This window comes from Rutidosis leptorrhynchoides, chromosome 10 (assembly GCF_046630445.1).
Source record: "Rutidosis leptorrhynchoides isolate AG116_Rl617_1_P2 chromosome 10, CSIRO_AGI_Rlap_v1, whole genome shotgun sequence".
NCBI classification, from domain to species: domain Eukaryota; kingdom Viridiplantae; phylum Streptophyta; class Magnoliopsida; order Asterales; family Asteraceae; genus Rutidosis; species Rutidosis leptorrhynchoides.
In genome coordinates, this window is record NC_092342.1 from 304,892,354 (window position 1) to 304,964,442 (window position 72,089).

General features: G+C 33.9%; 1 protein-coding gene and 1 non-coding gene across 2 annotated transcripts; both read left to right on the forward strand.

Annotated features, from left to right (window-relative positions):
* The first annotated feature begins 31,208 nt into the window (after positions 1–31,208).
* LOC139874006 (small nucleolar RNA R71) lies at positions 31,209–31,315 on the forward strand. Its single transcript, XR_011767711.1, has one exon. It is a non-coding gene; the product is annotated as a small nucleolar RNA R71 (small nucleolar RNA).
* Positions 31,316–45,092: 13,777 nt separating this feature from the next.
* Positions 45,093–54,056, forward strand: LOC139871212 (probable E3 ubiquitin-protein ligase XERICO). Its single transcript, XM_071858946.1, has 2 exons — positions 45,093–45,214; positions 53,585–54,056. Exons 1-2 carry the CDS (start codon positions 45,093–45,095, stop codon positions 54,054–54,056), a joined length of 594 nt encoding a protein of 197 aa, XP_071715047.1.
* Positions 54,057–72,089: the final 18,033 nt, after the last annotated feature.

A 72,089-nucleotide genomic window follows, 5' to 3' on the forward strand; every position in this document is an offset into this window, starting at 1 on the left:
AAGTGTGGGGAAGGGTTATAAATTTTCTCGGGTTTACACTTGGTTTAATTACCAAATTTTGTGAAAATTTGAAAAAATTTCAACTAAATGAATTCAAAATCATGTTTATACATATTTATGAACGATGAAAACTAGGTGTTAATACCGAAATTATCATTACCTCGGAAAGGACATAAATTGAGAAACACCCTAAAACGCTTGAATTCATTTAAAATGGAATAAAGGAGAATAAAAAGGTAAAGAAAGAAACTAAGTGTGGGGAGAATGTACCAAGTTATTCAATAAAACTATCTATCACATGTTTCTGTAAAGTTTATTGCAGGTGCTTTTGTTTTGGACTAAATTAACTGTTTTACCCGTAATATTATAATAAAGATAAAAGAAAAGATGGATCTACACGATGAATCAATTCCATCATTAAAAGGAAGTAAAGTCTTTCGAAAAAGAAATGCGCTTCTTGATTTAGGCCAGTAAGTTATCATCCAGACCAGTTGTAGAGTCTACGAAAAACCTTGAAAAGTTTTCTCGAAAATCAGCTGGAAATCCACGGACCTCAACATCAAACAGGGTCGCCAAATGGTCAGACTTATCCTAACCATGAGAGGATCTGTCTCGTAAAATGGGGAGAGCGCCGTGCAAATTAGCTTGATAAGACTAATGAATCAGACCCCCAGAAAGGATAATCTCCTTAAAGATTAAAAATCAGCTTTTAAGCCTGATATTACTCAATCCTTGAGATTGACCGTAAAGATTGAGAATTACAAACTCATGGAATTCAATGATATCTAAACTTGAGCTTGAACGAGAAAATATTTTGATCAAAATTAAAACCGATTTGTTTTCTGAAAACCTATTTTCAAGGCGTTCATTACCATTGAACGTAAAATCCTAAGAATTCATCAGAATTCATTAGATCTCCTGAACCAAATCGGGTGTCAATCGTAAGAACGGTGGTTGCATAGCATGGTCGAAGACAGGACCTTGTGCCAGACTGAAAAATTATAGGGTGATCTTTATTATTTCTTCTACAAAGGATAGTAATTGCATCCGACACGATGTGGACCATAATCAAAAGCATGTCATTAGACATTGCCTTAACAGTTGCTTGTTCATCGCTTTCCTTTACAACCGGACGATAGTTTACCGAAAGGTAATATACGGAGCAAGTATACTGGACGTGTTGCTTTCCTAATACAAGGTTAGCATATGGGTGACACAAAACTGCAAGTTTTGAGCTAAAATTTTAAAATCTGAAACCCACACAACCCACAAAAACATTTTGCAAACACCGGTGAAGGGTTATTCCGGAAAACTTGTCTAGGGTAAAATCTAGCTTGAATTTTTAAAAGATCAAATGTTTTCATAAAAATCCAATTTTCTTAAAGGATCTAAATTTTAATAGTCATGTGGGACTGTAAACCACATCGTTACTATCATTGTTTATACCGCTGTATCAAAATCACTTATGTAAAAAGTGTGAGAATAAAAAAGTGATTCGAGTGAAGTGTGATTTAATTTCAAGTTCTGTATTACTTGAGGATAAGCAACGTTCAAGTGTGGAGATATTTGATATTGCCTAAAATGATCATATATTTAGACGCAATATCATTCCAAAATGTAATGTTTTTAATTATAATTTCCTTATTTTTAGTTGTAATAGTTTAAATAAATAAGTGCGAAGACGAAAGACGAAAATCGCTCAAAAATGAAGATTTAAAGACGAAAACAAAAATTTGAAAGACGAGAACGTCCAAAATACTCAAACGTACAAGTTACACTCCAAGTGGTTCAATTTATTGATGAATAACGTCTAAAAATGATAAGAGTACAAGCCGCGAAACATAAAGTACAAGATATCTAAGCATACGAAAAGGCGTTCAAAAATCCGAAACCGAGGCATGAACCAACTATCAACGTACGACTCAACGGAGCTAAAATTACAAGTCAACTATGCTCAAGAATATAATATAATATTTAAATAATTCATCATAATAATAATAATATAATAATAATACTAATAAATCAATTCATCATATGATATGTATCATTATCAAAAGCTCTCAACAAATTTCCAACAAATTGCCAACTTGCAAACAATGTAACTACTTTTCAACTCAGGAACAGTGAATCAATATGCTTATAAAAGCAGGCACGGAGCAATGAAGAAAGCACACATTTTCCAATCTCTCAATCTCTATATGTAATATATTTATATTATAATTTTAATTTTAATTTAAGATTAATAATAAATTTTGATTTAGTTAGGTTATTTTAAGAAATGTTTTACGGGTTTTAAAGTCGGAACTCTGTCCGTGTAACGCTACGCGAAAATAATCACTGTAAGCTATGTTCTTCCTTTTTAAATTAATGTCTCCTAGCTAAGTTATTATTATGCTTATTTAAGCCGAAGTAATCGTGATGTTGGGCTAAAATATTAAAGACGGGGTTATTGGGCTTTGTACCATAATTGGGGTTTGGACAAAAGAACAACACTTGTGGAAATTAGACTATGGGCTATTAATGATCTTTATATTTGTTTAATTGAATGATAGTTCGTTAATTTAATATAAAAATTACAATTGGATGTACCTATAAATAACCACATACACTCGATCGGACACGATGGGCGGGATATTTATAAGTATTAATAATCGTTCATTTAACCGGACACTGGAATGGATTAATAGTTAATGGACTTATTAAAACAGGGGTGAATTACATACAAGGAAAATTGATGTAATTATAGTTTAAGTCCCCAATTAGTTGGAATATTTGACTTCGAATATAAGGATAATTTGACGAGGACACTCGCACTTTATATTTATGACTGATGGACTGTTATGGACAAAAACCAGATGGACATATTGAATAATCCAGGACAAAGGACAATTAACCCATGGTAATAAACTAAAATCAACACGTCAAGCATCATGATTATGGAAGTTTAAATAAGCATAATTCCTTTATTTTATATCTTATCGCACTTTTAATTATCGTACTTTTTAATTATCGCAATTTTATTTACTGTCATTTTATTTATCGCACTTTTAATTATCGCAATTTTATTATCGTCATTTACTTTACGCTTTAAATTAAGTTATATTTATTTTTAATATTTTACATTAGGTTTTAATTGTAACTTAAGACGTAAAATCGACAAACCGGTCATTAAACGGTAAAACCCCCCCTTTTATAACAATAATAATATTACTTATATGTATATTTTTATACAAATATAGTTTAAAACATATAGCGTTAAACTTAGCTGAGTCCCTGTGGAACGAACCAGACTTACTAAAAACTACACTACTCTACGATTAGGTACACTGCCTATAAGTGTTGTAGCAAGGTTTAGGTATATCCATTCAATAAATAAATAAATAACTTGTGTAAATTGTATCGTTTTAATAATATTTTGTAGTAAAATATAATCTTTTACGTACCCCTTTGCTTTAACATCACCCATATGGATCCATACAACATAAGTCTCGCTTACACCCGGCAAGTGTAACGAATGATAATCGAATTGAGGATTTTGTTCTAAAGTCGTATGTAGAATGTTTATTTTCCTGTACTTGTGTTCACTTAGTAAAAAGAAACGTTTATGTTTTCTCATCCCAAATGTAAGTTCAAAAGAGTAAAAGTGGGACATTGATCTCACCTCGAGTGCAAGAGTAAAAAGATACTTCAACAAGTAACGTGCAAAGAACAAATGCTAGTCTTGACCTAAACAAATAAGTTGTATCAATTACCGGTTACGACACAAGGTCGGTCGAAATGTGTTCAATTAGTCCTATGGCTCGTTACGACTCGATTAAATATAGCATGTGAATCACGTTGTCAAGTTTCATGCAAGAATCAAGTATAAAATAAGATTTGAACGATTGCATAAGTGTTTGGTTAAGTTTGACTAAAAGTCAAACTCGGTCAAGTCAAAGTCAACGAAAAAGTCAACACATTCGGGTCGGGTCTTGAACTATTTTTCTGAGGTTTTTAATCATATATAAGCATGTTAGAACAAGTTACATGTGAATTAGAGGTGCGTAGCATTGCAAAAAAATTTCAAAATTTGACAATGTAGGTTAGAAGCCAAACACGGCAAATGCCGCGCCACGGCTCATGGTGTCGCGCCGCGCCAATAGGCGTGGCCTGGTGCCTGGTCTGTTTCAAAAGTTCAAGTCTCAACCAAACCTCAATTTAGCACAAATCACAAACCGTAAACACTTAGAACACGTATCTTATATCGTTGAAAAGCTCTTTTGACAAGGAACACAACTAACCACTTTTCATCAAGCAAAAACATCATTTACAATAACCAAAATTCGTCAAGTGATCATTAAAGGTTTATTTTCAAAGTTTCAAGTTCACAAAATGCATTTTAAGATTCGGGAATCCAATTCACACATATGATATGCCGTTTTGAAGGTAATGAAACATACATTACAACTAAACACTTACTAATAACATTCCATGGCATTCAAAACATCAAAAGTTCATTTTAAGTCTATCAATCCCTAACCAAAATTCATAAAAATCAATAATCATGTGTTTGAAGTTTTCTTAATCAACCTACGCATTAAAACGAAACAAGTGATACTAGTAACACAATTAAAACATAAACTTTAACAATTTAACAACATTAACTCATCCAAAATCAAAGATTAAGCACACCCATTTTCAAGCTCATGCTAGTTACTCCAAAACAACAAATCGAGCAAATAAAACATATATTCATGTTATACTTGAGCCATAGACACTAACTAACACCATTTCAAGTATATAAAACGAATTTAGAGAAATCTAGTGTTTTAGAAACGTTACTCAAACGAGATGAAATTGGTACCAAAATGTAGAGGATGAAGAGAGGATCACGAATATGTAATTTGTTTTGATGTTTGCTTCTTGATTCGGATTTAGATGATGATTTAGTGAAATGGGTGTTTGAGTTCCAAAAATGGAAGTAGAGAGAAAAGAGAGAAAGAGATGTAGGATTGAATGAGTGGTGGTAGTGGTGGGTTGACTAGTTGACCAAGTCAACTAGTTTGCCCACTTGACGCCAATAGTCCCTCGAGTTTAAAAGTAGGTACGGGAATTAACCGAAAGAATATTTTAAAAATGCTCGAGTAAACGAGTGATGTTATAATTAAATAACGGGAATATTATGAACGTTAGTCAACGAAAGGTACGAATTTAGATAACGGAAGATATTATCTAAAAAAAGACGGTGTTAAAATAAATTTAACGGAAAAATGCGGGATGTTACAAGTATCGACCCAGGAACGAGATGAATAAATTAAAAACAGAGTTGAGGGAATTGTGCACCAAGGGTGATAACATCACTACCTATGAACAACAGTTCACGGAGCTAACATTAATGTGTCCTGGAGTATTTGAAGACGAAGAAGCAAAAGTTGAACAGTTTGTGAAAGGATTACCTGAGATAATCCAAGAAAACGTAAGTGCATCCAATCCAACAACAATGCACGAAGCAAGCAAGATGGCCCATAAGTTAATGGACCAAATCAAAGAAAGAAACAAGGAAAAGGCATCTACTGAGGCCAAAACAAATGACCACAAGAGGAAAGGGAACGAAAATCTTGATAGGAATCACAACTATCAACACCACCACAAGAAATAGGAAGTCTCGCAGGGTGTGAGTAGCAGGAGGAACCAGAATACCTACCAGGGGAAATAACCCCAATGCCAGAAATGCAAGAGACACCACTTTGGGAATTGTACAGTGGTGTGTAAGAATTGCAACAAAGTAGGGCATCATATTCAAAATTGTAGGTTTCCTCTCACAGATGTTAATAAAGCTGCACTTGAAGTTGTTGTGTGTTATAGGTGCGGGAAAAAGGGCCATTACAAGAATAAGTGCCCGAACCAAAAGAGAGAAAATGGTCCAGTCCGTGGAAGAGCATTTAATATAAATGCTAACGATGCACAAGAAGACCCGGAGCTTGTTACGGGTACGTTTACTATCGATGAATTACCTGCCTATATTTTATTTGATACTGGTGCCGATAGAAGTTATGTAAGTAAGGAATTTTTCTCTAAATTAAATTGCCCCTTAGTGCCCCTGGAGGATAAATGTATTGTAGAATTAGCAAATGGTAAACTAGTTAAAGCTGATAAAATAAGTAGTAAACGTAAGCTTAAATTAACTAGTGATACATTTGTAATTGATTTGATACCCGTTGAGTTGGGGAGTTTTGATGTAATTATTGGTATGGATTGAATGTCTAAGATGAGAGCGGAAGTTGTTTGTTATGAAAAGGCGATTCGTTTTCCCTGCGTAAACGAGAAACCATTGATGGTGTTCGGAGAGAAGGGTAATCATAAGCTAAACTTTATTAGCTATTTAAAGGCCCAAAAGTGCATAAAGAAGGGGTGCTATACTATTTTAGCACATGTGAAGAAGATCGACACGAAGGAAAAGAGTATTAGTGACGTGCTTGTGGTAAGAGAATTTCCTGAAGTATTTCTAGAAGAATTACCGGGATGACCTCCGTTTATATCTGTAGAATTTCAAATAGATCTAGTACCGGGAGCTGCACCAGTGGCTCGTGCTCCGTATAGACTCGCACCGTCTAAAATGAAAGAACTACAAAGTCAGTTACAAGAATTACTCGATCGTGGATTTATTCGACCGAGTACTTCACCGTGGAGAGCTCCAATCCTATTCGTTAAGAAGAAAGATGGATCCTTTCGAATGTGTATAGAGTACCGCGAGTTAAATAAGCTAACTATCAAGAATCGGTACCCATTACCGAGAATTGATGACTTGTTTGATCAGCTGCAAGGATCACGTGTTTACTCCAAAATTGACCGAAGATCAGGTTACCATCAGTTGCAAGTAAAAGAAGAAGATATTCCGAATACCGCATTTAGAACACGCTACGGTCACTACGAATTTTTGGTCATGCCGTTCGGGTTGACAAACGCACCCGCTGTATTCATGGACCTTATGAATCGAGTATGTAGTCCGTATTTGGATAAATTTGTTATCGTCTTTATTGATGATATCCTTATTTACTCTAAGAATGAGCAAGAACACGAGCAACATTTAAGGTTGGTGCTGGAACTGTTAAGAAAAGAACAGTTATACGCCAAATTTTCTAAGTGCGCATTTTGGTTGAAGGAAGTACAATTCCTTGGTCACATCGTTAGTAGTCAAGGAATTCACATTGATCCCACGAAGGTCGAAGCCATTGAGAAATTGGAAACCCCGAAGACTCCGATACAGATACGCCAATTTTTGGGTTTAGCTGGTTATTATAGAAGGTTTATTCAAGATTTTTCCCGAATAGCCAAACCATTAACCGCATTAACCCACAAAGGGAAGAAGTATGAATGGGCCTCCGAGCAGGAAACTGCATTTCAGCTTTTGAAAAAGAAACTAACTTCGACGCCTATTTTATCATTACCTGAAGAAAACGACGAATTCGTGATTTATTGTGACGCGTTGCGACAAGGTTTTGGATGTGTCCTCATGCAACGAACAAAGGTTATTGCTTACGCTTCTCGACAGTTGAAAACTCATGAACAGAATTATACGACACATGATTTGGAGTTAGGAGCGGTTGTTTTTGCATTGAAAATGTGGAGACACTACTTATATGGGGTCAAATGTACAGTGTACACTGATCACAAGAGTCTTCAACACATATTCGATCAGAAACAATTGAATATGAGGCAACGACGGTGGGTTGAGCTAATAAACGACTATGATTGTGAAATTTGTTATCATCCCGGGAAAGAAAATGTAGTAGCTGACGCTCTAAGTAGGAAAGAAAGAGAGACGATTCGAGTACGAGCAATGAATATGAAAATTCGTACGAATCTCACTACACAAATAAAGGAGGCTCAACGAGGAGCTCTTACTGAAGAAAACTTTGGAAATGAGATGCTCAAGGGTTTAGACAAGCAAGTTGATATACGAGAAGACGGAACCCGATATTTAAATGGACGCATTTGGGTACCGAGGTTTAAAGGGTTAAGAAAATTGGTTTTGGATTAGGCGCATAAGATGAGATATTCGATACATCCTGGAGCTGGAAAGATGTATTAAGATCTTAATGCACATTTTTGGTCGCCTAATTTAAAGGCGGATATTGCAACATATATAAGGAAGTGCTTAACTTGCTCCAAAGTTAAGGCAGAACACCAGAAACCGTCAGGGTTGCTTCAACAACCAGAAATCCCATAATGGAAATGGGAGTGTATTACCATGGATTTCATCACGAAGCTACCAAAGACTGCATGGGGTTACGACACCATTTGGGTAATTGTCGATCATCTCACCAGATCTGCACATTTCCTACCTATGAAGGAAATGGATAAGATGGAGAAATTGGTACGATTATACATGAAGGAAGTCGTTTCAAGACATGGAGTACCTATCTCCATTATATCCGATCGTGACAGTAGGTTTACGTCAAGGTTTTGGCAATCACTACATGAAGCTCTAGGGACTCGTCTGGATATGAGCACTGCATATCATCCTCAAACTGATGGTCAAAGTGAAAGGACCATTCATGAAATGTCCCGTTCATAATAATTATAAACGTTTCATATTAATTGATTTCGTTGCGAGGTTTTGACCTCTGTATGAGATGTTTTTCAAAGACTGCATTCGTTTTTAAAATAAACCATAACCTTTATTTTATCGACAAAGGTTTAAAGGACATAACCTAGGTTATCAAGTAATGATAATCTAAAATATCACGCTTACACACGACCATTACATAATGGTTTACAATAAATATTATGTTACAACAAAGAAAACTTTCGAATGCAGTTTTTAGACAATATCATACAAGCATGAACTCCAAATCTTGTCCTTAATTTAGTATGCAACAACGGAAGCTCTTAACAATCACCTGAGAATAAACATGCTTAAAACGTCAACAAAAATGTTGGTGAGTTATAGGTTTAACCTATATAATTATCAATCATAATAATAGACCACAAGATTTTTATTTTTATAAACACATCTCATATCAGGTATTTCACAAACTGCATAGAGATAAAAATCATTCATATGTTGAACACCTGGTAACTGACATTAACTTAATGCATAGAATATCCCCAAACAGAACCTCTCATCTGTATAATAATCTCGAAGTACTAAAGCCATTCATAACCTGAATGGGGGTTGTTAGGCCCAATAGATCTATCTTTAGGATTCGCGTCAATTACGGGCCATTTCCCTAATTCTTAGGTTACCAAACTTGAAGGGCGATATTCGGTTTAATAATCCAACCATAGAATGTAGTTTCGCATACTTGTGTCTATTATGTAAAACATTTATAAAACTGCATGTATTCTCATCCCAAAAATATTAGATTTTAAAAATGGGACTATAACTCACTTTCACATATTTTTACTTCGTCGGAAATTTAAGACTTGGCCACGGATCGATTCACGAACCTATAACAAATATATACATATATATCAAAGTATGATCGAAATATATTCACAACATTTTTTATTACGTTTTAATGATGTAAGTTTATTAAGTTAGCGGTCCAACGTTAGTAATCTACAACTAGTTGTCCACAGTTAGATGTACAGAAATAAATCAATATATATTATCTCGAATCAATCCACGACCCAGTGTATACAAGTCTCAGGGTAGATCACAACTCAAAGTATATATATTATTTTGGAATCAACCTCAACCCTGTATAGCTAACTCAAGCATTACTGCATATAGAGTGTCTATGGTTGTTCCAAATAATATATATAGATGGGTCGATATGATATGTCAAAACATTGTATACGTGTCTATGGTATCCTAAGATTACATAATATATGTTAGAATACATGTATAATACAATATAAGTTAGTTAAGTTATGGTTAGTCTAGATTAGTTACAAAATTTTCGTAGCTAAAACTAGCAAATTTATCCAATTTTGTTTTACCCGTCATTTCTTCGTTTCAAATCCATTTTGAGTGATTCAAGTTGCTATGGTTTCATAATGAACTGAAATTTATGAAACTAAACAGAAAAAGTATAAGTTTATAGTCGGAAATACAGGTTACGAGTCATTTTTTAAAGAGGTAGTCATTTTCGTCGAAAAAACGACATCTTGATGACCATTTTGAAAAAGCATACTTCAATTTTGTGTTTAATAATGATTTTTGGATATAGTATCATATTCGTATGAAATATCATTTTTCCAGAAAACAAACTTCCAATTCAAAGATTAAGATAGTTTTTATTTTTCTAATCCAAAACAGCCCCCGGTTTCACTACGACGGTGTATGTCCGGTTTTACGGTGTTCTTCGTGTTTCCAGGTTTTAAATCATTAAGTTAGCATATCATATAGATATAGAACATGTGTTAAATTGATTTTAAAAGTTATTTTAGAAGGATTAACTTTGTTTGCGAATAAATTTAGAATTAACTAAACTATGTTCTAGTGATTACAAGTTTAAATCTTCGAATAAGATAGTTATATATATATGAATCGAATGATGTTATGAACATTATTACTACCTTAAGTTTAGTAGGTAAACCTACTGGAAGTGACAAAAATTGATCTAGCTTCAAAGGATCTTGGATGGCTTGAAATTTCTTGAAGTAGAATCATGATAATTAGAATGATAACCTACTGTAAATAACAGAGGTTTCTTGATCTTAGATGATTACTTGGAAAGGATTAGAAAGCTTGGAAGTAGACTTGTAAACTTGAAAGTATTCTTGATTTTATAAAACTAGGACTTATAGAATTTATGAAGAACACTTAGAACTTGAAGATAGAACTTGAGTGAGATCAATTAGATGAAGAAAATTGAAGAATGAAAGTGTTTGTAGGTGTTTTTGGTCGTTGGTATATGGATTAGATATAAAGGATGTGTAAGTTTGTTTTTTTTTTGTAAATAATTCATGAATGATTTATAATATTTTTTGTAATTTTGTGAGATATTTCATGCTAGTTGCCAAATGATGGTTCCCACATGTTTAGGTGAATCACAAGGGCTGCTAAGAGCTAATCATTGAAGTGTATATACCAATAGTAAATACATCTACGAGTACGAATACAGGTGCATACGAGTAGAATTGTAGATGAAAATGAATGAGGATGTAATTGTAAGCATTTTTGTTAAGTAGAAGTACTTTGCTATGTGTCTTGAAGTCTTTCAAAAGTGTACTAATACATCTAAATACACTACATGTATATACATTTTAACTGAGTCGTTAAGTCATCGTTAGTCGTTACATGTAAGTGTTGTTTTGAAACCTTTAAGTTAACGATCTTGTTAAATGTAATTAATTCATTGTTATTATACTTAAATGATATGTTAAATTGTTATGTTAACATGATAACATGGTGTATGAATATATCTTAACATCATATATATATTTTAAAATACTATTACAACGATAATCGTTACATATATATATTGTTTCGAAATCCTTATGTTAGTAGTCTCATCTTACTTGTATAGTTCATTGTTAATACACTCAATGATATACTTAATTATCATTTTATCATGTTAAATATAGTATATCAATATATTAATACAATACATATGTATTTAGTAAGACGTTGTTATAACGATAATCGTTATGTATATCGTTTTGAGCTTCATAATTCAATATTCTCATTTTTTTATGTATATAACACATTGTTAATATACTTAGTGAGATACTTACTTATCATAATCTCATGTTAACCATATATATGTCCATATATCATCATGTCGTTTTTACAAGTTTTAACGTTCGTGAATCACCGGTCAACTTGGGTGGTCAATTGTCTACATGAAACTCATTTCAAATAATCAAGTATTAACAAGTTTGATTGCTTAACATGTTGGAAACATTTAATCATGCAAATATAGTTTTCATTTAATATATAATCATGGAATAATCATGGAAAAGTTTGGGTCACTACAATTCAGACTCTTGAAGACATGCTTAGAGCATGTGTGATCGATTTCGGAAATGGATAGGATAAATATTTACCATTGGCAGAATTCTCGTATAACAATAGTTATCATACGAGTATTAATGCTGCACCATTTGAAGCACTTTATGGAAGAAAGTGTAGATCCCCTATCTGTTGGAACGAAGTAGGTGACAGACAACTGACTGGTCCTGAGATCATACAGGAGACTACTGAAAAGATTGTGAAAATCAAGGAGAGATTGAGAACCGCTCAAAGTAGACAAAAGAGCTACGCTGATGTTCGAAGAAAGCCATTGGAATTTCAGGTTGGCGACATGGTTATGTTAAAGGTGTCACCTTGGAAAGGTGTGATACGCTTTGGCAAGAGGGGTAAACTTAACCCAAGGTACGTAGGGCCATTTAAAATCATCGAACGCATTGGACCAGTGGCCTATTGACTTGAGTTACCTCAACAACTTGCCGGGGTACATAACACCTTTCATGTTTCAAACTTGAAGAAATTCCTTGCAAAAGAAGACCTCACTATTCCGCTCGAAGAAGTCCAAATTCATGAAAAGTTACATTTTATCGAAGAACCCATCGAAATTATGGACCGGGAAGTCAAGCAACTCAAGCAAAGCAACATACCGATTGTTAGAGTCCGTTGGAACGCTCAGAGAGGACCCGAGTTCACTTGGGAATGAGAAGATCAGATGAAGTAGAAGTACCCACATCTGTTTACTGATATCATAAGTTGAATAGGTACTAATCTAAATTTCGAGACGAAATTTCTTTAACGGGTAGGTACTGTGACGACCCGGATTTTTCTGCCTACTTGATTATACTATTTACATGATTTAATAATTCTGACTTGATAAGCAATTAATTTTAATAAGTCTTGAACCTCCGGAAAGAGTTTTATATAAGCATTTGGCCACCCTTTTATTCCTACGATTCACGAACGTCATAACTTGTATTAATTATATATATGTATATATTTAATTTAAAAAAATGATAATAAAATATCTCATTAAGTATATTAATAAGGTATTATATATACATTTTCATACTACTAATTTAGAGAGTTTTCGAACAATATATATGTTACTATTTAAACGACGTAATTAACTTATGTTAAAATGTATTTACATACAATGTATTATGAGTATAAATACATCCTTAAAAGTATTAAATACACTTAATAATATACAAAAATATATAAAGGATAGCTATACACTTATTTCCGTTCATTTTTCTCAAGAATCCTACTCGTATTCATACAGTATATATACACGTATTATACGAAGCTTCTAGAAGTATTTACTATTGATATGTACTAATAAAAATCTATATTAGTGGAGTATTATGTCATGCATGACATCATCAATCTTATTATGTCATACATGACATCATCAATTTAACTTATACTAGATATTAGTCAAAAAAAGACAACATAAAGTATTTACTATTCGTATATACCAATAGTAATTTGCATGATTGATGTATTATGTCATGCATGACATCATCAATCTTATTATGTCATTCATGACCTCATGGTATTTAACTTATCCTAGATATTTGTCATAAAACAATAAAATACAACTAGTATATAAAGACCTTGCATGGTATTTTTTTTACACACATTTACATCCATTCTACTTTCATTTCTCTTCCAAGTATTCTCTTATTCGTTCTCTCTAAAAACACTCTCTAATATCCTCTCTTCAAGTTATAATAAGTCTTCATTATCTACAACAAAAACTAGTTACAAAAACAATCCATAAATACCATAGAAGTAGTAATCAAGAACACCTCCTTTGATTTAAGTTTTGCTTCCAAGTTTGGTTATCTTTAAGCACCCTTTCAAGGAGTCTTTCAAGCTCTAGATATCCTCTTCATATTCAGCTACTTCCCTTTTATTAAATCAAGGTATTAGCCTTACCAAAACTCTTATTCAATTCATATGATTATAGCTATCTATATAAAAGATCATAGTTAATAACAACTAGAACATAGTTTGGATGATTCAAAACTTGTTTGAAAACTAATCTAATCTAACTCTAACAACACTTATTTATATATATCATGATGTTATATTAAACTATTATAAGAACTTATAACTTGTACATATGAAGAACACCTTAAAAACTTAACATACATCAACTAGTCTCCATTCGGTAAAAGCGGACTATTTTGGGTTGGGAATTAAAAACCTATCTTAGACTTTGAGTTCGAAGCTAAGACTTTAAAAATATGTTAATATATGTAAATAAGACTTTAAGTAAATTTTTCATGATTTTAGACAAAGTGGAAGTACTTTATCAAAAATCATATATTGGGTGGATGCCGGGATTCTTCCAAATCTGTCCACCGGCACAAAAAGAGGGCAAAACTATAAAAATTAATATATGGGCTTAACTTTTCGAATTGGTTTTGAAAAATTAACTTCTAAAGGAATCTATAGCAATTTGATTCACTTATACGGAGTTGTAATGAATTTTTGGCTAGCAAAACAAAATCTGCTAAAATTAACGTTGTATGGACGAAATTTATCTTATAAAAACTATATTAACCATATTCTTGCTAACTTTTCCTATATCCTATATATATTTGGACATGTTATCATTAGTATAACAAAATATTATAATCTTGGTTAATTTTGAGATTGTATATATATGATAATCTTGGTACGTTCCATGACAATACGTGCACAATACGTTTTGATAAATTCTAAGTCAACAAGTCTCTGGATTGATGCAAGACAATACGTACACAATACTCTGATGTTATGCGAGGTGTATATGAAATAGTTATATTTTTATTGTGAAATACTATTAAATACGATACAATTTTACACAAGTTATTTATTTATTTATAGAGTGAATATACCTAAACCTTGCTACAACACTTATAGGCAGTGTACCTAATCGTAGAGTAGTGTAGTTTTTAGTAAGTCCGATTCGTTCCGCAGGGAGCTAGCCAAGTTTAACGCTATATTTATTTTAAACTATATTTGTATCAATATATATATATATAAGTAATATTATTATTATTATAAAAGGGGGGTTTTACCGTTTAATGACCGATTTGTCGATTTTATGTCTTAAATCGCAATTAAAACCTAATGTAAAATATTAAATATACAAATAACTTAATTTAAAGCGTAAAGTAAATGACGATAAATAAAAGTGCGATAAATAAAAGTACAATAATTAAAATGACGATAAATAAAATTGCGATAAATAAAAGTACGATAATTAAAATGACGATAAATAAAATTGCGATAATTAAAAGTACGATGAGATATAAAATAAAGGAATTATGCTTATTTAAACTTCCGTAATCATGATGTTTGATGTGTTGATTTTAATTTATTATCATGGGTTAATTGTCCTTTGTCTTGGATTATTCGATATGTCCATACGGTTTTGTCCATAATAGTCCATCAGTCATAAATATAAAGTGCGAGGATCTTTGTCAAATTATCCTTATACCCGAAGTTAAATATTCCAACTAATTGGGGATTCGAACTGTAACAAGGTCTTAATACTTTGTATAATGAATACACCAGGTTATCGACTGCGTGTAGTCCAAGGTTTTAATACTTTGTTAACAAGTACATCAATTACCCTTGAATGTAATCCACCCCTGTTTTAATGAGTCCAGTAACTATTAATCCATCCCCGTGTCTGGTCACATGAACAATAATTCGTATTTATAAATATCCCGCCCACCGTACCCGATTAAGCGTATGTGGTTATATATAGATACGTTAAATTGTAACCTTTATATTAAATTAACGAGGTATCATTTAGTTAAAATAAAACCCATTAATAGCCCATAGTCCAATTTCCACAAGTGTCGTTCTTTTGTCCAAACCCCAATTATGGTACAAAGCCCAATAACCCAATCTTAATATTTAGCCCAACATCACCATTACTTTGGCTTAAATAAGCATAATAATAATTTAGCTACGAGACATTAATTTAAAAAGGTTGAACATAACTTACAATGAGTATTAATAGCATAGCGTTACACGGACAGAATTTCGACTTACAAACTTAAAACATTCGCCAACATAACCTTATTATTATTAAACTTAAATTAAAATTAAAATTATATATATATATATATATATATATATATATATATATATATATATATATATATATATATATATATATATATATATATATATATATATATATTTACGTATATAGAAAAGAAAGAAAAGGGTGTGTTTAATCGATCAGAATGCGCGGCCTTTTATAGGCCCACGTTTAACTGTTGAGCTCCGCGAGTGTGGAGGTTTTCTTCATCACAGCTCCGCAAGTGCGGAGGTTCCATTTCCAGCTCACATAATTTGGATCCTAGCTTGCCGATGGTTTTTAATGTATAAATATAATATATAATTAATTTTATAGAATTAATTATATATTATATTTTATTTATGTGCATAGTTAATTTGTAATTTTAGGTCCGTTGCGTCGCACGTTGAAAGTTGGTTCATGTCTCGGTTCTGGATTTTCGAACGCCTTTTCGTACTATTTAATATCTTGTACTTTGCGTTTCACGGCTTGTACTCTTGTAATTTTTAGACGTTTCTCATCAATAATTTGAACCACTTGGATTGTACTTTGTACTTTTTAGCTTTTTGGTCATTTGCGTCTTCAATTCGTCGAATCTGTCTTTTGTCTTCACCTTTTATTATTTAAACGAATATCACTTGTAAATAGAACAATTACAACTAAAAGCTTGTCTTTCTTGAGGGATAATGCTATGAAATATATGTTCGCTTTTAGCATTATCAAATATTCCCACACTTGATCGTTGCTTGTCCTCAAGCAATATAGAACTTGAATATAACTTTACTAGAATCACTTTTTTATTCTTCACACTTTGTACATCAGTGATTTCTATACGGCGGTATGAACAATGATAGTAACGTTGTGGTTTACAGTCCCACATGACTATGAAAATTTAGATCCTTTAGGAAATTGGATCTTTATGAAAACATTTGATATTTTGAAAATTCAATCTAGCTTTTACCCTAGATAAGTTTTCCGGAATAACCCTTCACCTGTGTTTACAAATTTTTTTGTGGGTTTTGTGGGTTTCAGATTTGAAAATTTTAGCTCAAAACTTGCAGTTTTGTGTCACCCACTTGCTAACCTTGTATTGGGAAAGCAACACGTCCAGTATACTTGCTCCGTATATTACCTTTCGGTAAACTACCGTCCGGTTGTAAAGGAAAGCGTTGAACAAGCAACTGTTAAGGCAATGTCCCGTGACATGCTTTTGATTATGGTTTATATCATGTCGGATGAAATTACTATCCTTTGTAGGAGCAATAGTAAAGATCACCCTATGGTTTTTCAGTCTGGTACAAGGTCCTGTCTTCGACCATGCTATGCAACCACCGTTCTTATGGTTGACACCCGATTTGGTTCAGGTGACCTAATGAATTCCGGTGAATTCTTAGGATTTTACGTTCAATGGTAATGAACGCATTAAAAATGGGCTTTCAGAAAATAAATCGGTTTGTAAATTGATCAACATATTTTCTCGTTCAAGCTCGAGTTTAGATATCATCGAATTCCATGAGTTTGAATTCTCAATCTTTAAGGTCAATCTCAAGGATTGAGTAATATCAGTCTTAAAAGCTGATTTTTGATCTTTAAGGAGATTATCTTTTCTGGGAATCTAATTCATTAGTCTTATAAGCTAATTTGCACGGTGCCCCCCCCCCCATTGTACGAGATAGATTCTCTCATGGTTATGATAAGTCTGACCACTTGGCGAACCTGTTTTATGCTGAGGTCCGTGGATTTCCAGCTGATTTTCGAGAAAACTTTTCAAGGTTTTTCGTAGACTCGACAACTGGTCTGGACGACAACTTCCTGACCTAAATCAAGAAGCGTGTTTCTTTTTCTCGGAAGACTTTACTTCCTTTTAAATCAAGTGGCACATTTCTTTCAAATATATTATAAGAAATCGGGTAAAACTGATAAAATCGTTCAAAACAAAAGTATCTTTAATTATTTGTACAAAGATATGTTATATGTGATTTAAATAACTTGGTAAAAATTTCCCACACTTGGCTTTTATTTTCCTTTCTTTGCCTTTTTATTTTCCTCTATTCCATTTTAAATGAATTCTAACATTTTGGGTTGTTTCTCAATTTATGTCCTTTACGAGGTAACAATAATTTCGGTGTTAACATCTAGTTTTATCGTTCATAAATATGTATAAACATGATTTTGAATTCATTTATTTGAAAATTTTTAAATTTTTTTTACTAGAAGTGGGTAGTCAGTATATAAGACTAGTGTTGTTCTTTATTATCAGAGAGCACTAGATTCTAATACAACTACTGCTTTACTAGTAAAATTTAACGGCGGCTATTAAACCAAGTGTATAAGTCAAAAAAATTTAAAAACCGAAAGAATTTAATCCCTTCCCACACTTAAGATCTTGCAATGCCATCATTTGCAAGAAATCAGTAACAATTTAAATTATTGAGGGTGATTAGCGTAGAAAAATGATTAAATATTACCAAAGTTTCCAAACATATTGTTGTTTGTGTTGAATGATACATGGTGCACATCATTTGTTCATTCCGTCTGTTGTTACATCACACTTGTTTTTCATTTTGTCGTCAAGCTTTTACTGAACTTAATGCCAGTCTTTGAAAGTGCGCTGTTTTACCCTATTTTGTACATTAGATAAACTACAAACATGCATAATATTTTTATTATATTTTTTTATAAAACCGTTATTTATTAAAACAATTTAAATGAATAATTTTTTTTTTAAATTTTGTTTCCTTTTACTTTAGGTAGTTTAGGTATGTTTTCCTACTCCGTCCCTCGACAAAATTTAAAATTTGTCAGTTTTAAAGCGATTGTTTTAAAAGCAAAGATTTTTAGGTTTTTTTAATTTTTTTTTTTGGTATACTTTAGATCAATAATATTAAAAATAATGATAACAAAATTTTTGTCCCGCCATCGGGTAAAGCAATTTCGGTTCAACGACCTAGTTTTCAACTCACGACGAATTTTATAAATCAATTTTTAACTTGATGAAGTAAAGTACATTTTTTTTTTAAATTCACACCAAACTTAAATTTAAAATGCATAAAATTAAAAATTCATATTATTAATATTTTTATACATTAATTTTACAAACTTATATTGAAAATATTAAATTTTAAAATATTTAAAAACTTAAATATATTGATTTTAAAAATTTACAATAATAATTTATTATTAATTTAAAACAAGGTAAAAATAAAATTAAAAATCATTTTGGTCTTTTATCCCACTTTAATCAATCAAATATTATCAAAAATATACGCCTCTCTTTTGGATAAAGTAATTTCGGCTATATTACCTAGTTTTACTCGTGACGAATTTCTGAAATATTTTGAATTGATTGATTAAAGATATTTATACCATAAGAATAAACGGTAAATTTCGCAGTGATGTAATAAATTTTTGTATGATATCAATAATTTAGATTTCGCATACCTAATTTTATTGAATATCAATTTAATACTTTATAGCGAACGATTCAGCGTTTATTATCAAAAGGTTAAAAGCAATAAAATAAAATAAAAACTGTACATACTTACCTATGAGAAAGAATTCTCAGAGACCTGCTTTAGCCGACTCATAGGAGAGTCGTGTGATTTGGTTTTCCATAGCTACATAAGCGTAACCTCGATTCTTTAATAACTTTTCTTCTAAACATATGAACGGTCCTTCTCTGTACAAAGTAACAAATTCGGTATTTGAATATGTTTGATTGTTCGAACATTTACCTTCGTGTGACCATTTTCCGCATTTATGACATCTTTCAAAATGTCGTGCTCTTCTTTTTGTTGCGGATTTTGATTTTCCTTTACCAAAATATATCTTATGATGATTCTTCCTGAGTTCTTTCCTCACTTCGTCCATTTTGCCTCTTATTAATGATACCAGTTCACTCAGAAAGATGTTATTATTAAGTTTAGTAATCATAGCGTGTAGTAGTAGACAATGGTTCAGATCAAAGGAATTCTTCATCTCGTAAAACTTAAAAGAAATAAAAATTCAGAATGGAGGGAGAAGACTAGTTCTTTAGGGTCTGCTAGGGAAAGACCATTTGGATTCCATTTTCGAGAACTACACAAAAACTGAAAATCTAACTCTAACAGAAATATATATTATCCTTAAAAGATTCGAATCTCCCCACACTTAGTTAGCTGTGGTGTCGAAATTGTGATTAACTTCGCTTTCAATTGGACTAGCAACAACTTGTATATCTCTGACTTTTGCTTCAAGCCAATTGTTGATTTCCTCTGTAACTTTCACAAATTCAACTAACATTGCCTTTTCTTTAGGCGACAAATTGGATACTAATCGGTTACATAACTTAAAGTTCCCCTTAATCCTATGAAATGCCCCGTTCATATTAATTATAAACGTTTCATATTAATTGGTTTCTTTGCGAGGTTTTGACCTCTATATGAGACGTTTTTCAAATCTTGCATTCATTTTTAAAAACAACCATAACCTTTATTATTGAATAAAGGTCTTAATGACATAATTTAGATTGTCTATCAAAGACAATCTCCTCAAATAAATAAGTTTTTACACAACCCATTACAATATGATAAAATATATTACAACAAATACTCTGAATGCAAGTTTAAACAATATAAACAATTATGCCGACTCCAAATCTTGACCTTGGGTTGGCATACGACAGCGGAAGCATTTTTAATATTCACCTGAGAATAAACATGCTTAAAACGTCAACAAAAATGTTGGTGAGTCATAGGTTTAATTTCTATATAATAATCATAATATTTAATAAGCCATAAGATTTCATTTAGTTAAATGCGCAGGATCATTACAACTGCAAAAAAAAAATCATTCATACGATGAGTCGCCTGGTAACCGACCTTAACATAGAGCGCTTAAGATATCTGGCATCATACATTACACTATTCAAATGTATGACAAGGACCCTTCGAAGTACTAAAGCATTTCCACTATTCGAAAATGGGGGTGGTTGGTGCCCGTAGATCTACCTTTAGGATTCACGTCAATTAGTGTTTTTCACTAATTCTTAGGTTACCAAGCATAATAATAATAAGTACAGATATCCGGTATAACAAAACAATCGTAGAATGTAGTTCCATGAACTTGTGCTTATTTTGTAAAATATTTATAAATTTTACATGTATTCTCATCTATAAATAATTTAGATAGTAAAAATGGGACTATAACTCACTTGTGATGATTTCTGAATAGATGGTGGTAAGACTTGGCCTTTGACAAATTCACGAACCTAATAATAATATTCTTGTGTCAAGATATATATATATATATAATTAATATTCCATACTTATGATACTTGTGATAATTTTAATTGTCCATTATTAGTAGTCCAACGTTCGTAGTCCAATAGTCCAATAGTCCAATAGTCCAACAGTATATATATATATATATATATATATATATATATATATATATATATATATATATATATATATATAAATGCATATATTGTGTTAGAATTCACTAACACTATAATATATTGTCTTAATATAATAAGACACAAAATATGTATATTGTCTGAAGCAATCCGCGACCCATTGTATACATGTCTCAGGCTCGATCACAACTTAAAGTATATAATATTTTGGAATCCACTTCGACCCACAGCTAACTCGAAATTACTGCCAATGGTGTCTTATAGTTCGTTCCAATAATATATATAGAAGAAATCAAAATGATATATCAAAACGCTGTATACGGATCCACGGTGATCAAGTCATATATATATATATATATATATATATATATATATATATATATATATATATATATATATATATATATATATATATGGTGCCTTACGATCTTTATTAAGACTATAATATATTGTCGTAGAACTTAATCACGACTATTATAAATTGTATTTCCATAAGTTCGGGAACAAGACATGTATAAATACATGTAGGATACAAGGTAAGTTAGCTAGGATAAGGTTAACATCCATTTTTATGAATCTTGTCCGTAGCTAAAAATTAAGAAAAATATCCAATTTTGTTTTACCCATAATTTCTTCGTTACAAATCTGTTTTGAGTGATTCGAGTTGCCATGGTTTCGTGTCGAACTCTAAATTATTAATCTTAACAGAAAAAGTATAGGTTTATAGTCGAAAGTACAGCTTAGGTGTCAAATAAGAGAAGATAGTCATATCTGTCGTAAAAACGACATCCTGATGACCCTTTTGAAAAACATACTTTCACTTAGAGTTTAACCATGGATTTTGGATATATTTCATATCCATATAAAATAATATTTTTCACCAAAGGAAATCTTTTAATTTAAAGTTTAAGATAGGTTTTTAAAATTAAACCCAAAACAGCCCCCGTTCGACTAAGACGGCGTATATTCGATTTTAAGGTGTTCTTCGTGTTTACAAGTTTTATATCCTTATGTTAGCTTGAAATACTGTCATAATACATGTGTTGAAGTATTTTAAAAGTCAAGTTAGAAGGATTAAGTTTGTTTGCGAACAAGTTTAGAATCAACTAAACTATGTTCTAGTTGTTGTACGTTATAAACTCATAATAAGATAGCTATATGAATATGAATCGAATAAGATTATGAATAAGGTGACTACCTTAAATCAATTGAACAAAGTTGCTGAGATAGAAGTGATGTTCTTGGTCTTGGAAGAGTTGTTGGCTTGGTTTAAAAGGATTGGAAGTAATCTTCTTGATTTTGATGGTGTTCTTGAAGTGTTCTTGGAAAGGTTTCTTATAAAGATTTAAGCTTGATTCTTGGAATGGTTTATGAAATATATGATGAAAGGTTACTGAATTGGAAGTGTTCTTTGAGTAGTGTGTGTTTTGAGATAAATGGAATGAAGATTAAAATGAAGTGAGGTGTTTATATATACACATACATACATACGTATAGATATAGATATAGATATGTGATGTGTATGTTTTTGTTTCTTGCATTTTAGTCATACAAGAGGTTAAATGCTTTATCCCCACATGTTTGCTACTGATTGAGGGTGGCTAAGGAGGGTATTTTTGGTATTTCTTATTGGTATATACTCATAGTAATTAAGTATAGAAGCTGGGTATGATACGGGTATAAATACCGAATGAATACGAATAGAATTCTTGATGGAATTGAATGAGAATATAAGTATAGCTATCTTTGTTGAGTATAGGTATGTTAGTATATATGTTTAAGTCCTTCATAAGTGTATTAATACATATTAATACAATACATATACATATATTTTAATTTAGAAGTTACTACAACGTTAATCGTTATATATATGTATATAGTCTTGAAGTCTTTAAGTTAGTAGTTTCATTTTTTATATATAACTCTTTGTTAATATATTTAATGAGATACTTAAATATCATTTTAACATGTCATAAATATATATATCCAAATATATATTCTATTTAATGATTATCACAAATTATGACGTTCGTGAATCGTCATACAGACTGGGTGGTCAAACACTTGCATAAAATCCATTCCAAATATATATATCTTGACAAGTTTGATTGCTTAACATGTTGGAAACATTTAACTATGTAAATATTAATCTTATATATAGCGGAAAAATCCGGGTCGTTACATCCTAGCATCTTGAATCCGTTTGTAACGACCCAAACCAACACCCGACAAAACCTTGTGAAAATACGAAATAAAAAAAAAAATTCTGTTGCAGACCATCGGCGCGCCACGCCATATGGCCCGCGCGCCGCGCCATATCTGGCTGTCCCCGAGACTTTTTAATCGCGAAAAGATTGACTAGTTCCCGGCACTTTTAGACAAAACGCTTTTTACCATACTACCAAATATGTAAAACTAACATGTCTCAAACATAAAATTTAAGTTTTACAAGCGGGGCCCACATCGGCCGTTTTACGAGTTTAATACAAATGTACGAGTTTCGACCACCAAAAGTTTAAGTTCCAAACTACACAATGAGCATGGCGTTTGGGATTAAACTACCCAACTATCGGTCAAACTCCAAGAGCTACTAAAGCCAAAAACGTCCCCTAGCATCAAGCGGGATCTCTAGTCCAAAACGATGCCCTTACCCTTGTCCAAAACCGAACCTATAAAATGGTAAACAACGAGAGGGTAAGCAAAGCTTAGTGAATGCAATAATTATACGAATACATATATAATTATACCTACTTGCATACACTTACACAACCCCAAACATGCTAGCAAACAACATTAGCTTATCGTCGCAATATCAAGCTATAAATCTCCAATACCACAAGCTAGCATAACAACCGCATATAAATATAACTCGAATAATATAATATGCTTACAACACAAATAACCATGGTTAACCAATAGTACAAGGGAACGGCGCTCGCGAAAACGCCATCGGTGTTCACAACATCCGTTAGGGCACTTAACACCTCGCACCACTAACCCCTAGGGTGGCACCTTAACACCTCGGCACTTCACCCCGAGTGGCATCTTAACACCTCGATGCTTCACTCGTTATTTTACGGAGTGGTGTCTTAACACCTCGACACTACACTCCTAGGTGGCATCTTAACACCTCGATGCTACACCCGAGTGGCATCTTAACACCTCGATGCTACACTCTTCACGTGAAACGTGGTGTCTTAACACCTCGACACTACACCTTTCACGCTACAACAAATAGATACATTATATACATACGCATATAATTATTCCACTCATCTCGAAGTCTTCGTGTAAGATAACCGCACTTGCAACGTCAATGTAACGTACCTATTCCATTTTAGCACATAATCAATTCACAACTCAAGTCGGTCAAGCAACTCACTTAACAATCTAGAGTCTTTTGACCCTAAGTGCAATCCCGACCCATTTTGCACCTTTAACCCTAATAATGGGTTAACTTCACCAAAAACCCTAACTTTAGGCAATTAAGGTATTAACATACTTTTAACCACGAAGTTAACTCGTTTTCATACATGCAAGGCCACTTAGGTCATTAAAGACCCATTTGACCCATTTCAAGGTCAACACACCCATTTGGGTCATCCAAACCCAACTAACACCCATTCACATATCATTAAGGTTTTCTAGTACATAAACTAACCAATTTAGGTTCATAATCTAATTTAACACTTTGAAAACCCTAATTGGTCATCCTTGAGTCTTCATGAACCAAATTCACCCAAAACCCCCAAATTACTAACAAGTGGGTTTTGTGTGCATCACTAACCCAAACCCTAACCCTTAATGCAATTAAAGTAAGAATCTAGGTTTTAGGACTTACCAACACAATCACTACGTAGCTAGCGACTAGATGAACGACTTTAGAACTTGCACTAAGACCCGATTCAACCTCCTTCAAGCTCTAATGAAGCTTTCTCACTCAAGGATGCACTCTCTCACTAGAAATTGAATTTGAGAGGATAAGGTTGTTGGAAGTGGAGTGAATGAAGCTCCAAAACTGGTCCAAGGTATTAAATTCGGGCTCCAAAGTGAATTGACCAAAATGCCCTCCAATTGTCTAATTAAAAGGAAAAGAGGATTCTGTCACAGACAGATGGCGCGGCGCGCCACTAGGCCGCGCGGCGCGCAACCCTCCCAGTCCAGCTTCTTTTGCCTTTTAAAATATATACAACCAAACCCCGATCCAAGTACCGCACAATACACTTATATACACATATGTACACTACGAATACTCGGGTCTTACACCGTTTATAAAGTTTCTTCGTTGAACTGTTGAAAACGGGTTCATCTAATTTCGTATCAATAACGGGGTTCTTTGTTATCGGGTTATCATTAGGTGTTTCTTCATCTTCCCCATACGTAGGCGTTTTTATGGGTTCAATAGTTTTGGTTGGTGGAGATCTAAACTTTCGGTTTACAAAGGTAATAGATTTGTCACCATCCCTAAGTGTCATTCTACCTTCTCTTACATCAATGAACGCTTTGGTGGTTGATAAAAATGGGCGACCTAAAATTAGAGGAATATCAAGGTCTTCCTCCATATTAATAACTATGAAGTTTGCAACAAAGGTCAAACTTCCCACTTTAACAAGTAAATTATTGGCTATTCCAACCAGGTGTTTAATGGTTTGATCAAATAACTGAACACCTATTCTGGTTGGTCTTAATTTACCCATACCTAATCTTTTGTATAAGGAAAGAGGCATAACATTTGCACTTGCTCCTAAATCTGCAAGTCCATTATACATAGCACCATCATTAAGTAAGCAAGAAATGATAAATTCACCTGGGTCTCCTACTTTAGTAAGTAGAGTTGGTTTGTTAACCTTTTCCAAGTGATCTTTTCTTGGTTCTTTCACTTCTACTTGAACTTCTTGTTCACATTTTTCTTCATTTCTTGGAATGGGAGGTTTGTATAGGAATTCTTCTTCATCACTCCAATTTGAAGCTTCTCCGTCTTCCAATTTTTGTTTTTCATATGTTGTTGATAACATATTTATTTCATTCTGAGGGTTTTCTTGGGTGGTGAAATTATGATTGACTTCATTGTCAACTTCCATTGGATAATGTATGTAATGTTTAACTCTGTGACCATTAACTTTAAATTCAATCCTATTTGAATTTATTAACTCTATTGTTCCGTATGGGAAAAATCTTTTGACTATGAATGGTCCAGACCATCTTGATTTCAATTTTTCAGGAAATAGCTTGAATCGTGAATTGGAAAGAAGGACTCTGTCTCCTTCCTTAAATTCTTTTGAACTTCTGATTCTTTTATCATGCCATTTCTTCGTTCTTTCCTTATAGATTAACGAATTTTCGTATGCTTCATGTCTTAATTCTTCTAATTCGTTTAATTGATTTAACCGTAGACGTCCGGCTTCATGTAAATCAAGATTATATGTCTTCAAAGCCCAAAATGCTTTATGCTCAATTTCTACTGGAAGGTGACATGCTTTTCCGTAAACGAGTTTAAAAGGTGTGGTACCAATTGGAGTTTTGTAGGCTGTTCTAAAAGCCCAGAGTGCATCCTCTAATTTCATGGACCTTTCCTTCGGATTCGATCCTACGATTTTCTCTAGAATACGTTTTAAAGCTCGGTTAGTATTTTCAACTTGTTCGCTTGTTTGTGGATGATAAGCGGTTGAGATTTTATGAGTTACTCCATATCTTTTTAGAACTTTCTCAAGTTGATTATTACAAAAATGAGTACCCCGATCACTTATTAAAGCTTTCGGTGTTCCGAACCTAGCAAAAAGACATTTTAAGAAGTTGACTACAACTCGTGCATCGTTAGTTGGGAGAGCTTGTGCTTCCACCCATTTAGATACATAATCAATAGCAACGAGAATGTAGAAATTATTATGAGATTTTGGAAATGGACCCATAAAGTCAATACCCCAAACGTCAAATACTTCACATACTTGAATGACATTTTGTGGCATTTCATCACGTTGACTTATTTTTTCGGCCCTTTGACAAGCGTCACAGGATTTACAAAGAAGGTGTGCGTCTTTGAAAATTGTAGGCCAATAGAATCCAGCGTCGTAAACTTTTCTTGCTGTGAGTTGAGGCCCATAATGCCCTCCTGTTGGTCCTGTGTGACAATGGTTTAAGATTTGACTAGCTTCATCTCCGAATACACATCGGCGTATTATTCCATCGGGACAACTTTTAAACAAATGTGGATCTTCCTAAAAATAGTGTTTTATATCACTAAAGAATTTCTTTCGTTTTTGGTACGACAACCCTTTTTCAAGGAATCCACATACTAAGTAGTTTGCATAGTCTGCAAACCATGGAATTTCATTATAATCGATTCTCAATAGATATTCATCAGGAAAGTTATCTTGTATAGCCGATTTATTAAGAACTTCTAATTAGGGATTTTCAAGACGAGAAAGATGATCAGCGGCGAGATTTTCTGCTCCCTTTTTGTCTCGAATTTCAATATCGAATTCTTGTAAGAGTAAGATCCAACAGATTAATCGTGGTTTGGCATCTTGTTTTGAAAATAGGTATCTAAGAGCAGAATGGTCGGTATAGACCACCGTTTTAGCTAGAACGAGATATGAACGAAATTTGTCAAAAGCAAAGACAATAGCAAGGAGTTCTTTTTCAGTAGTTGTGTAATTCGTTTATGCTCCTTGTAACGTCTTACTAGCGTAATAAATAGGTTGAAATCGTTTTTCAATCCTTTATCCTAAAACGGCTCCCATTGCAAAATCACTTGCATCGCACATGAGTTCAAATGGTAGATTCCAATTTGGAGTTATCATGATCGGCGCATTAGTGAGTTTTTCTTTAAGAATATTAAAAGATTTGATGCATTCATCCGAAAAGATGAATGGAGCATCCTTTTCTAGGAGTTTATTCATAGGAGTGGCAATTTTAGAAAAATCTTTTATGAAACGTCGGTGAAAACCGGCATGTCCTAGAAAACTCCTAACTCCTCTAACATTGGTGGGATGTGAAAGTTTAGCAATTACATCTACTTTAGCTCTATCCACTTCAATTCCTTCCTTTGAAATTTTATGACCAAGAACGATACTTTCTTTAACCATGAAATGACATTTTTCCCAATTAAGTACTAGATTTAATTGCTCGCATCTAACAAGCATTCGTTCAAGATTAACTAGACATGTTTCAAAAGTATCACCCAAGACTGAAAAGTCATCCATGAAAATTTCCATGCATTCTTCTATCATGTCGTGAAAAATCGCCATCATGCACCTTTGAAAGGTTGCAGGGGCGTTGCAAAGTCCAAATGGCATGCGTTTGTAAGCAAAAGTACCATAAGGGAAAGTGAACGTGAACGTGGTTTTCTCTTGGTCCTCGGGTGCGATTGGAATTTGAAAGTATCTGGAAAAATCGTCAAGAAAACAATAGTAACTGTTTCCAGCTAACCTTTCCAACATTTGATCAACGAAAGGTAAGGGAAAGTGATCTTTTCTGGTGGCGTCATTTAATTTTCTATAATCAATACAAACACGCCATCCTGTTACAGTCCTGGTAGGAATAAGCTCATTTTTTTCATTTGTGATGACAGTCATGCCACCCTTCTTAGGTACGCATTGAACTGGGCTTACCCATGGACTATCAGAGATTGGATAAATTAAACCTGCATCGAGCAGTTTAATAATTTCTTTCTTAACAACATCTTGCATATTTGGATTTAGTCTTCGTTGGCGTTGCACATACGTTTTATGACCTTCTTCCATAAGGATTTTATGTGTGCAATACGAAGGACTTATACCTTTAATGTCATGAATCTTCTATGTAATAGCTAGTTTATGAGCTTTTGGCACAGAAATGAGTTGAGATTTTTCATTTTCCGTAAGAGAAGACGATATTATTACAGGTAATTCAGATTCACCATATAAATAAGCGTATTCCAAATGGTTTGGAAGTGGCTTTAACTCTAATGTCGGTAGTTCTTCTATCGATGATTTGTATCGATATCTGTCTTCCTCTTTTAGCATTTGAATTTCTTCTGTTGTTGGTTCGTATTCATTAGCCATGAGTGCGGCTAACATTTCAGCTTCATCAATTAGTTCAGTTCCTTCTCCTAAGGAACATTCTCCTGTTCCTTGTAATTCTGGAAATTCTTCTAACAATTCTGCATGTGAATCTATAGTTTGAATATAATAACATGTATCATCTGCAGATTGCGGTTGTTGCATGGCTCTATCAACAGAAAAGGTAACACTCTCGTCCTTTATACTTAGGATCAGTTTCTTACCGAACACGTCAATTATTGCTTTAGCCGTGTTTAAGAATGGTCTTCCTAATATGAGAGGAACTCGAGAATCTTCTTCCATGTCCAGAATAACAAAATCTACTAGAAATACTAATGTACCAACTTTAACTATCATATTCTCCATTATCCCTCTAGGATTTTTTACTAATCGATCGGCTAGTTGTATGCTTATTCGTGTTGGTTTCAATTCTCCAAGGTCTAGTTTAGCGTATAGTGAATATGACATTAAATTTATACTAGCACCTAAATCTGCCAATGCTTCTATTGAACTAAGACTACCCTGAAAACATGGAATTGTGAAACTTTCTGGATCTGATAATTTTTCTGGTATCTTATTCAACAACACTGCAGAATAATTAGCATTCATAGTAACAGCCGAGAGTTCTTCCATTTTCTTTCTATTTGTGATTAGATCTTTCAGAAATTTAGCATATCTAGGCATTCCTGAAATCACATCAATGAAAGGAAGATTGACATTTATTTGTTTAAACATATCCAAGAATTTGGATTGCTCAGCTTCAAGTCTTTCTTTTCTCATTTTACTCGGGTAAGGAAGTGGTTTGTATGGTTTAACATAAGGTTTAGCCTTAACTGTGTTATCTTCATTAACCTTTTCAACTACCGATTCTGATTCCTTTTCTTGCTCAGGTTGTGGTGCCTGTGTAGTAGGAATAGCGTCATCAGAAATTATAGGCATTTCAGGTGGTTTAAGTGTAATACCACTTCTCGTGGTAATGGCTTTAGCTGTTTCATTTCGGGGGTTAGCATTTGTATCACTAGGTAGACTTCCCGGTTTTCTTTCACTTATCAACCTTGCTAGGTTGCTTACTTCTTGTTCCAAATTTTGGATAGAAGCTTGTTGATTTCTAAATGCTTGAGCATTTTGTTCATTAGTTTGTTTCTGAGATGTGAAAAATTGCGTTTGAGATTCAACTAGCTTCGACATCATGTCTTCTAAATTTGGCTTTTTATCATCGGTTTGTGGTGGTTTAATTGGAAAAATAGGTCTTTGCTGGTTGTAAGTATTGTTAGATACTTGTTGATTGCTAGGACCTTGTTGGTTATTGTATGAAACATTTCGGTTATAATTCTGATTTTGATTGTAGATTGGTCTTGGCGGTTGATAATTATTTTGATAATTATTTCCAGGCCTTTGGTTCATGTATGAAACATTCTCTCTTTGTTCCATTGTTTGTTCAATACTGAGACAATCTTTTGTCAAATGTGGTCCTCCACACTACTCACAACTAATTCGTATTGCGTGAATATCTTTAGTCATCTTTTCCATTCGTCTCTCGAAAGCATCTATCTTTGCTGAAATGGAATCAAAGTCATGGCTAGAATCGGCTCTAGCCGCTTTAGATGATCTAACGATGCCTTTTTCTTGATGCCACTCATGTGAGTGGGAAGCAGTGTTATCAATATTTTGTAAGCTTCAGTTGCGGTTTTCTTCATAATGGAACCACCAGCTGCTATGTCGATGTCTTTTCGTGTAGTAATATCGCATCCTTGATAGAATATTTGTACTATTTGATAAGTGTCTAAACCATGTTGAGGACATCCTCTCAATAACTTTCCAAATCTTGTCCACGCCTCATATAGAGTTTCATTTGGCTTTTGTGTGAACGTAACTATTTCTCCTTGGAGTCTCACGGCTTTAGATGCCAGAAAGAATTGTTTAAGAAATTTTTCAACTAAGACATCCCATGTATCAATCGCCCCTTCAGGTAACGATTCTAACCAATCTTTGGCTTCTCCCTTTAAAGTCCAGGGAAATAACATGAGATAGATCTGTTCATCCTCCACTTCTCTGATTTTGAATAGAGTACAAATCCTATTAAAAGTTCGAAGATGTTCGTTTGGATCTTCATTCGGCGTACCACTAAATTGGCATTGATTTGTTACCATGTGTAGGATTTGTCATTTGATTTCATAATCTGGCACATTAATGTCTAGTTGAGTAATTGCATGACCTTGGCCAGTGCGTTTAGCTCTCATTCGGTCTTCCATACTTAGAGGTTCCAGATTTTCCATGATTGAAATTGTTGAATCTGAATCACTAGAGGATTCTGATTTAATGGTTTCTTCCTCGACAATCTCTGGATGAGTAATTTGTGGTTCAGGAGGAATGATTAGTGGTTCAGGATTTCTGAATTGTCCCTGAATATCCTCCGGGTTCTCAATTGTGAGGTCGGGTTCAAAAAATGGATTATCGGAAATTTGAATTGGAGTACTTGGTCGACTAGATGACGATTCTAAAGAAAAATCAACGGCGACAATGTTGGTTAGATGTCTTGATCGAGTTACAGGTGATGAACGTATGAAAGGTGGTGAACGTTTTGCTCGGTGCATTCACTGAATGTCCTATTAGTTATAAAAGATAAAATTATATAAGTTATCAAATTAATAGACTTTTCTGATTTTGTCCACGTTTCGAATAGCCAATAGATGCAGCAGGTAGCCAGGACCCTTTAAATCGGAAGCCCACAACTCGCCACTAACAAATCCAACTATTACTACGAACCAGAAACTTTTGGATGTCTATCAATTTAACCACTTAAAATAATTTTTTGTCGAAGTTTTAAAGAAAATAAAGAAAATTCTATGTCCTAAAAACTAGAGCGTCGAGAAATAAGAAAGAAAAAGATTGCGTCGAAAAACGTCGAAAAATAAAAGGTCGAAAAATAATAAGAGAGTAGCGCGTCGAAACTTAAAAGTGTAAAAACTAAAAATTAAAACTTACGTCTAAAGGTATTAAAGCTTAAAAGGAATTCTATATCTAAAACGGCAATAATTTAAAAAGTACTAAAATCTTAAAACGGCGTCGCAAAATTCTAAAGCACCTAAATCTTAGTCTAAAGAAAAAGCACTTAAGGGATTTTACTGCAAAGCTTAAAAATCTAAAAATAAAAATAAACTATGGAAAATACTAAATTAAAAACTAAGTACGAACGATAAATATACAAATTACAAATTAAACTAATAAAAAGATAAAAAAAAAGTTAAAAATAAAACTTGAAGTTATAAAAATACAATTTTTATAAAAATAATATTTTTATATAGAGTATTTTATGAAAATATTAGTTTTATATATTAATAAAACTAATTAAAACTTAAAAATACAAAATACAAAATTTAATTAAAACTTAAAACTAATTATATTAAATTACTAAACCCTAATTATAATTAATAAAAATTAATTTTTTAACCCTAATTTCGTAATAAATGAGGTACCAGGTCGCAGATGTCAGACGGCTCCGCGAGTGCGGATGTCTTCTGACCAAAAACTCCGCGAGTGCGGAGGATGCAAATTCAAATGAGCTGCAGGCTCAAATTACGCAGGTTCAACGTTTAATATTTATTTTTATTTTACTTTTTTACTTTTAATTTTTTTTATATTTTTTATTTTTAGTTTTTAAAAAATATAACTTAAATAAAACTTATATTTTAACAATTACTTATTAGATTTTTATAATTCTAAAAAAAAACTTTTTAATTAAAACACCTAAATAGATATATATTTTTTTTATGTTTTTATATTTTTTTTTAATATTTAAAACTTATATTTTTACCAAAATAGATTAAAACTTAATAAAAATCTTTTTTTTATAGCGTTTCGCTTCGGCGTTGAATTTTCCCCGGCAGCGGCGCCAAAAATACTTGATGTTATGCGAGGTGTATACGAAATAGTTATATTTTTATTTTGAAATACTATTAAATACGATACAATTTTACACAAGTTATTTATTTATTTATAGAGTGGATATACCTAAACCTTGCTACAACACTTATAGGCAGTGTACCTAATCGTAGAGTAGTGTAGTTTTTAGTAAGTCCGGTTCGTTCCGCAGAGAGCTAGCCAAGTTTAACGCTATATTCATTTTAAACTATATTTGTATCAATATATATATAAGTAATATTATTATATTATTATTATAAAAGGGGGTTTTTACCATTTAATGACCGGTTTGTCGATTTTATGTCTTAAGTCGCAATTAAAAACTAATGTAAAATATTAAATATACAAATGACTTAATTTAAAGTGTAAAGTAAATGACGATAAATAAAAGTGCGATAATAAAAGTACGATAATTAAAATGACGATAAATAAAATTGCGATAAATAAAAGTACGATAATTAAAATGACGATAAATAAAATTGCGATAATTAAAAGTACGATGAGATATAAAATAAAGGAATTATGCTTATTTAAACTTTCGTAATCATGATGTTCGACGTGTTGATTTTAATTTATTACCATGGGTTAATTGTCCTTTGTCCTGGATTATTCGATATGTCCATACGGTTTTGTCCATAATAGTCCATCAGTCATAAATATAAAGTGCGAGGATCTTCGTCAAATTATCCTTATACCCGAAGTCAAATATTCCAACTAATTGGGGATTCGAACTGTAACAAGGTCTTAATACTTTGTTTAATGAATACACCAGGTTATCGACTGCGTGTAGTCCAAGGTTTTAATACTTTGTTAACAATTACATCAATTACCCTTGAATGTAATCCACCCCTGTTTTAATAAGTCCAGTAACTATTAATCCATCCCCGTGTCCGGTCAAATGAACAATAATTCGTATTTATAAATATCCCGCCCACCGTACCCGATTAAGCGTATGTGGTTATATATAGATACGTTAAATTGTAACCTTTATATTAAATTAACGAGATATCATTTAGTTAATATAAAACCCATTAATAGCCTATAGTCCAATTTCCACAAGTGTCGTTCTTTTGTCCAAACCCCAATTATGGTACAAAGCCCAATACTCAATCTTAATATTTAGCCCAACATCACGATTACTTCAGTTTAAATAAGCATAATAATAATTTAGCTACGAGACATTAATTTAAAAAGGTTGAACATAACTTACAATGAGTATTAATAGCGTAGCGTTACCCGGACAGAATTTCGACTTACAAACTTAAAACATTCGCCAACATAACCTTATTATTATTAAACTTAAATTAAAATTAAAATTAAAATTATATATATATATTTTTACGTATATAGAAAAGAAAGAAAATGGTGTGTTTAATCGATCAGAATGCGCGGCCTTTTATAGGCCCACGTTTAACTGTTGAGCTCCGCGAGTGCGGAGGTTTTCTTCGTCACAGCTCCGCGAGTGCGGAGGTTCCATTTCCAGCTCACATAATTTGGATCCTAGCTTGTCGACGGTTTTTAATATATAAATATAATATATAATTAATTTTATAGAATTAATTATATATTATATTATATTTATGTGCATAGTTAATTTGTAATTTTAGGTCCGTTGCGTCGCGCGTTGAAAGTTGGTTCATGTCTCGGTTTCGGATTTTCTAACGCCTTTTCATACTATTTAATATCTTGTACTTTGCGTTTCACGGCTTGTACTCTTGTAATTTTTAGACGTTTCTCATCAATAATTTGAACCACTTGGATTGTACTTTGTACTTTTTAGCTTTTTGGTCATTTACGTATTCAATTCGTCGAATCTGTCTTTTGTCTTCACCTTTTATTATTTAAACGAATATCACTTTTAAATAGAACAATTGCAACTAAAAGCTTGTCTTTTTTGAGGGATAATGCTATGAAATATATGTTTTTAGCATTATCATACGTCGTGGTGTAATTCTAAGATTATATATATATACCGATTATTGGACTGTTGGACTTTTCGGACTATTTTGGACTACTAACAAAGGACTACTAACAATGGACTACTAACATAAAATGTTAAAAATTATTATATAAGTATTATATGAACTTGCTATATTAATTTTGTTCATATGTATTATTATCTGAATCGTTATTATTATTATTATAGGTTTGTGAATCCAAGGACGTCGGCTATATTTTAATAAGTTAAAAACTTGTTAAAACTATACTTTTACGACAGTGAGTATATAGTCCCATTTTTAAACTCTAAAAATATTTTGGGATGAGAATACATGCATCTTTTGTTTTTCGAAATAGACACAAGTACTTAAATATATATTCTATGTTGAGTTGTACCTTTGTATATATGACTAATAGTCTGGTAACTATTTGTTACATGTGGTTAACATGTAAGCGTGAATCCTATTGATAGATCTATTGGGTTTGACAACCCCACTCGGGCTAGTTAGCACTAGTCCATAACGGGTGTTTAGTACTTCGTTTTACTACACTTGGTACGGTGTAGATATAACTATGAAAAGGGAATATGCACGGAAAACATCTATTAAGTATAGTTACTGGAAACTCAACAACATATAGAATATCTTTGCTGAAACGTTTATAACTTGAAATCTTGTGGTCTATTATTATATCTTATGCTGGCTTTAAAACCTATATCTCGCCAACCTTTGTGTTGACTGTTTAAGCATGTTTATTCTCAGGTCCTTAAGAAAGTCTTCCGCTGTTGCATTATCTGAGCAAGCTGTGCATGGTGTGACGACCCATCCTAATCCTCCTGGACGAAGTCTTCAACATTTGGTCCCATTGCGAGGTACTGACTTAAATATGCCATGAACGACTCCATGTAATATGAGCAAATGCACAGCGAAAGATTTCTTTCATACCTGAGAATAAACATGCTTAAAAGTGTCAAACAAAAGGTTGGTGAGTTCATAGGTTTATCATAACAATCATTTCAATATTTTAATAGACCACACGATTTCCGTTTATAAATATATGTACACTCGCAAGTGTATAAAAGTATTCTATAAGTTGTTGAGCGCTTCGGTAACCATACTTAACAATTATTGTGGCATATTCCCTTTATTATGAAATCTCCCTACACTGTACCAAGTATAGTAAAAACAAAGTACTATGCAACCGTTTACGATACTAGAGCGACTAGTCCGGTTGGGGTGGTCAAACCCGATAGATCTATCAATAGGATTCGCGCTTACATGTTCTTCCAACATGCAAATATTAGTTACCAAGCTATTAGGGAAGATATGCAAGGTGGTACAACTCAACGTAGAATATATTTTAAGTACTTATGTCTATTTCGTCAAAAATAAAAGCAGCGCATGTATTCTCAGCTCAAAAATATATATTACAGAAGCAATTAAAAAGGGAGCAAATGAAACTCACCATACAATATTTTGTAGTAAAAATATTCATACGACGGAACTGAACAATGCAGGGTTGGCCTCGAATTCATAAACCTATATCATTTGTATGTTCATTAATATATATATAATTGTAATCAAATAAGTTTATATATATTTTATTTATTAATTATATCATTTTTATATTAATAATATATATATGTCATATTATATATATAATAATATTAATATAGTTAAGTTTTATATTAAATATATTTTTATATAAGTAATCTTTTGTTTGCAAAATAATTGTTATAATAATACTAAAATAATAGTAACAATGGTAATATTTATAATACTTAACAAAAATATTAATGGTTATGATTTAATTAGTGATAAAAATATTGATGTTAATACTAATAGTACTTATAACAATAATAATAATGATAATAATAACAGTTTTTAAATGAAAAGTTTAGTAATAATACTAATATTAATTATAATTAGATTAATAATAATACTAATGTTTATAAGTGATACTAATACCTATATTAATTAAAATAATTATAACTTTTATTATTTTCATAATAATAATAATAATAATACTAATAATAATAATAATAATAATACTAAATGTTAATACTTAGTAATGGTAATAATACTAGTAATATCTATTTTAGTAATAATTATAGTTACTATATCATAATAATAATGATAAGTGATACTAATACTAATATTAGTGAAAATAATAATAGTTTTTATCATTTTCATAATAATAATAATAATAATAATAATAATAATAATAATATTAATAATAATAATAATAATAATAATCCTAATAATGCTTATAATAATAATAATACATATATTAGTAATAATAATAATACTACTATTTATAATACTTGTAATAATAATAATGAATGAATGAATAATAATAATAATAATAATAATAATAATAATAATAATAATAATAATAATAATAATAATAATAATAATAATAATAATAATAATAATAATAATAATAATAATAATAATAATAATAATAATAATAATAATAATAATAATAATATTAATAATAATAATAATAATAATACCTTAGAAGCTTTAAATAAAATAAAAAGAAAAACTGCCTCGGCCGGGCCTTGAACCCGCGACCTCAAGGTAACACACACATGCCACAAACCAACGGACCAAGCTTGTTTTTCTGAATTATTACTAACCGTAAAAGTATACAACCCATAATATTTGCTTCATATTATCATTATCATCTTCATCATCTTAATCGGACATCATCATCATCTTCATAGAACGTCCTCATCTCATCATAATCGTCATTAACAGGTATTATCATCATCATCTTCACGATTATCTTCAATGATCATCTCATCATCGTGATTCATCCTAGTCGTTCTCATACTTCACCATCATCGTTACCGATCATCATCATCGTGATCATCTTCATAGTTATCAATCGTAATCATCATTATGACATCACAAAGTAATCCTCATAGTAGACCCATCACTGTTCATTATCCTCTCAAATTATCGAGGAGAGAGAGAAGAGAGAGAGAGATTGAGATGGTTATCAATGGTAGTTTACGGTGGTCTTTGGGTGGCGACAGAAACAGTCATACAGCAGCACTTTTGTGTGGTTATTGATGATTGTAGTGATGGTGGCGAGCAGGAAGTGGTGATAGAGTGGACGTTGAAAAGTGGTGGTTCTTTAATGGTTGATCGATGGGAAGAAGAATGGTGGTGTGATGATGACGGGTTGTCAAAAAAAAAATGAATGATGGTGGAAGAAGGGTGTTGAGTGGCGGTGGTCCGATGGATCACTTTGGTGGTGATTAATGGCTTAGGTGGTGATGCTAAGGTGGTGGCGATAAAAATGGTGTTAGTGGTGGTTTATAGGTGGTCGTGAGGGTGGTTTACAGCGGGAAAACAACGGAGGTGATGATGTATAGTAGTCGTTAGGGGTGGATGGTGTACGAGTGTGGTGGCCGAAGGAGAAATGGTGGTGCTGATGGTGCTCCAACGAATTGAGGTTGATGGGTTGAAATGGTGCTCGACAGAATCATATATGCAGGTGTGTTTTTCCTTTTCATTTCTAGTTTGATGACCACATATGCATATAATATATATATAGTAAGTATAATAATAATAAATATATAAAAAGTGATTCTTGTTTGGAAAAATCTGCCACTCAAATAGTATATCACAATTTTAGCAGCCACCTTCTTATCCTTTTGTGCCGACAGTTTTTATCACCCGGACTTTATCGTGCTCCGTTGATAATTAGTGGCGTATAAAAGTATTCAGAAAAATCCCAAATTTTTAAATTAACTATATTTATTTATTTTGGTCATTATGGTATAAAATTCAAGCATTAACTATTAAATAAAAATTACATTAATTATTCACTCTCAACCCCAAGTAAAATATAAAAAGTTTTAAAATTCAACAAATAGCTCCTAAGGGCATTTTTAATAAGTCTATAAGTTGTAAAACTCATTTTCGACTAACCGTTTATTTTAAAATCACATAAGTTTCTTTTTAACTCATTTACAATCAATCAAATGACAATTGAGTGTTACTTTCGTTTACTAAATAACTTCGAAATCACAAAATATATATTCTATATACTTTATTTATAAATATATACTCTTTAAATAATAATTATTATATATTATTATTATTTTACAACATTAATTATAACAATTACAATATATAATATTTTATATTATTATATATTAGATATATGCATATCTATTTACAAGTAATCGTATCGTGGGTCGTCGGAAATGGTCAGATGTTAAATGAATTCATTAAAACAGTTCAAAAATTTTGGGACTCAATATTACAGACTTTGCTTATCGTCTCGAACCCATATAAAGATTAAGTTTAAATTTGGTCGAAAATTTCCGGGTCATGACAGTACCTACCCGTTAAAGAAATTTCGTCCCGAAATTTGATTGAGGTCGTCATGGCTAACAATAAGAATGTCTTTCATGACGAATATGAGTTGATAAATAGAGTTTTATCACTATTGAGTAATTGGGATAAAATAATTCGGTTACTCGAATAGTATGAGTGAAGCCATCGCAAAAGAGTGAAATGAGGTAATAAATATTAGTCTTGACGTTTGACGTAGTCACAGTTTTTTTCCGGAATTCAAGGAATTTAAAGAAAATCTTTGAAATCTATATAAGATTTGATTCTTCGGTAATTTAGGAAATTAGGATCTCTCTAATTAAATGCGGAAATCTGCCTTAATTTCTTTATCAGATATTTTACTATAAATTAACTTCTCCCGTTCCATTACTTTTACCACTCCTATACTCAATTCCCAAATTCAAAAGATTGTGAAAATGCTTAATCGAGTTCTGATCATTGTCCTTATCCTGACTATCGCAACAATCATTCTCATTTTCCAACTTCCACCGGAGGAATCTGTTTACTTCTACTCCGCCCTTGGGGTTATAGTGTTTTTAATTCTCCCGTGTCTTTATGTTGCGATAAACATTGATATACACGGTTTGTAATTTATGTGTTGTTATTGGGCTTTATATTTTCCCTTATATTTCGGAGCTCCATGCTCTCGTTTTCTCTTCCCAACTTTAAATCAAGTGATCAAGACGTCTCGGTTGTAGATACGAAGTTCGAAAGAACATAACCAAGTTTATAGGCAGAAATGAAAGGTAATAGCACGATTTTATTTGTTAAATTACCAGTATCACTGAGGGTAGAACTATCAAGAATATATTTCTTGATATGTTCGGTGGTTAAGTAGAATGAAAGAGTTATGTAACATGGCACATGATAATGGTATGATCTGTGAATCATCATGTTTCAATAGAACTTCCAGCATGACTTACTGTAATATATTCACGTTGGCCAAGTGTCATTATATTATACTAACTCATGCTCAAATTCTTAACACTTCTCCATAACTAATTCGTAATTATATTTAAATTTTACAGAAGTTTCCAATATAAGGTAATACAGAAAGCACAAAGAGGTATATAATTTCGGACAAGAATACTTATGAAAATATCCTCAGAAATATCGAGGATATTTATGATGATATTTTGGAATTTCTAAGTTCGAAGGTTGATGAAGAAAAATTTTCCAGAAGATTTTAACATGAGTAAGGAGCAAGATATTTGTTGAAGGTTTCATCGGATCCAGAATTACATGGATTCTTTGAATATAGGGTATGGTCCTTGTATTTGGCTTTGGTCTCCTTCATGGTTAGCTCAATCCGTTTTTCAGTACCAAATTTCCTATCGAGCGTTCCTATCACTCCCTTCTTTATCATCGAAATTTTGGCCATTTAGATCATCTACAACATGCTGCTTTGTCGGCATTTTCAAAGTTAACGGATATGGATTATTGGTTATCAAACCGAGGGTTTTCAAAAATATTGAAGGTTTTTAGATGATTAAACGCTGATTGTGATCGTCAAGATACAAAGGATGTTTAAGATGAAATCAAGTGGCAAATTTGAAGAAATGTTTAGTTTCATATGTTATAATCAATATTTTAATTCATTTTAATTGTCCAATGTTAGTAGTCCACAGTTAATAGTCCACAGTTAGCAATTCAATAATTCATTTATAGTTTAATATATAATATTCGAATTAATTAATACGTATCGTGACCCATTGTATACATGTCTCAGACTCGATCACAACTTAAAGTATATATATTATTGTAGAATCAACCTCAACCCTGTATAGCTAACTCGATCATTACCGCATATAGAGTGTCTATGGTTATTCCAAATAATATATATAGATGCGTCAATATGATATGTCAAAACATTGTATATGTGTCCCGACGATATTTAAAGTGCGTAAAGTAAATAACAGAAATTAAATGACGATAAATAAAATTGCGAGAATTAAAATTGCGATAAATAAAATGTAATAAGGAATTAACAGTTAGCTAGGAACAGTTAGCTAGGATTTTGTTAGCGTAGATTCTTAACATAATTTCTCATAGTTAATTTGTTTGTTTCTAACAAATTTTATTTTGTCCAATGTTTTCTTCATTATGCCACTTGTTGGATTCTGATAGGTCAAAATCCAAATATGAAATTGAATAAAAATGGTTATTCTGCGGTGAACGGATTTGTATATCTATGGATGTAAGTAGGATAGTAAATGATCGTCGAATCAGATTCGAAGAATGTACAGTGTAACTTATTAATGTGAGATCTAAATATTCCTCGGGTATTACCTACCCGTTAAAATATTTTCACCATTAACAGTTTGTACAAAAGAATTTTTAATTACAATCTTTATGAAAACATATATACATATATATTTTCTTCAGATACAATCTTGGATTTGATGAATTAATATGCTATTAATCTCATCTGATTTATCGTTAGAACTAGAATACATAATCTCTAAAAGTTTAGAAATTACATAGTTGCCATGTCAAATGAGGGTTATGATTGAGGTACCGATTGAGAGGTTGAGGCGTGTGATGTTGAGGCTTGGAATGCGGATGTTGTTGGTGGTACTGTTGGTGCCGGTGATGTTGATGAAGCTGGTAAGTTTTGCACCATATTCTCCAAAATCGTTACTCGGGCGCGAAGCTCTTTGACTTCTTCTATCACTCCAGGATGATTGACGATTGGAACGAACGGATAAATAAGGTTCTGAATTTGAGATAGTATATATTCATGGCGAGATATTCTGGAAATGAGAGAGAAAATGGTGTCTCGAACAGGTTTGCCGGTAAGTGCTTCAGGTTCATCGCCAAGAGGTGAATTCGGTTGATGGAAATGATCGCCTTCTTCGCGTCTCCATTAATTAAGTCGACTACGAACCCATCCCCAATTCATCCAGAATTGCTGATGACTGATTGGTTGATCCATTCCAGTTACACTGCTTTCGGAGTTCGAGTGGAAATCCATATCGGAATAGCTGTCGGAATCTGAGGAATTTGAACTAGTTGCGAGTTCCATCTTGTACGGTTAGATAAAGAGTTTTCGATATGAAATGATTTTCGGATATCGGATGATATTCTAATTACATAGAATACTTATATTTAGTATAGAAGATCCCGTGGATTACGGAGAGAACTAAGGAAACGTGTCAGGCAAAGTTTACAGTAACTGATACGCTAGGATATGAATTTATCTATACACTATCTATCAAATAAGTGCAGGAAGTCGTGTCTAGACTTAGGAATGATACGCAGGTAATTTTCCACTAGGAATGATAAACAATACTTATAATATGCAGCTAAGGTCGAAGTCCAGACTCACTAATGCACCCTAACGACTATCAGTTAGACACACTAATGCAAGACCTGGTTCGATAAGACCACTGCTCTGATACCACATGTGACGACCCGTACTAATCCTCCTGGACGAAGTCTTCAACATTTGGTCCCATTGCGAGGTACTGACTTAAATATGCCATGAACGACTCCATGTAATATGAGTAAATGCACAGCGGAAGATTTCTTTCATACCTGAGAATAAACATGCTTAAAAGTGTCAACCAAAAGGTTGGTGAGTTCATAGATTTATCATAACAATTATTTCAGTATTTTAATAGACCACAAGATTTCCGTTTATAAATATATGTACACTCGCAAGTGTATAAAAGTATTCTATAAGTTGTTGAGCGCTTCGGTAACCATACTTAACAATTATTGTGGCATATTCCCTTTATTATGAAATCTCCCTACACTGTACCAAGTATAGTAAAAACAAAGTACTATGCAACCGTTTACGATACTAGAGCGACTAGCCCGGTTGGGGTGGTCAAACCCGATAGATCTATCAATAGGATTCGCGCTTACATGTTCTTCCAACATGCAAATATTAGTTACCAAGCTATTAGGGAAGATATGCAAGGTGGTACAACTCAACGTAGAATATATTTTAAGTACTTATGTCTATTTCGTCAAAAATAAAAGCAGCGCATGTATTCTCAGCTCAAAAATATATATTACAGAAGCAATTAAAAAGGGAGCAAATGAAACTCACCATACAATATTTTGTAGTAAAAATATTCATACGACGGAACTGAACAATGCAGGGTTGGCCTCGAATTCATAAACCTATATCATTTGTATGTTCATTAATATATATATAATTGTAATCAAATAAGTTTATATATATTTTATTTATTAATTATATCATTTTTATATTAATAATATATATATGTCATATTATATATATAATAATATTAATATAGTTAAGTTTTATATTAAATATATTTTTATATAAGTAATCTTTTGTTTGCAAAATAATTGTTATAATAATACTAAAATAATAGTAACAATGGTAATATTTATAATACTTAACAAAAATATTAATGGTTATGATTTAATTAGTGATAAAAATATTGATGTTAATACTAATAGTACTTATAACAATAATAATAATGATAATAATAACAGTTTTTAAATGAAAAGTTTAGTAATAATACTAATATTAATTATAATTAGATTAATAATAATACTAATGTTTATAAGTGATACTAATACCTATATTAATTAAAATAATTATAACTTTTATTATTTTCATAATAATAATAATAATAATAATACTAAATGTTAATACTTAGTAATGATAATAATACTAGTAATATCTATTTTAGTAATAATTATAGTTACTATATAATAATAATAATGATAAGTGATACTAATACTAATATTAGTGAAAATAATAATAGTTTTTATCATTTTCATAATAATAATAATAATCCTAATAATGCTTATAATAATAATAATACATATATTAGTAATAATAATAATACTACTATTTATAATACTTGTAATAATAATAATGAATGAATGAATGAATAATAATAATAATAATAATAATAATAATAATAATAATAATAATAATAATAATAATAATAATAATAATAATAATACCATAAAAACTTTAAATAAAATAAAAAGAAAAACTGCCTCGGCCGGGCCTTGAACCCGTGACCTCAAGGTAACACACACATGCCACAAACCAACGGACCAAGCTTGTTTTTCTGAATTATTACTAACCGTAAAATTATATAACCCGTAATATTTGCTTCATATTATCATTATCATCTTCATCATCTTAATCGGACATCATCATCTTCATAGAACGTCCTCATCTCATCATAATCATCATTAACAGGTATTATCATCATCATCTTGACGATTATCTTCAATGATCATCTCATCATCGTGATTCATCCTAGTCGTTCTCATACTTCACCATCATCGTTACCGATCATCATCATCGTGATCATCTTCATAGTTATCAATCGTAATCATCATTATGACATCACAAAGTCATCCTCATAGTAGACCCATCATTTTTCATTATCCTCTCAAATTTTCGAGGAGAGAGAGAGAGAGATTGAGATGGTTATCAATGGTAGTTTACGGTGGTCTTTGGGTGGCGACAGAAACAGTCATACAGCAGCACTTTTGTGTGGTTATTGATGATTGTAGTGATGGTGGTTGTCGGTGGGTGATGGTGGCGAGCAGGAAGTGGTGATAGAGTGGAGGTTGAAAAGTGGTGGTTCTTTAATGGTTGATCGATGGGAAGAAGAATGGTGGTGTGATGATGACGGGTTGTCAAAAAAAAATGAATGATGGTGGAAGAAGGGTGTTGAGTGGCGGTGGTCCGGTGGATCACTTTGGTGGTGATAAACGGCTTAGGTGGTGATTCTAGGGTGGTGGCGATAAAAATGGTGTTCGTGGTGGTTTATAGGTGGTCGTGAGGGTGGTTTACAGCGGGAAAACAACGAAGGTGATGATGTATAGTAGTCGTTGGGGGTGGATGGTATACGAGTGTGGTGGCCGAAGGAGAAATGGTGGTGCCGATGGTGCTATAACGAATTGAGGTTGATGGGTTGAAATGGTGCTCGACATAATCATATATGCAGGTGTGTTTTTCCTTTTCACTTCTAGTTTGATGACCACATATGCTTAATATATATATATATATATATATATATATATATATATATATATATATATATATATATATTAAGTATAATAATAATAAATATATAAAAAGTGATTCTTGTTTGGAAAAATCTGCCACTCAAATAGTATATTACAATTTTAGCCGCCACCTTCTTATCCTTTTGTGCCGACAGTTTTTATCACCCGGACTTTATCGTGCTCCGTTGATAATTAGTGGCGTATAAAAGTATTCAGAAAAATTCCAAAATTTTAAATTAACTATATTTATTTATTTTGGTCATTATGGTATAAAATTCGAGCATTAACTATTAAATAAAAATTACATTAATTATTCACTCCCAACCCCAAGTAAAATATAAACAGTTTTAAAATTCAACAAATAGTTCCTAAATGCATTTTTAATAAGCCTATAAGTTGTAAAACTCATTTTCGGCTAACCGTTTATTTTAAAATCACATAAGTTTCTTTTTAACTCGTTTACTATCAATCAAATGACAATTGAGTGTTACTTTTGTTTACTAAATAACTTCAAAATCACAAAATATATATTCTATATACTTTATTTATAAATATATACTCTTTAAATAATAATTATTATATATTATTATTATTTTACAACATTAATTATAACAATTACAATATATAATATTTCATATTATTATATATTAGATATATGCATATCTATTTACAAGTAATCGTATCGTGGGTCGTCGGAAATGGTCAGATGTTAAATGAATTCATTAAAACAGTTCAAAAATTTTGGGACTCAATATTACAGACTTTGCTTATCGTCTCGAACCCATATAAAGATTAAGTTTAAATTTGGTCAAAAATTTCCGGGTCATGGCACATGAAGTCTCATGCTTTTGTTTAAATGAAGTGTTGCATTCAATAAAACCTTTGTCATGTAATATATTCAACTGTTATGTCACGTGTGTAGTATTTACAAACTAATGTAATATGGGGATTATTCCTTAAATAATCGCCCATTTGTTTAAAACAAGCATTATGTATAATAATGGTGTGCTTTTTATGAAACGAATGCAATATTTTCTAAAACGTATCATATAGAGGTCAAATACCTCGCTATGGGACCAATGAATAACGTACCTCGTTTATAGTATTATGGACGGGTCGTTTCATCATATATTACAAAATTAACATGTTAATATTTTTATTGAATACAATTAATTATTTTAATGACATCATCATGGAGAGGCTTAGATTTTTTATATTTATTTATGAATTTTTTTAAGCTTGAATAATACTTATTTATGATATCATTATTTTAATAATTTATATGATACCATAGATAAGTTCCAGTTAAGGTGCTGTTTGTTTTTAGCTTCGCAGACCTTATTAGGTCTTACGTCTGCGGGCGGGCAGATGTTTTGCTTGCAGATGGTTTATTTTTTGAAAGACATAAGACAAAAAAAGATCTTAAAATGTCTTCAGACTAGAAGACATAAAATAGTGCTTCTCATTTTAGAAGACATTTTAGTATAACCCACCTCTCTTTATCTCTTTAGATCTGCACCTACCTTTCTCATTCCTCTCATCCACTTCCATCACCTACATCACCTCTGGTCACTACCTACTCCGACGACACTACCGACGGTGTCACCTTCGACGGCACTACCGACGATGTCAGAACCTCCGACGGCACCAACACCTCCGACGGCACCACCTCCGGCTACACTACCTCCTCTCGTAATTTTTTTTGTTCAATTACTTTTGATTTATTTTAAGGTTGTTTTTGGGTATGATTTCACATTTGAGATAACCATTTTTGTTTATGTCAGTGTGTATTGACTGTAACAATATTTGGGTTTGATATCTTGTTTGATTTCTAGCTAACCCACTTGTTTTGGGATTTTCATCTCATTTAGGAAGAAAATCAAACTTCTAGTTGTATGAGTTCCAAACAATAGTTCTATAGATCAACAATAAAGAAAAGTTTCAGCAATGGAATGAAAAAAACAATTTGATTTCTTTGTATCATATCTTTAATTGGTTCTACAATTTCAATTCCTCAAAAGATACTGATATCAATTTGCCACTTTTTTCTACATACAATAATAATTATAAAATATGATTATAATTTATAACAAATAATTAATATTAAATAATAATAATAATAATATTAATATTTAATATTCATACTAATTTAATAATAGTAATAGTAATTATAATAATAAGAACAATTATGGTAAGCTTCTATTTCTAATGTGAGACTTTTGTGAGTGGAAATTTTGGTGAAACATGTAAAATTCATCAATTTTTAATGTTTTTATTTTGTTATTTTATATTTTATATTAGTACAGTAGTTTATTTTATTCGATAAAACATCTGAACTACATTAATTCAGAACAAGATTGAATTTGCAGACAAAAAAACAAACAGTCTTTTATTATCAGCTTGCAGACTTCAGAACCACATCTTCTTTGGCAGACATGGTTTCAGACTGCAGACATAAAACATCTTAAAAAACAAACAGCACCTTAGATTAGTTATTAGTGTTCGCATCCTTATTTATTTGTTTTAATTACCATCATGAGAGCAATATTCGTAGACAAAACAACAAAACCATGACCTAGAGAAATAGTCGGTACTATTAATAAGAATATTGATGACTATAGATATACTAACATTTTAGATAGGGAAAAATAAGGTGGATGTGGTCAATGTCGGGAAAACAATTAAATCAAAACTTAAGAGAGAGAAAAAACCCCGAAGAAATCCACCAAACCCTAACCTTGATTTCAATGACCAAATTCACATAATTTTTAAATCACCACTAAAATTGAAATAATAACTTAACGATATATATATAATGTCGGGAAAACAATTAAATCAAAACCTATGAGAGAAAAAAACCCCGAAGAAATCCACCAAACCCTAACCTTGATTTCAATGACCAAATTCACATAATTTTTAAACCACCACTAAAATTGAAATAATAGCTTAACCACACACACACACACACACACACACACACACACATACACACACACACACACACACACACACACACATATATATATATATATATATATATATATATATATATATATATATATATATATATATATATATATATATATATATATATATATATATATATATATATATATATATAGTTTAAAGTTTAAACGAGAACCACAAAAGGCGAGAACTGCGAGAACTTTTGATTTACAAAGATTTTCACATATGAGTAGATTGAATCACCCATAAATGTTGATGGAGAATAAGAATGAACATAAAATAGTTTGAAAACTTATATTTTACCTATATAGTAAATATATAGTTTCTCGTTCACATGTGCATATTTGTTTGTAATACATGTGAATATTTCATATAATTAACATTCTAACATGTAATTTGTAGTAATGAAAATATGTTTGTTAATGATATGAGCATTAGTTAACATGTGCATGTAGTTGGTGCATTTATATGCATAAAAACTATGAAATTAAAAAGTTATCGCAGTTCTCGTTTTTTTGTGGTTCTCGTTTGAACCTACCTATGTGTGTGTGTGTGTGTGTGTGTGTGATGATTGATTTGAAGTAACATAACCTTGAGAAGAGAATGAGTGAGAAATAGATGCGAAAATAAGGATGAAGAAAAAGACGCTTTGATGTGCACAACACAGACGGTTTATTTTATGCGGTGTAGTTAGGTCGCTAAACATCTATTAAGTGAACAACAAGGGTGAGTGATTTTAAGTTTATAACTGCGGGGCCTAAATCTACTACTTCTTCCTATGGGTAAGCAAGGGAAGTATGACCTAGGGTCGTTCGTTTAAGAAGTCAACAGAATCGAACCTTTTCGCTGTAGTGTAAACCTAGTATTATTCTAAGGAGTAGTTGGGATATATTTTGGCTTTCTAAATCCTGAATAATAAGTATAGAGATATATAAGTAAATAAAATAGTAAAGGATAAAATTTGTGTTTCAGATAAGGTTAAAGCTAGTGCATGTTATAGATTTGGTTAGTACGATGCTGGATATTTGTAATGTCGGCTCATGGTAGGGGTGGTCGGTATTTGGTTTGAAACCGTGGAACCCGAAAACCAAACCGAAACCAAACCGGAAAAAAACCAAACCGAATTTGATAAACGGTTTTCGGATCGCGTCAAACCGAAACTGAATTTGAATTCGGTTTTCAGTTCGGTTTTCGGTTTTGAAAATTCTGAATTCGGTTTAACCGAAAACCAATTTCAAAACCGAATTCAAAATTTTATATATATAATTTGTATATTTATGTTTTAGTGTCATTATAATTTGGGATTCAATCAATAAAATATATTCTCACCCATATGAAGATTTGGTAGCTCACATTATAATTATGTTACTTAAATTATTATGTTCTTCTTCTTAATGACAGAAGCAGTAAACCTCATAATTAAGCTATAAATATTAATAAATCATCGAATTCTTGATAATTTAATAATACCTCATTGTTTTAGGATATAAATAACTAAGACATCAGTAACGCCACAATTAAACTACCAACGTTCTCAGTTTTTTCATAATATTCGGTTTTAACCAAAAACCGAACGGAATCCGAATTTGAATTCGGTTTTCGGTTTGATTCGGTTTTAACTTTGAATTCGGTTTTCGGTTCGATTTTCGGTTTTGCCTAAAAAAAATTCAAAACCGAATACACCGAACCGAATAAACCGAACAAACCGAAAACCGAACCAATGAACACCCCTAGCTCATGGGTACGTTATGACCAGTTACTTGCTATACTATCCTAAACGGCCCTCTCATAGAAATGTCACTGGGTAATGCCAATAGACTTGAAGATTCTGAATAGACAGCAACGCCACATACCCCCGACGCCAGAGCAACACGACTACGTGAATACACTTGACGGCTCATCAATAGGAGCTACCAGGTAAGGTGGCGTATTAACGATCCTTAAGGTCTAAACTTTCTTAAACATAGCTAGAATAAAAGACATATCATAACTAAGAAACGTGATATTTTTCTATGCTTTCGTTAATGATTGGTAATATATCATTTGAATTGAAATTGATTTGTTTTTAAGAAGGGCATTGATATATCCAATATCATTTTTAATGTCGGCTCATGGGTACGTTATGACCAGTTACTTGCTATACTATCCTAAACGGCCCTGTCATAGAAATGTCACTGGGTAATACCGATAGGCTTGAAGATTCTGAATGGACAGCAACGCCACATACCCCCGACGCCAGAGCAACACGACTACGTGAATACACTTGACGGCTCATCAATAGGAGCGACCAGGTAAGGTGGCGTATTAACGATCCTTAAGGTCTAAACTTTCTTAAACATAGCTAGAATAAAAGACATATCATAACTAAGAAACGTGATATTTTCCGATGCTTTCGTTAATGATTGGTAATATATCATTTGCATTGAAGTTGATTTGCTTTTAAGAAGGGCATTGATAACTGTATATTAACAGATTGTACAGTACAATACAACATGTTAATATATGATTTAGGATGTATGAAGTAAAAATGATGATAAATATATCACCACCTTTTAATAAACATATAATCAAATAGTCATTCTCCTTATGTCCTAATTCTCCTAATTAAAAGGAAAAAGGGAAACTGAACAGAAAAAAAAAAGTAAATACTGGAAATTGGAAAGGTGGGGCCCAGGTCAAGTTGGTCTGTTTCAGCTCGTGTTGTTGATATATAACTCAGCTCTACTATATAGTAGTATTACATTGCCATTGCCATTGCCATTACCATTACTATTTTTATATGATTGTATCTATCTATCTATCTATATTCTATATATTCTATAAATATATAAATATAGATTAGCGGTGCCATCATCAATTCATCATCGTCATCATCCGCCATTGAAGCTTCACTATCCTTCGAACAATAAAACGCATCTCAGTTTTCCTTTCAAGTTCAATTATTTCAAATTACCATTTCCACTGCAAGCTTCAAAGTATGTAATTGTTCTCTTTCTTGATTTCTTATAGATCTTTGGTCTATATTTCTATTATTTGTTAATACACGCGATCTATATTACTAATTGAAGTAGTGTCTATTGTGAATTTTTTATTTATGAAGGTTCAGTTACATCATTTGAGCTGAAATCTTTTTTAGGGTTTTTTAGTTAATTTTTTTTTTTTGTTCTTAATGTATGCGTATCCTTGCACATCTGTACTAGTTTGTATCAAAATTGTGGTAATTAATTAAAATGTTATGGTAATTGCTAGCTAGTAAGAAAATCATTTCCTAATATTATGATAGGTTGTACTGTTAATGATTTTACAAAATTCTCAAATTTGTGCTTCAGGAACTGCTGATTTTCTATACCTGGCTTAATTGTATAACTTGTATAATTTGGTAAATTAAGATGTATGTATGTATGTAAGACCACTTGCACTGAGTTGTGGAGATCATCCTCATCAATCAAATAATTTAATCATTTAACTAAATTTACTTATATATAATTAATTACTTAGATTAGATACAATATAATTATACAATAGTGGCTCTATTTTTAAGCGTCGATTCATTGACGTCTTGACTGCCGTTCAGAGCTTAAATTAATTTCCAGACAGGTTTTAAAACTCATGAAAATTTGATTTTACCATTTTCATGGCGTCTCAATTTTATTTTAATTTTATTCTACCTTTTAAAAAAAAATTATACTTTTTGGCCGGAAGTCCACTCGGAAGCAATCTCTTTATCCGTCAAATAGAGAGAGGGATGACTTTCTCTACTTTTGAGAAAGTTTTCACTCTGGGTGAAGAAATGACTAGTTTTTATTCTATGATAGGGGAAGGATTGTCTACATCTCACCTCCCCATACACCACTCATTGTGGATTGTCTACATCTCACCTCCGCATACACCACTCATTGTGGTATTGAGTTTTGTTGTTATATAATTATACAACAGCAACAACAATAACAATAACGAATACCGCTGATGCAAGTATGGGAGGTGATATGTAAACAATCCTTCCTGTACGCTAGAATAATAAAATAAAAGAGAATTCGTTTCTCCAATCACGTGTAGAGAGATGGATTCTGTGAGAACCTCCGGTAAAAATAAGGAATAATAAATGGATAGATAAACAAAAATAAGGAATAATAAAAATAAAAATAAACAAAAATGGTTTTAAAGTCTGCCTGAAGTTGAAACTTAGTCTACTGTAGATTCTCAAGCACCCAACCAGACCCGGCCTGAAGGGGAAGTCCGCCTGATATTGAAACTCAGTCTCCCTTGTAGACTCTCAAGCACCTTAACCACTAGATCATCCCTTGAGTATATAATATGAAATAGTACTAATAAATACTCCGTAAATAAATAAATAAATAAACACAGTAATAATTACGAATAATAAATTTATTAAAAACGTTAATATACCGAAGAAACATGAAAAGAGAAAATCTTATGCATTTACATGTAATGATAATAAAAAAAGAACTTACATTTGGAAAAAAAAAAGTTTACATATTTTTAAGTGTTTTTTTTTTCTTTTCAAAATTGATTGTTTCAAGAAAACGAAAATAAATTAATAATAGGTGGAGCCCACTTTTCCTTGTTCTCGGAAGCCTAAAGCCATCTACACAACGCTCCCTATGACATGGTGGCGTTGTGGTGGGTACAAGTGTACAACCATCCACAAAACGCCCCAAGTGAAATTTGCAAACAAAGACTCAAACTCAGCAACTTATTTTACGTTTGATTGGTTGCTTTCGGCTTAAGGTCACTAATTGCAGTCTTTTTTTTGTGCTCCAGATGAAGCTGCTTGTTAGAGACTATCTTTATTTTTAATATATGAAGACTATATTTGTACTATCTGTTTTAATTGGCAGAATTAAACAAAGCCATATTCTTGTTGAACTTTTTAAAAAATGAAATCGTTAAGCTTAACTAATTTCGATCATTTCGTGTTATACTCAGGTTGATCGATACTGATATGGGTCTATCACCATACTCGAACCCTTCTGATGCTGGAATTTTGTGTGTGATTTTGGTTAAGACAGCCATGTCTTTGTCCATCATGAAAGAGCTACTTCGATCCATCCTTCATGTCATCGGTATCCGGATGACATCATCGGATGAAGTTTCTGTTCACACCCTCGTAGAATCACACGAATGCCGAGGAAGCCCTTCGAAAATATACATGGAGGAGTTTAGAAGCCGGACCCCAACACTTCGGTACGACTCCCTTTCTTGCACCACAAAACAAGAATGTTCTGTTTGCTTGATTGAGTTTAAACCCGACGCAAAGATAAATCGCCTTTCTTGTGGACATGTTTTCCATAAATCTTGCCTTGAGAAATGGTTAAACTACTGGAACATAACTTGTCCTCTTTGTAGAAACGACATGATGGCCCCTAAAGACACCGAAGAAAACACTTGCCCAATGTGAGCATAAAACAGAAACGATCGGTCTTTGTGGCTCAATTTATGTTTCATCATGTTTAGATGTGTTAGTGTACAGGTTATTTAGGTCTATGCATTTTGTATATAATAAGTTTGTATGGTTTCCGGTGTCGTATGCATCTGAGAAACTGAAAAGCTTTGTCTTTTCACTTTATTAGTAGTTTGAATTAGAGAAAGTGATGCTTTACTTGGTCATTCAGTTACAATATATTTTGATACAATTACATAAGACTAAAGTTCATATGAGGCTGTTGGGTATAGAACCAATTTATCATTGCGTCCCTATTATTACAAAAATATTGAAACATTGGTAAATGAGCTTTGACTTGTTTTGTTAACCAATGACGTATTGGTTCTATACACAACTTGAATGTATAAGAGCCACATATTCTCTATACATAATAGAATAGAATACTGTAAAATTATTTTTTACACGAATAATTAGCATTCTCTTGATCGTTTGGATCGTTTGGCATCGTTAGTGTTACCTAACTGATGAAGGTTAGCACCAACGGAGGCAGTTCTCCTGTTTCCTAACTCAGAAAGGTTTGACCCAACTGAGGCACTGTGACGATGGTAACGGCACCTGAAGGAACCGGGGTGACTAGTCGGGGCACATAAGCAACTGTTCTTCTTGGTTGAAGATTTCTTTGTCGGGGAAGACGGTTTTGTGTCGTTATCTTCTAAAGATAGTCCTTGTAGATCAAGCATTAGTTGTTTTGTTGGCTGCTCTGCAACTGTTGTCTTGTCGTCTGACATATTTTCGTCAAGAATGAAATTGGTCTAACTTGAGGCTGAAACTGAGGAACACACAAACCTTACAGATTGGATAAAACAAACAGGATCATTTAGAATTTTTTAAATAATACACTTTTGATTATGTTGGTTGAATGTAAGCACAGGATGGAAACCATCCTTATACTTGCATTCGACGTTTACATGTCAAATACAGACACACGAGAATTATTATTATTCTTGTGTGTCTGTATTAGACGCTGATGTGGAAATTTGTGAGAAACGGAACTAGAAAGTTGAATTTATTACCTTTTTGTGGTGATGGTAGAATCTTGGTTCTTTCACCTTTTTTCTTGTTATTGGATAAATTTCCAGATGAAGATAAAAAAGATGAACATAAAAAGATGTTTGTTTGGGAAATTTGATTTTCTGAATCAAACATATCCCCTTATTTTGCTCTCTGTCATGTTGAAAGTCAATTTAAGGTTAATATAATTCCTGTTTTACACACCACAAACATTTAGTCCTCAATTATTGGTAACTTTGTACCAAAACTACCACCCATTTCAGTCATTGTGAATCAAGACCATACAACATGATGAGATGCATTATGCAATTATGATCAACAATGTAATGCTAAAGACATATACAAAGTCGATGATAGTTCATATATTCAGGGAATTGCTCCAAACAGACCAAAATGAATGAAAGGGAAATTGGTAGTTTTAGAAGGACAGAAGTACAAAACTCACTTCTTGATCCAATGAGAAGTTGTTAGATTCCAAAACATCAATAAATGTTCAATGATCACGAACAGGACCAGCAAATGGTTCAACTTTAGATATTGAAATAAAAGACTTAACTTTATATAACTTTAATTGTTTGTATTTTGTGAACTTGGAGCACAATGTCACGGACTTATCTCAATAAGCTCACGTGCGGCACTTAGTCTCTACTAAGTCAGCCTTACTCGGACCTTATAATGATTCAAGTAACCAAAAGAGAAAATATTATAGAACAAGTGGAATTGAAGAAAATATTTATATTGCTTGAGAATGCTTTACAAGAGAGAATGTTTGAGATTTGAGGTGTAGTGTGCCAAATGAGACCACCCCTATTTATACTACTTCTAACACAAAATGGATGGCTAAGATTAATCTAAATCAATGGTTAGGATCTAAGTACTAGAAACTTCAAGTATATACATGGAGATAGATATTTCCATGAACATTCCATACCATTCCATGGAAGAACTCATGGGAAAGTTCTAGGGAGCTTCCATGATGTTCTTGGGCCTTCCATGAAGTTCTTGGGTTAAAACCCTTAATTGGGTCATAATCTTAGTGGGTTGGGCCACGAACTTATTGGGTTGTGACATTCTCCCCCACCTAAGCTCGCGACGTCCTCGTCGTGTGATCCTCGTGATACTTCTTGATTTTGTCTGTGAACTGCCACAATAAGTCTTCGGCTTCCCAGCTTGCTTCACTATCGGGCAAGTTACGCCACTTAACCAGGTATTCTCTATAGCTCGGCACACCTCGTCTCCGTACCGTTCGATGCAACAAGATATCTTCCACTTCACGATCGAACGAAGTCGCAACTGCCATTGGTGCTCGTTTGGAAACTCCTCGTTCTGGGTCTTCCTCGTCCCCATGATAAGGTTTTAGAAAACTTACGTGGAAGACTGGATGAATCTTTAACTTGGGCGGTAGTTGAACTCGATAAGATACGTTCCCAACACGTCCAATTACCGGGAATGGGCCTTCATATCTCCGGATCAATCCTTTGTGCACCTTCCTAAATGTTTTGAATTGTTGAGGTAAAAGCTTCACCATCACCTGGTCCCCAACTTTGAACTCAACATGTCGTCTTTTCTCATCCGCCCATTTCTTCATTTTCTTGGCCGCCTTATCTAGTGATGCTCGCGCCAAGTCGGCTTGTTCGTGCCACTCCTTCATCGTTCTATAAGCGGCTGGGCTGCTTCCATCATATGAAGTGGCCAAAGCATTCGGGGTCAATGGTTGGCGTCCTGTCACCAACTCAAAAGGACTCTTCCCCGTGGACTCACTCCTTTGCATGTTATAAGAGAACTGAGCAATATTAAGAAGCTTAGCCCAATCATGTTGATTTGCACTTACATAGTGTCGAAGATAGAGCTCCAATAGTGCATTCACCCTTTCCGTCTGTCCGTCTGTTTGGGGATGAAAACTCGTGGAGAAATTCAAGTCCGTCCCCATGATCTTGAACAACTCCGTCCAAAAACGCCCTGTGAACCTCGGATCTCGATCACTTACTATCACATGCGGTATCCCCCAATACTTCACCACATTCTTGAAAAATAGTTTTGCGGTTTCATCCGCGGTAACTTCGGATGATGCGGCTATGAAGGTACCATACTTAGAAAACCGGTCTACCACGACTATAATACTCCCACACCCTTCCGACTTAGGTAAGCAAGTAATGAAGTCCATGGAAACACTCTCCCATGGTCCTTTCGGTGTAGGTATCGGCTGTAATAGTCCTCCTGGTTGGCGTTGCTCTATCTTATCTTGTTGGCATATTAGACATGTTCGCACGTACGTCTCTACGTCGTCTTCCATCCTTGGCCAATAATAAGTGCCTTCTACTAATGCCAGTGTCCTCTTGATACCTGGATGACCAGCCCACTTTGAATCATGACACTCCTTCAAGATTGTCCGTCTAAGATCACCCCACTTAGGCACATATAACCGGTCTCCTTTGGTGAATAATATATCACCCTTGAGCCAAAACCTTCGCATTTTCCCATCTCGAGCCAATCCAACAAGGTTTTTGGCTATAGGATCATGCTCTAATCCCTCCTTTATACGATCTTGAAGGAAGAATTGTGGTTTTGTGATCGCTGCAAACTCCGCCTTACGACTTAGGGCATCAGCTACCACATTGGCCTTCCCAGGCTTATACTCCAACACATAGTCAAATTCGGCTAGGAAGTCTTGCCAACGAGCTTGTTTGGGACTCAACTTCTTTTGGGTTTGAAAATAACTCGTTGCCACATTATCCGTCTTGATCACGAACCTTGATCCCAAAAGATAATGCCTCCATGTCCTCAAACAATGAACCACCGCCGTCATCTCCTTCTCCTGCACAGTGTACTTCCTTTCCGCCTCGTTAAGTTTCCGGCTTTCGAATGCGATCGGGTGACCCTCTTGCATTAGAACTCCTCCAATAGCAAAGTCCGATGCGTCTGTGTGTAACTCGAACGGAATGGTCACATCCGGAAGTCTCAACACCGGTTCTTCCATGACCGCTCCTTTCAACTCTTCAAATGCTGCTTGACATGTCTCATCCCACAACCAAGCTTTGTTCTTCTTTAACAATTCTGTCAATGGAGCCGCTTTCGCCGAGTATCCCTTGATAAAACGACGATAGTAGTTTACTAAACCAAGGAAAGATCGTAAATCAGTAACCTTGGTTGGTGCCTCCCACTCTTGGATTGCCTTGATCTTAGCCCCGTCCATCAGCAACTTCTCATCTTTTATTCGATGTCCAAGAAATTCCACCTCTTTTAATCCAAATGAGCATTTCTCTAGTTTCACATACAACTCATTATCCCTTAGTACTTGGAAAACTTGTTTCAAGTGCCTCACATGATCTTCCATGGTGTCGCTATATACGACTACGTCATCTAAGTACACCACGACAAACTTGTCGAGGAACGGGTGGAATAATTTGTTCATCAAAGTACAAAATGTGGCAGGGGCATTGGTTAAACCAAAGGGCATGACTAGGAATTCATAAGCGCCATACCTCGTCACGCATGTGGTCTTAACCTCATCTCCTTCGGCAATTCGGACTTGATAATATCCCGATCTCAAGTCTAACTTGGAGAAGTATCTCGCCTTCCCAAGTTGATCGAACAAATCAGCAATAAGTGGGATTGGGTATTTGTTCTTAATAGTTACCTTGTTAAGTGCCCGGTAATCTATACACATCCGCAAGGACCCATCCTTCTTTCTTTGAAATAGTACCGGAGCACCATACGGGAATTTTGACGGTCGGATGTATCCCACATCCAGCAACTCCTTGAGTTGTCTTCGCAACTCCTCCAACTCGGGTGGTGGCATTCGGTATGGGGCTTTGGAAGGTGGTTTTGATCCCGGCTCCAACTCAATCACATGGTCAACCTCCCTCCTAGGTGGTAACTTCTTTGGTAACTCCTTGGGCATGACATCCTTGAACTCATCGAGGACCTTCTCAATTTCCTTGGGTACCTCTAGTTTTCCCTTATCTTCGACCGTCTCTTGCTTTGCTACCGCTAAATAGCATGTCTCATTCTTGTTGTACCCCTTCTTGAATTGCATGGCCGAAAGTGACTTGGATGCACTCTTGCTTCCACGTTCGGTTGACACCATACAAGTCTTCTCACCATCCAAGATACACAGTGAATTAGCAAACGGCATAGGGAAACCGCGTATCTTATCTAGGAACTCCATCCCAAGTACTAACTTGAAGTCGTCCATAGGCACGACTGAGAGATCAATCATTCCTTCCCATTCTCCAATCTTCACATATACGTCTTTAGCCACCCCACTAATCGGTCTGGCACTCGTGTTCACCGTCTTCATCATGCCACTCTCTTTTGTTTCCTTAAGTCCTAGCCTTTTGGCTTCATCGGTGGAGATAAAGTTATGAGTTGCTCCCGTATCCACCAAAGCTCGTACCCGATCTCCACAAATGTTAATATCTACGAATTGGAGTCCTTTAGCCACTACCTTGGGTATCTCCGTCTTGGCCTTGATTGCGTTGAGGATATGCATTGATCCTATGCACCGCTCCTCATCCTGACAACCCACCTTTTGAGCTTCCATAGCATGAAGGCTAGCTTTCTTCGGACAATCTCGGGCTCTATGAGGTCCATCACATATGAAACATCCATCATTCTTGTAAGAAGTTTTTATGCTCTTGTTATTCCCGGTTGGTGGCTTACGTGTATTATCATTCCTTGATTGGGCGGGCTTATCTCCCCCACCTTTCTCATGGCTCACCTTCTTATCTTTTGACTTGAACGAATCTTTCCTATTAGCATGGTCGACTAGTGCCTCCGCTTGAGCAATTGCGGTGGCAAGGTCTTGGACTCCTCGTCTCTCCAACTCCGTTTTAGCCCAAGGTTGCAAACCATCGAGAAAATAGAAGAGGAGAATATCATCGGGAATATCTGGGACCTCCAGGCTAAGGTTCGTGAATTCTTTAATATACTCCCGAATCGTCCCGAAATGATGTAATTTACGTAGACGACTCATCGCATCCTTTTGAGCATTCTTGGGGTAGAATCGATTCTTAAGTTCAGTAAGGAAATTATCCCAAGTATCAATAGTAACCGTACCTTTCTCGATATCTCCATATCGACGACGCCACCATAACGCTGCGGTATCCTTCAGGTAACGGGTTGCCGTCTTGATCTTCATTGCATCATCCACTATGTTGACTCCCTCCAAGTATTGTTCCATCTCCCATATAAAATCATCAACCGCTCGGGCTTCCCGCTTCCCCACGAACGGTGACGGCTTGGGAACGTCCACCTTCGGATCATTGCATCCAGTGTTGCTACCCCCACTAGCCATGAATCTCAAACAAGAGTTCATGTTGGTTTGTAAATCCACGAGGCGTTGGTGAATAGTGGAGACCTCCCCCTCCATTTCGCCTCGCAACTTCGTAATCTCACCCATGAGCATACCCCTTAAGTCATGGATCTCACGTCGCATGTCAACGTCTAGCACGTTGATTGCACTCTTGCAATCATCTTTCAATTCGTCAAAGTCCCCGTCCAAACCATCCAAACGTTGGTGGACGTCTTCGACCTTTGCTTTTACGTCGTCCATGGATGTCTCTACATCCATGATCCTCTTGTCCAAGTTTGCGACAAAGTCTTTGGACATACCTCGGTTCTTCTTGGCTCCTTGTCGAGTCTCTACCCGACCACGAGTCTCATCACCCATCACACCACTTGTTGCGCTCACATTCTTCTCGGTCTCGGTTGCCATCTCCTTGAATCGACCTTGCTCTTGATACCAAATGTCACGGACTTATCTCAATAAGCTCACGTGCGGCACTTAGTCTCTACTAAGTCAGCCTTACTCGGACCTTATAATGATTCAAGTAACCAAAAGAGAAAATATTATAGAACAAGTGGAATTGAAGAAAATATTTATATTGCTTGAGAATGCTTTACAAGAGAGAATGTTTGAGATTTGAGGTGTAGTGTGCCAAATGAGACCACCCCTATTTATACTACTTCTAACACAAAATGGATGGCTAAGATTAATCTAAATCAATGGTTAGGATCTAAGTACTAGAAACTTCAAGTATATACATGGAGATAGATATTTTCATGAACATTCCATACCATTCCATGGAAGAACTCATGGGAAAGTTCTAGGGAGCTTCCATGATGTTCTTGGGCCTTCCATGAAGTTCTTGGGTTAAAACCCTTAATTGGGTCATGTGATGACCCGAAAATTTTTGACTTATTTAAACCAATTCTCTATACGATTTATTATTTTAACACGCTAAACAAAGTCTGTTAGATTGAGTCTCAAAATTTTAGAACTGTTTCATATATACAATTACCTTTGATTACTCTCGACGATTCATGAACAATTATATGTATGTATATATATATGTACAAGTAAAAAAGACTTTCCTACAGTAAAACCCTATTTGCTACAGTAAAAATTACTTTGCTACAGTAAAACACAATTTGCTACAGTAAAATACTATTTGCTACAGTAAACACTATTTGATGTCGACGAACTAGCAAACAAAAACAGAAAAGGCGGCCATGCGATCGCATGGCAAAAACACTGAAAACTCATGCGATCGCATGAGCTACAGTAAATCGAAAAGTACTATAAAAGGTCAGTTTTGCTCGACGAATTTTTCATAATAATTTCTTTACATAAATTTTATATTTATAATTATAATTATAATTTTAATTTTAAGTTTAATAATAATAAAGTATATTCGAGGGTATTTTTAATTCGGGTTTCAAACCGTTTTAAAATAAGGAAATTTTGGGTATTGTTCGGGGTATTGTTCTTGAATCCAAGACCAACCATACAGTCATCTACCATCATTACGTCTACGCAATTTGCCTACAATATTGAATCGCAATATTGAACTGTGAGTTATAGTCTCCCTTTTTAAATACTTTAAATATTTTTGGGCTGAGAATACATGCAATTTATTTTAAACGCAATAAGACACAAGTACATACAAAATTCTACACTGAGTTAAACCGAAAATCCCTTAGCTTTGGTAACTAGTAGCTGCCAGTACATAGGATATGGACTGGTGGGCGCGAATAATTGTATATGGATCCATAGGGCTTGACATCCCCGTCCGAGCTAGAGCGCTAGCCTTTTAACGGACGTATGTTATTTGAGTTTAAGACACGTTGGTTTACGTGTATTAAAACGAATGGGGTAATTATCACTATAGCGTTAAGTTTAGTTACCAGGGTGCTCTGTTACGTAGAATCTATTGATAAACTTTTGATGAAATCTTGTGGTCTATCTTTATACATGTTTATGACTCGAGCAATTAAACCTATAACTCACCAACATTCGTGTTGACTTTTTAGCATGTTTTATTCTCAGGTCCTTAGAATGCTTCCGCTGTGATGTGCTTGTTGCCTGCATGGAGTCTCTCATGCTTTGTACAAAGTTTATTGCATTCAAAATAAAACTGCGTTGTGTAATAAATAATTGGACTGTGATGTCAACCTGTAAATTAAAGACTTATGTATTCTGGGGTTTTGCTTATACCTAAGCACTCGCCCACATGTTTATAACTTTCTATGTTTAGAAAGTCACTTATTTTAATGAATGCAATATTTTATCAAAACGTATCATATAGAGGTCAAAACCTCACTGTGGAATCAATGATTAACGTGCCGCGTCAATAGCGATTTTGACGGGTCGTTACAGTTGGTATCAGAGCTTGAGGTCATAGGGAACCAGAAATTACATTAGTGTGTTTAACTGGTAATTGTTAGGATGCATTAGTGAGTCTGGACTATGACCATATTTGTTTTTACTGATTTTTGCTTATCATTTGGTCAAAAACATTATATGTAATATATTTATATGCTAACGTAATTGTTGTTTCAATTATGTGATAGATGACTTCCTCTAATCCTATCATTTTGTACGACTCGGAATCGGACACTGAATCTATTCTATCCACAACTGAAAAGGGCGTTCCAATACATATTAAAGAAGAAATTGTGTTAGCCGGGGAATCTCAACTCCCGGTAAACCCAGAGGAGGTTCCAGCTCCACCCAGCTTTAGTTTTCCGGAGCCACAGTATCGTTGGCATGGACCCATGATCCCTGGAGTAAAAGAGGATCGTCCATTTCTAAACAAATATGGACATTGGTCCAGATATACCGCCGACGGGCGGGTTGTGCCGATTACGCCTGGCAGATTTCGGTTCATGACCACCGGTACATATTCTTGCAGTTCGTCATCATATTCTCCTACACATGACTCAGGCAGTTCGTCATCAGACGAGATCAGTAAGGAAGAGGATTTCGCTAATGAAATAAAAGAGATCACTAAGGAGAAATTCCAACTTGCTATAGATAATAAAAACAACCACAATAATAAAATGTCTTTAATTATTAAAAAAGAACAGGACCATTCGATCCGTAACCACCCTTATTGTATTAAACCCACTGAGGCAACGGGTACCTCAAAACCCCAACTAAAAATAAAATACACTGCCAGAATGTCTGTCGGACCATGTGCACACAAACAATTGGCAGAGAGAACCAAATGGGAAGAAGTTTCTGATAGTTCTGAATAAACGACCTCGCAACCATAAATCTTCCATGCGCTATTTTATTGCTTATGTGTGCTACTCTATCTTGTTATGTAAAATAAGCATATGTAAAATATCAGTATTGTATGGTATTGTATTATTTTGGTTTATTAATAATAAATGCATGGAATGATTATTTGTATTATTACTACTTCTTATTATTATTATTACATAATAATGTAGTAACTCGCTATAAAATTTTTATAGTGGAATATTATTAGGATTTTAGTAGTTAATTCCTGGTACTAGCTATTATGTATGAACTTAACGGGTAGGTAATACCCTAGAAATAATTATAAAATGCTAATAAGAAGAAAAGGCTTTTATAATAATCGGTTCATATTATTAATATGCTACGATTAACTATTGACAACTCATTTTACCTATAATATTCTATATGATTAAATTATATCTGTTGTGTTTATTGAAGAAACATGTCTCAAATGTCGGATGCTGAGTTTGAGCAACTAGTCGAGAAACGTGTGAATGAAAGAATTGCTGCAACCGAAGCAGCAAAAGCAACAGCCGAAGCAGCAGCCAAAGCAGCAGCCGTAAACACAAATTCACGAAACGGATGCTCATACAAAACTTTTCAGGGATGCAAACCACAGACGTTTAGTGGAACTGAGGGACCAGTCGGTCTAACCCGATGGTTTGAAAAGATGGAGTCCGTTTTCAAAATCAGTAATTGTGTGAACGGAGACAAGTCAAAGTATGCTTCGTGCACGTTGCAAGATGGTGCACTTACTTGGTGGAACAATTATGCTAAAGCAGAAGGAATAGATACGGCATATGATATTTCTTGGGAAGAACTGAAAAAGATGCTAATCGAGGAGTACTGTCCTCGAAACGAGATCAGAAAAATGGAATCTGAGTTACGTAATCTGAAGGTTATCGGCGCGAATCTCAATAACTATGAAAAGCGTTTCATGGAACTAGCCTTGTTGTGTCCCGAATTGGTGCCAAATGAGAAATGAAAGATAGAAATGTATATTGACGGTTTATCGATCAATATCAAAGGAAATGTTACATCGTCCAAACCGAATACGATGCAGGAAGCCATGACAATGACACACCAACTCATGGACCAGATCACAGAGAGTTCGATTAAGGCACCAATTACCGAAGTCAAGACAACTGAAGGAAAGAGGAAATGGGAAGACTATAAGGGCAAAAGTACTCACCTGAAGAAACAAGAAACTTTTAAAGGTAAACAAGATGGGGCAACTGCAAGTCCAAACTATAAGGGACCTCATCCGTTCTGCAAAAGGTGTTACACACATCATGCAGGCTATTGCCAAGTGGTCTGTGATAAGTGCAACAAGAAAGGACATGTGGCGAAAGATTGTTATGCCACCGTTTCTGAAGTAAAGACAAAATTGACCGATGTCAAGAAATGTTATGGATGCGGGAAGTCTGGTCACTTTATAAATCAATGCCCTGATAAGGAGAAGAACAAAGAACCCGCACGTGGGAGGGCATTTAATGTTAGTGCCAGTAAAGCACGTGAAGATCCTAATCTTGTCACGGGTACGTTTACCGTTAATAATCAACTAGCTTCTATTATGTTTGATACGGGTGCTGATAGAAGTTATATGTGTAAAGACTTTAGTTTTAAACTAAAATGTGCATCATTACCTCTAGACGATAAATATACTATTGAATTAGCTAATGGTAAACTGATAAAAGCCGATAAAATTTGCCATGGTTGCGAAATGAATCTCGCTGGTGAAACCTTCAAAATCGATTTGATACCCGTAGAACTAGGAAGTTTTGACGTAATCGTTGGCATGGACTGGATGTCCAAAACAAGAGCGGAAGTTGTTTGCGCTGAGAAAGCAATCCGCATCCCTCGTAAGGATGAAACGTCATTAATGATTTATGGGGAGAAGAGCAACTCAAAGCTGAACTTTATCAGCTGTATGAAGGCCTAGAAACTTATAAGAAAAGGTTGTTATGCTATTCTGGCACACGTAAAGAAGATCTATACTGAAGAAAGAAGCATTAATGACATGCCGGTTGTAAGAGAATATCCCGGAGTATTTCCAGAAGAATTACCGGGGCTACCTCCACACAGATGTGTAGAATTCCAGATTGATCTCATACCAGGAGCTGCACCTGTAGCCCGATCTCCATATAGACTTGCACCTTCAGAAATGCAAGAATTACAAGACCAGTTGCAAGAATTATCGGACCGTGGATTTATTCGTCCTAGTTTTTCACCTTGGGGTGCTCCTATTCTGTTCGTCAAGAAGAAGGATGGATCTATGAGAATGTGCATAGATTACCGAGAATTAAATAAATTAACGATCAAGAATCGGTACCCATTACCGAGGATTGATGATTTGTTTGATCAATTGCAAGGAACAAGTGTTTATTCTAAGATTGATCTACGCTCCGGATATCATCAGCTGAGAGTGAAGGAAGAAGATGTTCCTAAAACAGCGTTCAGAACCCGTTACGGTCACTATGAATTTCTAGTCATGCCTTTTGGATTGACTAATGCTCCAGCAGTATTCATGGATCTAATGAATCGCATCTGTAGACCGTATTTAGACAAATTTGTCATTGTTTTTATCGACGACATATTGATTTACTCGAAGAACAAGGAAGAACATGAGCAACACTTAAGACTGGTACTAGAGATACTCAAGAAAGAAGAATTGTACGCAAAATTTTCGAAGTGTGATTTCTGGTTACAAGAAGTACAATTTTTGGGACATGTTGTCAGTAAACATGGAATTAAAGTTGACCCTGCCAAGATCGAAGCCATTAGTAAATGGGAAACACCGAAGACTCCAACACAAATCCGTCAATTCTTAGGTCTTGCTGGTTACTACCGAAGATTCATTCAAGATTTCTCTAGAATCGCCAAACCCTTAACTTCATTGACTCAAAAGGGAAAGAAGTATGATTGGTCCACGGAACAGGAATCCTCATTCCAGTTGTTAAAGAAGAAGTTAACGTCTGCACCCATTTTGTCATTACCGGAAGGAAACGATGATTTCGTGATCTATTGTGACGCTTCGCGCCAAGGTTTAGGATGTGTATTAATGCAACGCACAAAAGTCATCGCATATGCCTCACGACAACTAAAAATTCATGAAAAGAACTATACGACGCACGATTTGGAACTTGGAGCAGTAGTTTTTGCACTCAAAATATGGAGACACTATCTATATGGCACCAAGTGTACAGTGTACACCGACCATAAGAGTCTTCAGCATATTTTTGATCAAAAACAACTCAATATGAGGCAACGTCGCTGGGTAGAGTTGTTAAACGATTACGATTGTGAAATCCGTTACCACCCCGGAAAGGCTAATGTTGTAGCTGATGCCCTAAGTCGAAAAGAAAGAGTAAAACCTCTTAGGGTCCGAGCTTTGAATATTACAATTCGTACTGATCTCACAAAGCAAATTCAAGCAGCACAGTTAGAAACTTTAAAAGAAGAAAACGAAAAAGGTGAAATGAGAAAAGGGTTAGAAAAACAACTTGAAGTAAAAGCCGATGGAACCCTGTATTTTGCTGGTAGGATATGGGTACCAAGACATGGTAACCTAAGGCAACTAGTACTAGATGAAGCACACAAAACGAGGTACTCAATTCACCCAGGAAATGGGAAAATGTACCACGATCTCAAGAAGTTCTATTGGTGGCCTAATATGAAGACAGAAATTGCTACTTATGTAAGCAAATGTTTGACGTGTGCAAAGGTTAAAGCTGAGCACCAAAAGCCGTCAGGATTACTGCAACAACCAGAAATTCCGCAGTGGAAATGGGAAAGAATAACCATGGATTTCATTACGAAATTGCCAAGGACTGCAAGTAGTCATGATACTATTTGGGTGATAGTTGATCGTCTAACTAAATCAGCTCACTTTCTACCAATAAAGGAGACAGACAGTATGGATAAATTAGCACGCCTATATTTGAAGGAAGTAGTTTCCAGGCATGGTGTACCCATCTCTATCATATCGGATCGCGACACCCGATTCACATCACGTTTCTGGCAGTCATTACAAAAAGCATTGGGAACTCGATTAGATATGAGCACCGCTTATCACCCACAGACAGATGGTCAAAGTGAAAGAACAATACAAACATTGGAAGACATGTTACGGGCATGCGTGATTGACTTTGGAACCAGTTGGGATCGACACTTACCGTTGGCAGAATTTTCATACAATAACAGCTATCATACGAGCATCAACGCAGCGCCATTTGAAGCACTTTATGGTAGAAAGTGCAGAACTCCTATCTGTTGGAGTGAAGTAGGAGAAAGACAACTTACTGGACCAGAAATTATTCATGAAACCACCGAAAAGATCATTCAAATACAACAGCGATTGAAAACGGCCATGAGTCGCCAAAAGAGTTATGCTGATGTAAGAAGAAAACCGCTAGAATTTCAAGTGGGCGATAAAGTCATGTTGAAAGTGTCACCCTGGAAAGGCGTTGTACGATTCGGTAAACGAGGAAAGCTAAGTCCTAGGTACGTAGGACCCTTTGAAATCACCGAAAGAATTGGAACAGTTGCTTATCGATTAAAGCTACCGCAAGAACTTAGTAGTGTTCACAACACATTTCACGTGTCAAATTTGAAGAAATGTTTAGCTGAAGAGGATGTCGTAATTCCTCTTGACGAAATACGAATCAATGATAAACTCCATTTTATCGAAGAACCTGTTGAAATCATGGACCGTGAGGTCAAACAATTAAAACAAAGTAAAATACCGATAGTTAGGGTTCGTTGGAACGCAAGACGAGGACCCGAGTTTACTTGGGAACGTGAAGATCAGATGAAGCAAAAGTATCCACATTTGTTCACTGATATCGCTCATGAAACAGGTACTACTCAAAATTTCGGGACGAAATTTTCTTTAAGGGGGAGGTACTGTGATGACCCGAAAATTTTTGACTTATTTAAACCAATTCTCTATACGATTTATTATTTTAACACGCTAAACAAAGTCTGTTAGATTGAGTCTCAAAATTTTAGAACTGTTTCATATATACAATTACCTTTGATTACTCTCGACGATTCATGAACAATTATATGTATGTATATATATATGTACAAGTAAAAAAGACTTTCCTACAGTAAAACCCTATTTGCTACAGTAAAAATTACTTTGCTACAGTAAAACACAATTTGCTACAGTAAAATACTATTTGCTACAGTAAACACTATTTGATGTCGACGAACTAGCAAACAAAAACAGAAAAGGCGGCCATGCGATCGCATGACAAAAACACTGAAAACTCATGCGATCGCATGAGCTACAGTAAATCGAAAAGTACTATAAAAGGTCAGTTTTGCTCGACGAATTTTTCATAATAATTTCTTTACATAAATTTTATATTTATAATTATAATTATAATTTTAATTTTAAGTTTAATAATAATAAAGTATATTCGAGGGTATTTTTAATTCGGGTTTCAAACCGTTTTAAAATAAGGAAATTTTGGGTATTGTTCGGGGTATTGTTCTTGAATCCAAGACCAACCATACAGTCGTCTACCATCATTACGTCTACGCAATTTGCCTACAATATTGAATCGCAATATTGAACTGTGAGTTATAGTCTCCCTTTTTAAATACTTTAAATATTTTTGGGCTGAGAATACATGCAATTTATTTTAAACGCAATAAGACACAAGTACATACAAAATTCTACACTGAGTTAAACCGAAAATCCCTTAGCTTTGGTAACTAGTAGCTGCCAGTACATAGGATATGGACTGGTGGGCGCGAATAATTGTATATGGATCCATAGGGCTTGACATCCCCTTCCGAGCTAGAGCGCTAGCCTTTTAACGGACGTATGTTATTTGAGTTTAAGACACGTTGGTTTACGTGTATTAAAACGAATGGGGTAATTATCACTATAGCGTTAAGTTTAGTTACCAGGGTGCTCTGTTACGTAGAATCTATTGATAAACTTTTGATGAAATCTTGTGGTCTATCTTTATACATGTTTATGACTCGAGCAATTAAACCTATAACTCACCAACATTCGTGTTGACTTTTTAGCATGTTTTATTCTCAGGTCCTTAGAATGCTTCCGCTGTGATGTGCTTGTTGCCTGCATGGAGTCTCTCATGCTTTGTACAAAGTTTATTGCATTCAAAATAAAACTGCGTTGTGTAATAAATAATTGGACTGTGATGTCAACCTGTAAATTAAAGACTTATGTATTCTGGGGTTTTGCTTATACCTAAGCACTCGCCCACATGTTTATAACTTTCTATGTTTAGAAAGTCACTTATTTTAATGAATGCAATATTTTATCAAAACGTATCATATAGAGGTCAAAACCTCACTGTGGAATCAATGATTAACGTGCCGCGTCAATAGCGATTTTGACGGGTCGTTACAGGTCATAATCTTAGTGGGTTGGGCCACGAACTTATTGGGTTGTGACAACAAGATAATCAAACCCTTATATTTAATAACAAACATTAACAAAAGGTTATACAGATAAAATTAAATTTGAATGCTCGTATTAAAAAGAAAGGAGAATAAACCAAAAAAACCCTTTTCTCAAAACACCTTTTTTTTTTTTTAAGCGATTGGGATCACCCGAGGGGGACTAACCACCCGTTGTGATCATCTCCCGTTTTAACTATGCCGATGCAGCGATAATAACCCCGCCCCCATCGCTGCCCGGGAGGAAACCTTGAAACCGGTCGGAATTGTGCCATGGGTGGATAAGACTTCAGATAAGATTTTCTGTGATTTTATAGATTTTTATGGAAAATGTATTAGAATGACCAGATTTTTTTTTTTTTTTTTTTTTTTTTTTTTTTTTTTTATCGGTGAATTCTTCTAGTTATTCATTTTAGAGATACACTCCTTGAAAAATATCATCTTACTCAATTTTTAACATTTGTTTATGTCATTGAAATGAATTTTAAATCTGTTACTCATGTATGTTATGGTTGTTCTTTTTACATTACATAAACGATATTCCTCTGTATTGTCTATTAATTATTCTAGGTCCCTTTAAAGCTCTCAATCGCACAACCAATAAACCGGAAAAATTTCTTACAAAGTGTTATAAATAAGTTAACATTACTACTAAATTCACATGTTTGCATTAAGTTCAAGGTAGATAGGTATATTTTTGATATTTCTGACAATCCAAAATTTTTTAACGATTTCTTATAGCACGACATTACTAACGCTCCTATTAAATCTTATGTTGTCGGGAAATAAATAGTTTTCTCTCCTATCAGTAGTAACAAAATGAGCACGCATAGTAGTGGTAATAAACCTCCTGAAACGTATGAATGTGGTCAACCATCAACATATCAAACACAACATACCCAAAACTGAACGTCTCCATGAGCTGTCTGATTCAGTGAGCTTTTTCAATATGAAAATTAGGTCTGGGTGATCTTGTTGATGCATAAACGGGAGATGATTTGACGTATTGAAATCATCTATCATTGTTTTAATTGAACGATTGAATTAACTGAAAATTTAAAGATTAGTATTAAAGCGATTGACTTGATTCAGTTTATCAATTTTATGAGATGAACAATGTTCTTGTGATGAACATATTGAATCGAGTACAACCAAAGGGCCTTTGGTCCAGCGGTATCGTGGTTACCCTCTAACCAAGAGGTTGAGGGTTCAAGTCCCACCTGGGACATATACGTGATTGTAAATATTCGTGTTAATGAGTGTTGTGAATTTGCCTTTCAAAAAAAAAATATTGAATCGAGTACAAAATTTGTCACATTTAGTTTGCTTGAGAAAAAAAAGTATCCCTTTTACTTCTTGGACATCCCCTACTTACTTCATCACATTTAGCTTGCTTGAGATAAACTCTATCCGTTCTATTTATGTGACATAAAATAATTTGAATGTATAGATGAGCTTGTATAACCGAATCCAATTGCATAAATGTGCTGTGCCTATAAGAGCTTAGTTAAGCGTTTAGGGTTTCATACTCTTCTCTTCCTTTTATTGTTTGCTACCATCGAAAATAGGTTTGCCGCCACCAATGAAAAAATGTGTGCCGCCACCATAAAAAAAAGTCTGTCGCTGCCACAAAAAACGGTTGGCCTCTCATTTCTTATTCTTTTTTCATTGTGTGCCCTTCCGCTAATCTTAAATTCTTATACTGTTCTCTTTCGCCGTAGAACGAAAAAAAAAAGATTGTCAGCTTGCAAGGTGAGCTAAGGCCCCGATATCCATATACCAAGCGTCATTAACCGGGGTTCGTGCATGAACTAAATGCCCAAGGATATTTACCGTTCAGCGAGGCCCAACGAAAACATAATTATTGGACCTTGAAAACTGTTGGACACCCCTCTTAATGGACTGATGCTGTTCAGTTGGGCCAGAAATATAATTCTGATGGGCCGAGAGATCCATCCATAATTAACCCAAGGAGAAAACATAGCTGC

Coding starts and splice junctions, on each gene's coding strand:
- LOC139871212 (XM_071858946.1), top strand. CDS start 45,093: ATGGTAGTTTACGGTGGTCTTTGGGTGGCGACAGAAACAGTCATACAG. Junction 45,215..53,584: donor ATGGTGGCGAGCAGGAAGTG/GTGATAGAGTGG, acceptor TGTTATACTCAG/GTTGATCGATACTGATATGG.